We start from the raw sequence: 72,089 nt of genomic DNA, 5'->3' as shown, positions 1-72,089 counted from the left end.
TAGTGACGAGGATATATATGTTTGTGTATGTATGTAAGACTAAAGTTTATTACCTTTAGATATAAACATTTTTATCAGATTAACTTTCTACTTTCTTATCAGAAATTTCTCTTATAATGAAATGTAAGAGTCATTAAGTTATCCTTTAGATGGTAGTCCTAACAAAACAAATCATTGGCAAGTATATATGTTTTCAAGTTTCAGCTTCAAATTGTGTAAACTAAATGGTTAAATTTGTATTAGGTTAGGTTGTGGGATTTGTCTCATTATTTTAGATTAAATTAAAGTGTAACAAACAATTTTACCAAATATTTTTTCTTAATATTTTATGATAAAATAAGATAGTGAACTTGAGTTATATAAGAAGAACTTGAACTTTGACGATGCTTTCCTCAGTGATTGGTAAGTCAAAAATATTACACTAGAAATAAAAGCCATTTGGAGTCTAAAAAAGAAATTAAAATCAAAATAATAGAGCTAATCCAATGTCATTTTCCTCATCTTCTTTTTCGCTTTTGCCATTCAATTTTCACTGTTTTGCTAGGTCCATTACTTCTATTCTTAATTTTTTTTATTCAACGTTGATTAATAGGTAACATGTGATATTTATTTATTCAAATTCTTTCTTTTTTGCAATTTCTTTTTTAATATAGTCCGCACATCGCGCGAATACGTACATTAATATATAATATAAAATTTTCAAGCGGTCCTTCTTCGTCATCTAATATCTATGACGTATTCTAATCCATAGATTCTCAAAGAGAAACATGACACTGATTTTCCATTCAAATGCGTGTTGATTATTCGCTTTAATAATCAACTAGAAAATCATTATCTTTGAGACTGATTTGTAGTTGATAGTACGTTGATTTATTCTTGCTTTCCATTTGAGACACTGAATTTAAAACCATGATATATATCATGTTTAAATCCCATCGAAATATGAATTATGAACAACTGTTTTTAAAGTAAATCAATTTATTTCTAGTTATAAGTGTTATGTGGATATTATTAATATCATTTTGTCATTATGACTATTTTAGATTAAATTAAAAAGTAATAAAGTCATTTTCTTGACTTGGTCTGCATGCCTGCCTACTTGACAAAATAAGTCACTTGCCTAATTTTTTCTCATCCAAGAAATAAAACGTGTTTTTCCTTTTTCTTTTACAAAATAACACGTTATTAATAATAATTCTTTGAAGAAGTCGTCTTATGGAAATTGTATTTGGATCACCATCAAACATGATCTACTTTTTAAAATTTAGGTACCAAATCACATGAGGGAGGAAGTGATTTTCTTTGTGCCATTCCGCCACTATCTCTCTTTTTAAGTCGAGCGATAATTAAAAAGTTTGGAAAACATAAATTTAAACAATAAGAATAATAATGGAAACTACTTAGAGGATTTGAAAATACTTAAAGAAGTGGGACCTTTCACGAACGAAAGAAGAAGATATCAAAATTGAATGGAGGAAGGCATGGGACTTGATGGGCACCAAAAAGATAAAGCTACAATAAAGGAAAAAGAAACTTATGGTATAATTATTTCTATTTATTTACATAATATATTTTTTCGAAGAAAAAAAATCAATTGACTCTTAGCTCCGTGACGGGACACCATAAGTTTCTTGACTTGTTTATATTTTAAATCCCCTTACTAAAAATTATAGCTCCGCCATTAATAATGATGGTATTTTCTCTTTAAATGGTGTGTATTGAAACTCTGATTCAGCATTTTCAGTACTACTCCCTCGAGTCCGGAACCAAAATGCCCCCCAAAAAATCATTTTGAATCAAAATATCCCAACAAAAAAAAAAATATTACAAAAATACCTTTAGCGCAGTATTTTACTGTGCTAAAGTTTTTTTTTTTTTTGCATAGCGCAGCATTTTACTGTGCTATAGCTAGCACTAAAAAAAAATTTGGTAAACTTTTTTTTTTGCAACACTTAGTGTGTTTTTTCATACTTTGACCAATGATTAGTCGTGTGTCAAGACTCCGAAACGTCAATATTTTATATAGAACCTGATATTTTTTTCTGCGTACAATAATGTAGGCCCAATACATCAAGGATACGTAGACGTTCGGATAGTCATTTTCAGTTTTATTTACTTATAATATGATAATACGCAATAGATTTCAACGTAAAAATCCCGGAGTAATGTAGCTGTGAATGTCAATTTCACTTCTGTGGTTTCAATTTTTAAAAATAAAGCTGACTAATTTTCTCGACATATAAAGTTGACTAAAATAATCTTACAGTCAAACACTAAGTTTTTTCAAATAAAACTTACTTCAGACACTGTTTTAACCCCTAAAATGACGATCTGAACGTCTACGTATCCTTGATGTATTGAGCCTACATTATTGTACGCAAAAAAAAATATCAGGTTCTATATAAAATATTGACGTTTTGGAGTCTTGACACACGACTAATAGTTGGTCAAAGTATGAAAAAACACACTAAGTGTTGCAAAAAAAAAAAAGTTGCAAAAAAAAAAAAGTTTACCAAATTTTTTTTTAGTGCTCGCTATAGCGCAGTAAAATACTGCGCTATGCAAAAAAAAAAAAAAACTTTAGCGATGTATTTTACTGCACTAAAGGTAGTTTTGTAACTTTTTTTTTTGTTGGGGTATTTTGGTTCACTTGGTTTTTTATTGATTCATTTTGGTTCCGAACTCCTACTCCCTCCGTCTCAAATTATCCGTCGTGTTTCTCTCTTATACACCCTTAAGAAAGTGTTAATTAGGAAGGATTTTGACTATTTTACTATATTATGTCTTAAAGAATCGTTTTTCATTTAATATTTACTATTTTATGTGTCATCTTTCATAATTGAGGTGTTTGTAGTCTTCAATAATAATTATTACTCAGTGTAAAATAAAAAAGAATAAAATGATAAATAATTTGAGATAATTATTTTAAAAAAGCACGATAGATAATTTGAAAAAGAGAGAGTAGCTCTTTTTTTTCTTTCTTTAAGCGCGTGTCCTGTCCATTAAAGACGAGAAAAATTTTCTCTGTTTCACCTCGTGACTAGTTCATCTTCAATCCTCATCCATCACTATTGGCTCTTCTTTAATTTCTAGCCCTACACTCTCTTTTGATTGGATGTAAGGTCCCCTTTAATTAAAAAAAATTATATGGGTATACACGTTTTATCACACACAAAATATTCTCTTCCTTAAAATTTTGGCAACAAAATAGATTTCTTCCTTAAAATTTTAAATTTGCAAATATTGAATTGAGGTCACTTATATTCTGTTTGACCAGGCTTTTAAAATCAGCTTATTTTAAAAAATATTTTTTTCTAAAAGTATTTTTCAAAAAAGCACTTTTGAGCAGTTATTAGTGTTTGGCCAAGCTTTTAAAATGTGCATCTATTTGTATTTTTCTCAAAAGTACTTTTCAAAAAAGTGTTTTTGGGCAAAAGCTATTTTTTTTAGCTTCTGAAAAACTGCTTCTGCTACTCTCCAGAAATATTTATTTTCTCCCAAAAACTTAATCAAGCGCCTTACTTTTGTTCAAATAAACACTTCTTGAAAAAATAATTACTTTTGAAGGAAAAATAAGCTTAGCAAAACAGGCTATTAGAGCGTAGTGACATCTTTCTCAATAGAACTGTCACTTAACGAAGCGTTAAACTAGTCAACACGCATTTGACGCGTAATTGTTTTTCTTCACACGCATTTGACGCCAAATTGCAGCTGGTAATTGTTTTTCTTCACAGTACAATAGCTTCATCTATAAGAATGTTCCCATCATTCACACCTTTCTTTTCTTATCCAAGTTGTTTCTTTTTGGGCCCTGCAGCTTCTGATTTCCTTCTTATCCTAAAATTCACAAACCCTGTTGTAAGCACTCCTGTTTGGGCATCGGTACTACTTTTTAAAAAAATAAATTGGAAGCATTATTTGTTCATGAAATTTGATACGTTTTTAAAAAAAAAAATTAAGAAAAGTTTTCAACTAACCAGTTTTTGGGTGAATTTTCTTTTCCACTCACAACAGTTCAACTCTTTTTAAAGTAAAATGCATGTTCAAAACACAATTTCAATTTCCAAAAACTGTTTTTCAACACAACTTCAAAACTCATTTTTTCAAGTTTCAACCAAATCTATGTCCAAATGCTAGCTAAGACACTTTCAGTATTCACGTTGTTTTTTCCTCTCTTGTTATAAGGAAATGTATTCCTATACACACGAAACTATTTCATTCGATCGCATTTAGGAAAGGTATGTAAAAATGAAGAAAGAGATCTTGATAGATAGCACAAATTAATTGATATATAATGATAGCCGATGATGATGATTGTCAATAGTAATTGGTGATTATTTTAGTAATGACGTGAAGATGGTAAATGGTGGCTAATGGTAATGATAATGGCCGACTCTGATAATTAGCAGCCTGATTTTGGCTGAGGACAATTGTGGTGATTAAGATTCAGGCTAAAGAAGATACAGGTAATTAATAACTCCAAGTTGAATAATTACTATTCATAAATTCATTAAGTGCAAACTAATACGTATATCATTACACATTATTTCTTTGCGAGATATTCATATTTAGTAAATAGTGGCGGAGCCAGAATTTTCATCTAAGGGGTTTAAAAATATGAAGAAGTAAAGACATGAAGAAGGCAAGCGGGTTCACCATCTAATATATATATATAAAAGAATAATTTTAACCTTATACATATATACTGTAATTTTTTACCGAGCAGGTTCGGATGAACTCCTGAAGCCTACCTAGCTCCGCCCCTGTTAGTAAAAGTATACTTAGTTTAAGTAAATGCATAGCAATACGGTCTGTCGGCCACGTAGGAGAGGGACACAAAAATCTAATTAAAGAGGGTTAAAAAATCGTGTCGCAGCAGCAATTTGTACCTTAATAATCTCAAACATGTTCGTGTGTTTAAGTGTGTTATTCCCCTTTTTGCTATTACGAGTTCTTTGTTTACTACTCCAATGCTTATCCTTTTGGAACTTTACATGTTGCTTTCCATAAATGTTTACGGATACCTCAACAATCTTCATGGGCAAAAGCACTAAAGACGAAAACCCACAACTCCATCTTTATCTTTTTTTCCTCTTGCATGTAACAAACACAACGAGACTCTCCCCTTTGATTGGATTAATGTGGCAAATACACGATATGGGTTAACGGGTTGAATTTTGGTCACCCAACCCCCTCAACTTTTACAAAGTTTTAATTTTTTTAACGGAAAAGGGCCTAAAATACCCTCGAACTATTGAAAATGGAGCAAAAATACCCTCCATCCACCTTTCAGCCCCCAAATATCCTTACCATCCACCTATTGGGTCTAAAATACCCCTATTGCTAACAGAATATTCTGGTCAAACACGTGTCATTTTTTTATTGGTTGGCTTATAAAATTAATTAAACTAATTGACCAGATAACCCAAGTGCCCCCACCCCCTACCCCCTACCCCTTACCCCCCCCCCCCGGTGAATTTTTTTTTTTTTTTGAAAAAAAAGTTGACCTTTTTTTTTGCACCCCTACCCCCCCCCCCCCCGACGCAAAAAAAATTAATATTTTTGAAAAAAAAAAGTTTTGACGTTTTTTTGGGTTTTTTTAGCTGGGAGGGGAGGGGGGTAGGGGGAGGGTGCGGGGTGGAAAAAAAGTCAACTTGTGCCTTTTAGATTTTTTGGGGGTGGGGGGTGCGGGGGAGGTGTAGGGTGCGGGGTGGGGTGCAAAAAAAATATTGTAGTCTACACTTGTGCCTTTTAGATTTTTGGTTGAAAATATACCATGTTTTTTAGGGTGAGATATTTATTTTTTTTGGTAACTCAATTACATTAGACATTTTAATTTATCAAGACATTTCACAGTACTTGTGCTTTTTACTAGGAAGTTGAGAAGCGTAACAATATTTTTTTTGCACCCCACCCCGCACCCTACACCTCCCCCCCCCCCCCCCCTCCCAGCTGAATAAAAAAAGTTGACTTTTTTTTCCACCCCGCACCCTCCCCCTCCCCCTCCCCCCACCCCAAACCCCGCACCCTACGCCCCCCTCCCCTCCCAGCTAAAAAAACCCAAAAAAAAGGTCAAAACTTTTTTTTTCAAAAATATTAATTTTTTTTGCGTCGGGGGGGGGGTAAGGGTGCGGGGTGGGGTGCAAAAAAAACTGTCAACTTTTTTTTCAAAAAAAAAAAAAAAAATTCCCGGGGGGGGGGGGGGGGGGGTCGTGTCGGGGGGTGGGGGCACTATCTGGTCAATATTGCAAAAGTTAATTAGTTTAATTAATTTTATAATCCAACCAATAGAAAAATGACACGTGTTTAATGAAAAGATTATGTTAGTGATAAGGGTATTTTAGACCCAATAGGTGATGATAAGGGTATTTTAGACCCAATAGATGGATGATAAGGGTATTTGGGGGCTGAAAGGTGGATGGAGGGTATTTTTGCTCAATTTTCAATAGTTTGAGGGTATTTTAGGCCCTTTTCCGTTTTTTTAATTTGTTTTCATTTATTAATTACCAAACAAAACTAATAAAACTTAATATATATCTTTGTTATAGCTAGTATAACCTAATAACATATTAAAAAACTTATTTAAACATTTGACAAGTTTCATGATCAATTTGGGCCACATATACAGTGAAATCAGCACAATTTATAAATGAATTGAATTTTGATAAATTAAAATGGGCTGAGTTGATAAATAAAGAAGGATCGATAAACCTGAGCTGATCAGGCGGTTCATATTTTAGTATTGACTAATTTTACCAATCCTAACCCCAAATAGCCGCTAAAGTAATAAAAAATTCCAACTTTTCTTGTTTTCTTCCGGTGTTAATTATGTCATTAAGACCTATTTTTCTCCGAACCAAGTTACCCGACCTTCAAACATACCACACGCCAAACAAATCCCAACAAATATTCTTACACAGAATAAATAATATTCATGAAACCCCACTTATATTGCAAGGGCATATTTCATTTGCCTTGCCCATAAAAGAACGCACACTTGGTTGGTTGAGTAGAATTTGTTTCTGTTTAAAAAAAAAAAAAAAAGAGAGAGAATTTGATATTCACCCCAAACTAATAGATGCATGACATGTATGTTTACATATAGACTTTGCAATTTAATCATGATTAAGTAACATGTATTTTCACGTTAGTTAATCACTTAACTATGATTTAGTATAAATACCCGATGCGAATAAGTATTTACCGCTAGAGATTCCCTGAGCAACCTGATATAAAGATTTTACTCTAATACTGTATAGATATTAAATTGCAGTATCCAAATGCGAAAGTTTTGGAAAAATCAAGTAGAGAGAAAAAAGAAAAAGACTAGTATTATTAATGGTGAACGTGTAGATGTAGTAAATTTAGGGGTGTGCAAAGGAAACCGACAAACCGCAACAAATAGATAATCCGAACCAAACCGAGAAAAAAATCCTACTAGTGTTTTGGTTTGACTTGATTTGGTTGTAAAAAGAAAAACCCGACCACTATTGGTTTGGTTTTAACTAAAAAAAAAAGTCAAACCGATCAAACCAACCAAACATTCTTTTTTTAAAATTTCAAAATATAACGTAATTTATAAATATTTCTTAAACTTTTTCATAATATATTGTCTTTTAACATATTATTTCACTTGGAATTAGAATTTTAAATGATCTAATAAGTTTTATAGCTCATAGATAGCCTCAACAAAAATCAAATCAATCCTAACGCTAACAAAAGAAATTCAATTCTAACACTAGGAATGACAATATTGTTGTATATCTATTCTTTAGTTTTATATTGATTTAGAAAGTGAAAACACATAACTTAATTTTATTTTTTTCATTAATATTTAATCATGTAATTAATACTTATTAGCCGTACTTATTTTAGCATGACTTAATACTTTTAGATTACGATCATTTTCTATATGCCTTATAATTTAAACATACTTATTATAGCATGACTTAGTACTTTTAAATTATGATCATTTTATTTTATGCAATTTCATTACTTTTTTTTGTTGAATATTTTGATACAATGTCATCTCTCATCTCACATTTTGTGTTATTTTCTTAAAAAAATATTTTATTAGATAGTCGTATCTTACTAGAACTAAAAAAATATTTGAAATACAAGTTATACGTTTAGTATAAAGACTTTATCGGAAAAAATTCAAAAAACTGAGAAGACCCGAGATTGAAAAATTCAAATTTTATTGGTTTGATTTATAGATTTAAAAATCCAATGTAATTGATTTAATTTAATTTTTAAAAAATCTGAACCAACCCGGTCCATGTACACCTTAGAAGAAGTAATTGTTGTTGTCATATCTAAAGGCCCACTGCACAGTCAAAAGGACACAGCCAACCCCATATTCAAAACGTTATTGTCACTTTCTCCTCGTTGAAAATTCTCTTTTCCCACTTTGCCACGACTACCACTCTTTCCTTCACGTGTTTTTGTCATGTTCAATTAATAACAATTACTCTGTACAAGTACAACAAACACACACAAGCCCAGTTTACCCCATCTTTTACACTAACTCGAAGGAGAAAATTCTTTCCAAGTGCTGCTGCTACTCCAAGGAAGAATAAAATTCCAATACAATTCTTCAAGCAACAAACTCTTTAACTGAAAATGCAAAAGCATTTCCATGCATGTATCATGGACTGGCCACAATACAACTTTTACAACATAGTGCTAAGTTAAGAAGAGTAAATAAAAATCAATTTGTTGATAAACTGGCTCGTTAAGGCCGACTATATCAATCCCCCAGTTAACAAAAATCAAGATCAAGCAACCCCAAAACCCTAACCTGGGATTCTCAAGAAGGAAGGTAATACATAGATGACATCAAGAATTCTAATAAATTAAAGTAGGACAACCTGTTAGTTTCTATTGTACCTTCTTATGCGCATTCTTGAACAGCTTGCACATCTTGGATCTTAGATGATATAAATTTGTCTACAGAACCACTTTAAGAATTAAACAAAACCAATGAATTATGAACAGTACAAAATAATGGTATGCAAAAGATAGTTAAGGTTGCAATTGATTCATCTTGCCTTTCTTATGATAGAACATGTATACTATATAGACAGACACAGAAAATTCGCTGCTACTTTGTCAATAGCTAGTTATTTTCCACCTATCTTGACCTGCTATATGCGAAAATCTCAGCAGAAACTATGATATCGATTCTTCACTACATTTTATCCCTACCAACTATATAAAACATGATACTGTTATAATTGCCCTACCGGTGAAAGTTGCCTTAGCAAGTTTGATTCGCTGGAAAATGCAGCCAGCAACTTTTCCTTCGTCAGCTGTTCAAATCCATTAGACTTGAGGACAAACGTGTGGTATACAGTACCATTCCCCGCAGAAAGTTTTGATTCAACGACGTTGATTTGTGCCTCTTTGAATGTTTGGATGACCCGAGATATTGGATGGGTTTCAAGTGGGCAGCTCACCCTTACGATGACTTCATCATTGCCAGCTTCTATGTTGATGTCGGGTCCTCGGATTTGAATCTCTGAAGTACTCGGGCTGTCTTCTGAAGCCATTACGTCCCTCGAAGTGTTTCCTAATCTCAGCTCCCTCTCAGATTCCATGTCTCTTAGTTTTTTCTGCATCTCAGTTATGTAAGCAATGGCATCTCCTAATAGGGAAGCTTTGTCCATCTTGGAGATATTCGGAACAACAGCTCGTAACGCATAGAATCGCTGGTTCAGCTTTTCCCGCCGCTGCCTCTCAGCCTCTACATGATTGAGGGGCTCTTCCCTTCCATTGGCTGGCTTTCTTCCACGTTTTCGAGGCCTTTTTTCATCAACTGGGCCTGCACGGTCTTCCTTACAAGGAGCTTCAACATCTGAATGCTCAGACTCAACTGTGTGTGCTGGCGAAACAATGGGTCTCGAGGTAGCTCCAGTAAAATCAATTTGCATTCGAGCAGCTGGCTTTTGATGTTGAAAGTTGTTTAAACGGAGTTCTCCCCTTCCACCATTGATTAGGTTGTGTGCTGGGGTCTGAGGACTATAGAGCTCCACTGGCTTTCCCGGCATCACATTACTGATTTGACCCCAAGAAGCAGTAGGGAAACCATTCCGTGCGTTTATGAATGGCATCCTGTTACCGTTTTCGTAGACATCCCACGGCCTATCCTCCGCTTTCCTAACAGCAAGTTTTTCCCTAAAGTGAGTACCGGAATTCAAGTGATGCCCGAAAATCTTAGGAGTTCCATCCGGTCGTTCACTAACAGCGCCTGAATTGGAAAACGGGGGATTGTTTCCCTCTTTTTTCTCAGGTACAACTGATACACCTGCTGCTTGCTTAGCCCTAACAAGTGATAAAAAAGACGAGAAGCAAGATTTTATAGACTGTAATAGCTCCAAACTTTCCGGAATGGATCTCACCGAACCCAATTCCACAACTCCTACATCAGTTGGGATCAAAACAATAGTTTGCATACCAGCAGATTTAGCTAAGAAAGATCTAGCACAATAATCTAGAGAAGATTTCAATGCATCAGATAACCACAAATGCTTACCGGATCCAAAACACTTCCCCGGACCTCCCTCACCTCGAGGGAACGAAAAGTACATCGAAGCAAGGAAGAACATTTCAGTATCAGTAACTCTATCTAATCCAACAGCATAGTTATCTTCATCTGTTCCACCGAATAACATATGCAACTTCTGAAGTACCCTTTTCCTCATCCTTTGTTGACCCTCATCGTCAAGGCGAAAATTGAAAATCCTTTTAACTTCACCACACTCCTCTCCTTCCCTAGGTTCTCTACAACACCCATCTCCCCACCCTAGCACCAATTCCCCGGATTTAGACCGCGAAATTTGCCAAAAGATGGCGTAATTCCAGCTAAAATTAGCAGGGTTTGAGCGTTCCACGAGATCTGAAAGCTTATTCTGCAAATTCTGATCATTCCCTATTGCCATTAAAGAACATTCTGCTGAAACTGAACTAGACATCAAATATTCAAAACCTTCTTTTCCAAGAACAGCAGCCACAGTAGCCTTATCCTCATCACTCCAAGACATATTCCCAGAAACCATATCTACCTAGTAAAACAAATCCCTTGAACTGCAAAAACACCCTAGGCCCCAAAAAAGATTCCAAATTTATATTCCTAGATGTTCTTTTTTCTACAAAGGTTGAAACTTTAATACATTCTACAACACCAATTAACCAATCCAAAACAAACCCATCTTAATTTCAACAAAAACAATTGATCATCTTCTTCTTACTGAACATCCAATTGTCCATATCTCCCTATTTTCAGATCTCAAAAGCTAACTACAAGAAAATACCCATAAAAGATACAAACTTTTACATAATAATGCATATATGGACAAACAAAGAAGATTGGTAATCACTAAAAAGCATGAAAAATACACACCAGTATCTTTGCACTTGTAGCAGAAACAAGCAAAACTATTAAGCTCTAGAACAAACTGGTTTTCTCTATATCAGAGCTATAATTCAATTGGGAAAATATTATAGTTTTGCCCCAATAAAGAAAGATTGGTTATTTTTTCTGAAACAAAAATGAGAGATGCTATTTTCTCTATTTTCTTGCAAACTAGAGAGAGAGAGAAGAGGGACAATTTTTGGGGTTTCTCAACTGCATGTGTGTGTATACTATAGGTAGGGGTTTAAAGGGTTAAAAAAAAAAACTTAACCATGGTTGGGTTAAACATAAACATGCTTTTTCGTGATATAGATTTGATTGAGGAACAGTCTCGGCATTGAGTATTTTTTGTTTTCGTTTTTCTTGTTTCATCTTTTTATCTTTTAGTATGTAAAAGGAAAATTTTACTTTGACACGTGTTTAAGAAAGGATGAAAAAACATGTGCACACTTTAATAGGACTATCTAGATTTTTGAGATATCTAATCTAAATATTTTCCTATCAATTTAAATTTACATTTAATTGAATCTATATTTTCTATTTCTAACTATTTAGAAGAGCCGGTTGGGCACCTTTTTTGTCGTCCAACCGGCTCCTTTTTGGTCGTCATTCCAAGTTAAAAAAAAAAAATTATGGGCCCTATATATATTAAAAAACAACAACTAATATTTAAAAAAAAAAAAAATTGGCCTCCATATTAAACACCAACCAGTATTAAAAAAAAAAAAAAAAAAAAAAAGTGGAACCCACCACATCCAAACTCACGGGAAAAAGAAGTGAATCCCATATTAAAAAACAAACAATGTTAAAAAAAGTGCTTAGAAAATCAAACAATTAAATCAATAATGATGGATTCATTGCCACATGCGTATCAACCCATTAGTGGGAGCAAATGAAATTATTGTACAGCAACATACTTGAAATACTTATATACTAAAAAAAAATAAGATAGAATTTAATTACTTTTTCATTTTTTCCTTACTCTAATAAATGTGAAAAGAGATTAATGTCATAAAAGAAAAAATACTATTAAATGGAGATCAAATAATTAATAAGGTAAATTAGTGAAATTATAATTCTAATTAACGTTTCCTTAAAAAATCGTGTAAAAAACAACATGACAAGTAAAATGAGTTAAACAAAAAATATTTACTAAAAATTAAAAAATAGATGTTCTTCATGGACCCATATTAAACACCAACCAGTATTAAAAAATAAAATAAAATTTTGGGCTCCATATTAAACACCAACCAGTATTAAAAAAAAAAAAAATGGGACCTACCACATCCAAACTCACGGGAAAAAAAAGTGGACCCATATTAACAAAATCAAGCAATATTAAAAAAAAAAGTGAATCCCATATTAAAAAAACAAACAATGTTAAAAAAAAGTGCTTGGAAAATCAAACAATTAAATCAATAATGATGGATTCATTGCCACATGCGTATCAACCCATTAGTGGAAGCAAATGAAATTATTGTACAGCAACATACTTAAAATACTTATATATTAAAATAAGATAGAATTTAATTACTTTTTTCATTTTTTCCTTACTCTAATAAATATGAAAAGAGATTAATGTCATAAAATAAAAAATACTATTAAATGGAGATCAAATAATTAATAAGGTAAATTAGTGAAATTATAATTCTAATTAACGTTTCCTTAAAAAATCGTGTAAAAAACAACATGACAAGTAAAATGAGTTAAACAAAAAATATTTACTAAAAATTAAAAAAATTATAATTCTAATTGACGTTTCCTTAAAAAATCGTGTAAAAAACAACATGACAAGTAAAATGAGTTTAGCAAAAAATATTTATTAAAAATCAAAAAATAGAAGTTCTTCATGGACTCATATTAAACACCAACCAGTATTAAAAAAAAACAAAAAAAAACGAAGAAAAAAAAGTAGAACCCACCACATCCAAACTCACGGGGAAAAAAAAGTGGACCCCATATTAACAAAATCAGGCAACATTAAAAAAAAAAGTGAATCCCATATTAAAAAAAACAAACAATGTTAAAAAAAAAGTCCTTAGAAAATCAAACAATTAAATCAATAATGATGGATTCATTGCCACATGCGTATCAACCCATTAGTGGGAGCAAATGAAATTATTGTACAGCAACATACTTAAAATACTTATATATTAAAATAACATAGAATTTAGTTACTTTTTCATTTTTCCCTTGCTCTAATAAATGTGAAAAGAGATTAAATGTCATAAAAGAAAAAATAATATTAAATGGAGATCAAATAATTAATAACGTAAATTAATGAAATTATAATTCTAATTAACGTTTCCTTAAAAACCCGTGTAAAAAATAACATGACAAGTAAAATGAGTTAAACAAAAAATATTTACTAAAAAATAAAAAATGGAAGTTCTTCATTTAAATAGAAAATCAAATTTCTACTTTGTTTCATTTTAAACATGTAAAATTAATATAATAATTTTAATTAGAATTATCCAAATCAAAATTTGATAAAAAAAATTATATGTATTACTTTACTATTACTACTATATAGAAGATCCGGTTTATAGAGGCAAGATCGTCGTCCGTGTTCGGACCTACATTTTCATTTAAGGGCAAAAAAATCCTTTGTGGTCCCACCCACTTTTTTATTTAAGGGTAAAAAAATGACGTTTTATATTTTATATTACCAACTCTTCTAAAAGGTAGATAGAAATACTTTATTATATTTCTATTTTTCGACTATATAGAAGTATCGGTTTACCCATGCCTCGTCGTCAGTCACTCTTAAAAAAAAAAAAAAAAGGTGAACCCCACCCTCTCCAAACTCATGGAAAAAAAAAATGGATCTCATATTAAAAAAAAAAAAAAAAAAAGGCAACGTCAAAAACAAAAAAAAACGTGCACCCCATATATTAAAAATCAAACAATATTCATGTAATTCCCAAAGTATCCCCATCAAGTCAATAATAGTGGATTCATTGTCACATGCATATTAACCCATTAGTGAGAGCAAATGAAATTATCACAAGCAAAAAATATGGACCCCATATTATTACTTTTCTTCAAAATATTTAATTGCTGTATTTGCTATTCCGCCATGTCATTTATTTGTTATGTTTACTAAAATAAATATACTTAAAATTTATATATTTAAAAAATAAGATACAATTTAATTACTTTTTATTTTTATTCTTACTCTAATAAATGTGAAAAGAGATTAATATCAAATGAAGATCAAATAATGAATAAGGTAAATTAATCAAATTATAATTCTAATTCACGTTTCCTTAAAAAATCATGCAAAAGACAACATGACAAGTAAAATGAGCTAAACCGAGAATATTTAGCAAAAATTAAAAAATAGCATTTCTTCGTTTAAATAGAAAATCAATTTCTACTTTGTTTCGTTTTAAACATGTAAAATTAATTTAATAATTTGAATTATAATTATCCAAATCAAAATTTGATAAAAAATAATAAGTATTTTACACCTTTAAATTAATCGAATTAAAATTGAAAGTATCAACTGATGCTTAAATATTGCTATTATTTTATCTCAAAGAGAGGAAAATAGTTTTCTTTTAAACAATTCTTCTCTTTTAAAAAGTATTAATAAATTTTTGTAGCAAACATGAATATAATAAAGTTTTAGATACGGAGCACAAATTACAATGTTATATTAATCGTATTTTGAACGCAGTGTGTGTGTGTATATATATATATATATATATTATCACTATCTAAACACAACTACATATATATAGATACACTATAATCCGAAGTATTGGGCCCGTGCGCAGCACGGGCATAGTCCATCTAGTATTGATGATAAACACGAGTTTTCGATCACAACAAATTTTCTCCATCTCAAAATGTTTATTCACTTATCGAAAGAAATATCTGTCATTAACTTTGTAAAACGGAATGAAAAACACGTGCCCCTCATTTTAGTATGGTATCAGATTTAATCTAATATTTTCCCATAAATTTAAACTTTACATTCATCTGAATTTAAATCTCAAATTACTATTATTGTCTCAGAATATTTAATCAATTCGCTAATCCATATCCTATATTTAGCTAATATTTTAAAATGAATTAATTGAACATTTATATGGAAATTATTGCAGTTTAAATTAATTTTTATTCAATTTTATTGAATTTAATTCTCTCTCGTATCATTTTATATGATGGTGTTTACCATGAATAGAGTTTTAGATAGAAAAGGATGCTCAAGACACATATAAAAGTTATTCTTAGAACTTCTGAATTAAATATATCATAATATTTATGTCTACACTTAAAAGTATATCGTTAATGTTAAAACAACAAGTTTAAAATTAATTGTTTTTAAATATAAAAATACAATTAAATTGACAAAAAAGATAATATATAAAATGTTATAGGAAAAAAATTAATTAAATTAGTCTAACTGAAGCTAGGACAGTTGGTCAAATAAGCCATTCATAAGTAATAGCCAAGCAAATTAAAAGGGGTGGATGAATATTTTTTGTCGATAATTCAAATAATAAATGCCATGCATGGGTAATTTTGTAGGGAAAAAAAAATACGCGCAGTGTGATATCTTGGTGCTATTTCTTTAATACCTCATATGGGGCTATCACTTTTTTATTAGTAACTTTTTCATATTTATTTAGTATTTTTATTCTTGTCTTTTATATTTTCCTCCCTAAATAAGCAATGGGAATGGGAACTTGGAAAGTGACAATATGATAGGTAAAAATTTATCCGCACAGGATATATACATCAAATAAATTAACTTATCATGATTAAGTAATTTATTAAAGTAAAAATACATGTTAATTAATCATAATTAAGCAAAAAAAATCTATTTTCAAAGACATGGTATGCATATATTAACAGGATATAAACACTTATGAGAATAAGTTAATTAATGACATTGCCAACCATGTGCTGATATGTCATGAAGTAAAAGAGCTAAAGCGAAAAGGAAATCCTAGGTAACGAAAAGAAGGGATTATTATTAGTCTTTTGATTTTTTCCAATTTGGAGCTTTTGATGAAGATCAAGGGACAAATAAAGCTTTAACATCACACCAATAGGCCTAATGGAGTAGAATCTAAGGCTCCTAGAGATGGTAATTGATTCCTAGACCAATGTGCTTCGTTAAGATGTGGGGCTATCCTAATCACTATTCTTTTTATACGATAAAAAAATAATAAAATAACCTAAAGTTTTCAGTCAGGTAATATGTGGACCCCCACACGTGTCCCAGTTGTTAAAGTCAATTAAATCATATTCAGGTAAGGCTTATGTATTTAATTTTTCTTTTTCCCATAAAAAAAAAACGCTTAATTTAGTCTCTAGTTACATTTATCTATTCAGTAAATTGTACTTCCTCTAGAGTTCACTTAGTCATTTATACATCCCTTAACAAAATATTAACTCCTAGATAAAAATAAATAATTTAACTAAACTATCCCTAATTAAATAGGCATTGGAATTTGATCATATAACACTTAATAGGAACAAATATAAAAAAACAAGGTTAATTTTTTCTTAATTTGCTAAGTGAACTCTTTTTTTATCCGGAAAGAGTATTGTACTTTGAGTTTTGCTCGTAATCGAACTACGGCTTAAAATAAATGGAATTCACATATCTAAATTTTTGAATAGAAAAAAGCTCAATTTTATTCCTCAACTTTTTACTATAATATAAAGCTACTCGAGTTAGAGTTTCCTTTAGGGTCAGGAACAAAATTGTTCAACTTACGTACATGAACAAATTTAATTATTTTCTTTTATAAAAAAAAAACGCTAAAAGAAAAAAAATACATGGCTGATTATCAGTAGAAGAGATTGTATTTCTTGGAATTAGAATTCTTAACTAATCGTGGAAGCAGTACATTGCAATTTTGAAGCACCGCCATAAATATCATCACGATTACATCTATGATTAGGGGCGGATCTACATGTTGTCGAGGGTGTTCACCCGAACATCCTCGACAAAAAATTACAATGTATATATAGGGTAAATTTTCTGTGTTTATGTGCATATATTAACTTTTGAACACCCTGAATAAATTATATTTAACTTCTTCTTTTTTCCGAACACCCTGAATGAAAATCCTGGATCCGCCACTGTCTATGATGCCGAAAGGTACAAGCACCTCCCCATTTTACTAAACTAGTGCTCCCTCCAGTCTACTTTACTTATCGTCCTAACTAAAATTAAATTGTCCAAAATAGTTGTCATTTTAAAATATCAAGATATAATTAATTATTAGTTTTCACCTTTACAGTTAATAAATGTGGTGAAAAAGAGAATAGTATTAAATAGAGATTAAGAAATAAATAAGGATAATTTGGTTATTCTTTTAGTTAATGTTTTATTAAGGGGCATAAAAAAAACATGACAAATAAAATTGACGGAGGGGAGTATAAAATTAGGAGAAGCTACACATTTGATTGGTCGGCGAAAAATAATTACATTCCCTAACCAAATATAAAAAAATACACATTCAACTATAACTTTAATTAATTTCTTTTCTTTTTTTAGGTTCAACTAAATTTGTCCAAACGTCAGTAGCAACTTCAATAATGGCAAATGTAGCTCCGCTTATTACAGTGGTTGTCAAGATGGAGAGCAGCTAAAAAAGTGGGATTAAGTCAGCCAGGAATAATAGAAGATGGGATTAGTAGTGGGAGTGATTTGAAGATTAAATCCGGAAAAACGTGAACAATCTGAACAGGAAGAAACTCGTGAAAATGTAGATATACTATTTCATGACATGTGAGCCAAAACAACTTGTCTGGCAAGTGGTGCAATATAAGTTGCTTTCTATTATCTCAACAAACAACAAATGGTTCGCAATTTTTTTGCTTTATCCAATTTCGTGAAAATTGTAGTAAGTATGTATAACTTTTTGGTGTCTAAAAGCCAAAAACAAAAAATTGCGGCAATCCAATTAAATGTACCTATTTTGTCTAAGAACGACTCACACTGAGTCACACACTCGTTTGACTTTCAAGTCAGGTTCAAAATTTGTAATATGACTAGCCATATATTGCACGGGCCGAACATGTTTATTCACTTTAATTAGTCTGTCTTTAAGGTTTGTATTTTGTAAATAATTTTTAAAAAAATTTCATTGTCATGACAATGAAAGTTGTTCGTCAATGTGAAAAAAAAAAAATTAGTATGAAGGTGAGGGAAAATTAATATTTAGATTCTAGATTTTTCTTTTAAATTGTTTAATATCTTATATGTATACCGACAAGTTAATATCTATCTCAATCAATTAACTGTTCAAATCCAAATATAAGAACCATTGTTGTATATATTGGATTTTTTAAAAGCAAAACTAATAAAATATTTTTATTAAATTAATCAAAAAAATTAGTTACATTATAATTTTTTATATTAACAATTATAGATAAAATGAATTGTTACAGAGAAATCAAAATTACAAAGATATATATATCGTAAATCACCAAATTTTAATTCCGAAATGAAAATATGAAATAATACATTTTTATAAATGTAAAGAAACAATAATCAGAGAATACAAAGAAGAGTAAGATAAGTAAAGTATTGACAAAGAAGGAAAATGGGGATAAAAGTAATTGTCCGTGTTAACATATCAAGATAAATAATTTTTTCTTCTTCTTATTTTACCCTTCACATTAATTATTGATTTTACTTCATTTATTAATTCTTAAAGAACGTAATAAGAGGGAGAAGAGAGGCAGTACATTGATGTAGTTTAAACACTCAGCGTGTGATATGTGTTTACCTATTGCTCTTATCATCTTAACTAATCCTAATTAGGGGACGCTCGTATTTTCTGGAAAAGTACATCCTCTAAGGGGTCACATGAGTAAATATTTATCTGCATATTTACACTAAATTAACTCAATATATTAATTAAATAATTTAATACTCTGAAAATATGTACTATATTAATTAATACTTTCTTTATTCGATTTATGTGATACAGTTTGAATTTTGAGAGCCAAGCAAGAATTTTTTTGACCGCTATCTATTTGTTTTTTTTTTTTTAAATCTCAATTATTATAATTTATATTATATTAATTTTTATGTTTTTATATATATATATAAATTATTTTTCATAAAATTTAGAAATTGCGTATCCGAATTCATAGTCCATTCAAGAATTATGCGTATTTGTTTAATTGATGTTAAGTGTACAATTTATTGTCCACATGGAATTAAAAGTAGTTGATTGAAGTGTACAATTTATATAGCTCTTGATACAAGCATTCATTGCATGTACAATTTGTAAAGCTTGTGGAACAAGCATTTTATGTTATTTTCGTCCACTCACCACACTTATATATAATAGATAGGAAAATAAAGAAAAATATAGAATAGAAAAATAGACATATATTTTTAGTAATGTAGCTAAGTAATATGGGACGAATGGAGTACTTCATTTATTAATTCTTAAAGAATGTGAAAAATCGAGTATAGTAATGTGACCAAGTAATATGAGATGAAGGGAGTACTTCATTTATTAATTTTTAAAGAACGTAAAAAGTCAAGTAAATTGATCAAGTAATATGAGACGGAAGGAGTACTTCATTTATTAATTCTTAAAGTCCATAAAAAGTCTAAATTAAACAAGTAAAAGTGCATGGAGAAAGTAAATATGTGTCGGAAAATTAAAATTGAAGTGCATACATGTATACATGAGAAGAAAATAAATATTCAGCAAGAACGTGAAAAGTCAAAAGTGCACGGAGGAAATAAATGTGTGTCGAAAAATTAAAATTGAAGTGCATACGTCTATACATGAGAAGAGAATAACCATCTAGTACTATAACATATGTGTATGTGAGATTTATTAATTCCTAAAGAATGTGAAAAGTCAAAAGTGAACAAGTAAATGTGCACAAGGAAATAAATAAGTGCATACGTGTATACATAAAAAGAAAATAAATATTAAATATTATGACATATGTCTATGTGAGGTAAAAAAGTAGTTGGTTAAAGAGTACAAGTTATATAACTTTTAGTATAAGAATTCATTAAGTGTACAATTTTACAAGTAAAAGTGCACGGAGGAAATAATGTGTCGGAAAATTAATTTAAAGTGCATACGTCTATACAGGAGAAGGAAATAAATATTAAGTACTATGACACATGTCTACATGAAATATAAAAATAGTTGGATAAAGTGTACAAATTATATAGCTCATGCTACAAAAATTTAATGCAGATATAATTCGTGAAGCAGTGCGTACAAGAAGGGACAGCCGTGTTCGTCCTTCCACCGCACTTTTCTATATAGAAATATTTTAAACTTCAAAGTATAGTGTTAGCAAAAAGGCTTTAACATAAGTATCAATATCTTTGACGATTATAAGAATAGTTTCTGCTTCATGTTAATAAGTTTTGTTTGGGTAAAAAAGTAAATATGATGTCCTCGCTCCTCACAACTACCAACTTGTTCAACTTTTCCATTCTTTTAAATTAATCTGAATATTTTTCTACCAGACCTGATATAAATAAGTTTTTCAAGTTAATCCCACTATTTTAGTATAAATGATGAGATAAAATAATCTTATGAATAATTAATATCAATAACAAACGCAAAATAAAATAATCACACAAATTATTATCTTTATCCCACTAACCAAACCTATTCTTACGACTTAATTATTTACCAAAATCAAGTAGGGGTTATTTTTTATTGCTTTAAAGTAGGGGTAATTAGCATTGGGGAGTGAATGAAACACGCGGATAAAATCACGTGAAAAGTGAGTGGAGAGGTCACGCACCGCCAGCTTGCCCATCACGTTCCTCCTTTTACATTTTACCAAATCCCTATTTCAATACTCCAATGCCAAAAGGAAACACGTTCAGCACAGCACTACTAATAATTCCCCTTTACGTGGCATTCATTCGACAAACTCACTAACACGTGTCCCCATCCCATCACCTTGATTTTGACGAACGAATAAAGCACAAAGTAGCCAAACACATCGTAGGTAGTACTAGTACTTCACTAATGCTATAAACATTTTTTACTATTAAAGACAATTCAATTGGTTGTATTGAAATTATCTGTGTCATCATTAAGTTATAGTATAAAAGTTACTTACCACATCCGATGGTGCTTTTAGTTTTGGAACATCTTTTAAAAAATTATTCACCTAGAAAATAAGAAACTTTTTACTATATTATTTCTAATTAAATAGTACTACATATTTAATATAATTTCTTGATTATGTAAAATTTACTTATCGGGTACATTTGAAAAAATAATAATAATGCTTTCCTTTGTAAAAACGCATTTATTTTGAACTAATGTAAACACTTAAAACACCGAATAAGATGGACCGGAAGGAGTATATATATCGAACTTAACCTTAAAAAAAAAAAAAAAACTTAAACTTTAAGTTTTATACTTAAGCTTCAAAACTGTGGTTACTTGGCACGCGGGCGCAGTGGCTTAAAATCCTCGTGAACTGCACGTGACTATAACGTGAATCAATTCATGTCGACGTGTATCACACACGTGATCTTCATTTAATTTCTTTCCCCTAGATTTCCTGTCTCTTTTTTATTTTTAATAATTTAATTAGTTTTGCGTAAAAAAGGAGAAAATGCATTATTAAATAAAGTGTATAAATGAGATAGGTGTTGGGCATGTGGGCCTTTCCTATATTTAGTCCAAACCTAATTGTTTCTTTTGCTTTGTGGGTGATGCTGATGTAACAACAGAATCGTGTCGTCGTGATTTTTTTTCTTGATTATGAATACGAAAACCCATGTGAGGGTTGAGAAGCTAAAAGACAATTATGGCCAGCTATTTTTCATAACTGTCCGAATAAGTTGATGTGGTATTTCAATTGCACTCAATTTTTATTTGACAATAACTATTCAACCTATTTTTTATTTTTTTTAACATGGTAGTATCTTTAAGAAATATATATTTGTGTGTACTTAATAAATCTTTCAAATTCTAATATTTAGAATTATTATTATGGAAATAGAAATGAGATGGTGGAGAAAACTAAATTCGAAAAGGAATTTCTACTTTGTTTGAAAAGAAGAGAACGCAAGTCACACTGTTCACGTGCTCCTTGAACTTGATGGCGTGAGAGCATCACGTGATTCCTCCTCCAACCGCACTTGGTCAAAAGTTTTGGTTATCTTTTTGAAGCGCTCCTGCATGTCAAACAATTTACTACTCCTATTAACCTTGGTCAAAAGTTTTACGCGGAGGTTTAAATGTAAAATTATTTGTGTAGGCGAGTGAGATTAAATTTAAGTTGATAAAAACAAATTGAATTAATAAATGAATCCGTTCAAAAATTATTTCGTTGAGATGAATTGGGCTTCGCTACACAATTGATCATATTTTATTAACTTTTGTTTGTTCTTCTTATAATATTGCCAAATAATTTATTTTATTATGCCTATATATAATAAATCAACTAAAAAAAATCTTTCTAAAAATTTTAACAAAATTTCTTATATTTTAGTTGGAATATATATTTAGCTTAAATTAGCTTAGCTTTTGTATAGTCTGAATTGAGCGAATTAAAATTAACTGAATCAATAAATGTGTGGATTATTAATCTGCTCAAACCTTAGAAAGATTAAGCGGATCATGTTGTTTATGGGGGGGGGGGGGGGGGGGGGGGATAAACAAGAAGTGAGAATCTTCAGTTGATTATGAACACGTCATTTAATAGGCGTTTGCACATGCGATTTCATCTCATGAGATGAAATTCCAAATCATCCAAAAAGACATGATTTAGGATTTGAAATTATGATTTCAAAAAATATAAATGTAAAATTTGACTCATACGTTTATATTTTGTAAAAAAGACCCATAAGTTGGAATATATATTTACCAATCATGTTTACCAACAGGGACATGCATGCTCGGCGTGAAGAGATTGTTCGTACCATGTGGGAGGATTATATTAAAGAGTAGTTACATTACTATTCATGTTAAATTTTCCTTTTTATTGAACTAAAGTTTGATCAATTGATGCTGTATTTTTTTAAAAAGGCCTTCTAGTAGCGTATTAATTTTATTATGAACTATGATTTACTCATTTGGTAAGATTGTATAAGAATTGAGAAAATTTTGATGATTTTCACAACTTGTGGAGTTTTTATTTTTATAAAAAAAAATGCAACTTAAGAAATCCAAAAATTGCATGTCCAAACATGATTTCATCTCATGTCCAAACGGCTTCTTAAGCAATGTAAAGTGAAGTGGTAGTGAGTAAATTATGGGGCAAGTGCAAGGATAGCCGATTTTAGGACTTCATATTCAAGATGTAACATAAATTTACATTTTTTTGTTAGTTTAGTTATTTTAAAATTAATTTCATTATTATGAGATTGAAGTTGACAAAATTAAAGTGTGAAGTTAAGAATTTTATATGTACCCAAAGCCAAACTTCAGACAAATGAGAAGCAAGTAAACTTTAGAATTTATGTCTAAAGTATGGCTTGATAATCCCCACTGTGCCCTGACAATAGGTTTAGCTAGTAACACTTCTACAACAATATATACTGTGTATATATGAAGAAGTAAAATCATCACTTGATAAATAATACTAACAAATTAACTTCAATGCTGAACAAGTAGAATATGGTTTACAGCATGCCAGCAGTTTCAAATGTGAACCAACTGCATCCATCTACAACGGAGAAGGAGACTCTGTAACTCAATGTTGAAATTCTTTACTATATGCTTCTTATACACTATAAAATAATATGCTTCTAGCTTAACATAATAGTAAACAACATTTGGATTAAACTAATCGTACCATTGTATACCTTCCAGGAATACAACTATATGAATTGTATTTCCCTGAAGTATACAACAAACAAATTTGTACTATAGAATTTTTTAATGCACAAATTTGTAAATGGGTATTTGCGGATAATGTTTTTACTCCGCCTAGGTAATCATGTAAAAATCCCTTGTTTCTGCTTTAGGCTCTTTGTTAATAAGACTATATTTATTTGAAGTTTGAACCCAATGGGCGTGTCCAAAAACTTACTTTTCAGCCCTTGTTTCTTCTTGGGTTTTGGTTGGACCTATACAGAAAGAGTTGTTTTAAATAGAACATCTAATGACGTTTATCGTAAAAACAGTCTTAATACAAGTAACTGAGACGAACATTATTTACGATTGTCATGTACCAATTAAGCTTAAGGATGAGTACAATGAAGAAAGCTTAGCACATTGTTTAACAAGACGAATCAGTGATCGAAATGTGAAAATTCAAATAACAAGCAAGGCTCAAATCCACTATTGGGTCCTTTCTCTTTTCCTGCAGTTAACCTCACAAGAGATTGAGAAAGAAAAGATCACACAGCAAGTGAAAAATAATGAACCAAATTTCTAACTTCCTTTTAAATGTAGGTATTTGACGTATCAGTTATCAAAAAAATAAGGGAAATCAACACAAATGTCCATTCAAGAGAAAGAATTTACCAGCCCCTCCTAAATAAATAATATAAGCTACCGTACAACTATAACTAATTGCCCGTGTACCCCCTTTGCATTGTGCACAGACGGAGGGAAGCACTGCACATGTGCTTAAGTCACTGCAGGTAAACCATGTCTGTTTCTCTTGCTCACATCACTGCACATGTACCTATTCTTATTTTTCTTGTTTGTTTGTTTTTGCCCTTTCTTTCTTTTGTTTAACATACAAATAAATATACTATAGCTAACTATTTTTAGCTTATAAAAATATATACAAAATTAGATAATTAGACTACAAAAAATAGTATAAGAAAATTACCAAAGTCACTTATTTTTTTGTTAAAATCTAAATTAAAACAAAATATATTTTCATAATTTTTTTCTCTTTTTGCAAATGAAACAAAATTTATATCTAAAATATGACTCTATTTTTTGCGTTTTTTTTTTTTAATTTTTAACTTGCTAAAAATGGTATAAAATTAATATATTAAATTTAAGCTTAAACTCTATTTGTTTTATTTTTTATTTAAAATATGAATCTATTTTTGGAAGTGTTTTTTAAGAAATAAACAGTCTCTATGATACCATGTGAGTATCATAGATGATTGAGATTTTTTATTGAAGAAGTATATAATATATAACACGACACCTATTTGACAACAATAGAGAGTAGACATAGGTAAATGACTGAAGCAGTCACATATGATACCATCTAAGTATATATTCATGCCATAATGGTATTATGTAGGACTGAAGAGTGTTTCATTGAAGGACTGCATCAGTCCTTCAGGATACCATCATGATATAAATATATACCATTTCAGTATATGATATATATCATGATAGCATCGTGTAGGACTATTGAAGAGTGTCTCATTTGAAGGACTGCAACAGTTCTTCATGATACCATCTTAGTATATGATATATACCATGATGGTATCATGCAAGAGTTCCGACATATGTGAAGGACCCAAGAAGAGTCCTCCATGATACCATCTCAGTATATATTTTTATACCATGATGATATCATGGAATACTGAGACTATTTCATTTAAGGACTTCAGTAGTCCTTCATGATACCATGTAAGTAATGGTATATATCTTGATGGTGTCATGTAGGACTGCTGAAGAGTGTCTCATTAAAGGACTACAACAGTCCTTTATGATACCATCTCAGTATAATTTTATACCATGATGGTATCATGGATAACTGGGGGTTGTTTCATTTAAGGACTCCAACAGTCCTTCATGATACCATTATGGTATATACCATCTCAGTATGTTTTTATACCATGATGGTATCATGGAGGACCGTGAAAGAGTGTCTCATTGAAGGACTGCAACAGTCCTCCATGATACTATCTCAGTATATTCTTATACCATGATGATACCATGGAGGACTATTGAAGAGTGTCTCATTGAAGGACTACAACAGTTCTTCATGATACCATATGGGTATCATAGATGATATAATTATGTTTTTCTTGAAGGGATGAATCAGTTATGTATGATACTCTGTAAATATATGATATATAATAGGTTGGCATCATAGAGGACTGAGTATTTTTCTTGAATGAATGAATGAACGGCTAGTCCTCTATGATACCCTGTCAGTATATGATTTACCATGTGTGTATCATAGATGACAGAGTAGTATTTTGAAAGAACGAACCAATCTTCTATGATACGCTGTTAGTATATGATATATACTATGTGAGTATTATAATATATTGAAAAAGTACACTTCAATTGCTACCGATTGGTATACTTTATGCTAGAATAAATTTGTTTTATGATAATTGATATAGAAAAAAAAAAATGGTCTATATCAGTTATCTTTTTATTGATATAGAAAGAAAAAAAATACAATATATCTTTTAGATATAAATTTATTTTTATTTGCAAAAAATAAAAAAATTATAATTTTTTTATCTATATATTATTAAAAACAGAATAGTTTTAGGACAAAAAGTGGTTACATTAGTTATTAATTAGTTAATTTAGTTAGTGTTTTTGAATTAAAAAATAATTAAAGAAATATTTATATTTTTTAAAGAAAGTGGTCTTGATAAAATGGGGGGAAAAACTGAACAGTTGGTTTTTAAGTAGTGGTCTTGAAGACCACGTTTGTGCATTTCCTTCAAACTTTGATTTTTTTTTGGTTTTGTAAAAATTAAACTAACTGATTGGAATATCTTAAAAAATCTATTTGAATTAATATTTATTTTTAAAACATTTATATAGCCACGTTCTAGACAAAACCAACTGTAAAAGGGGGAAATGAGAAATAAACGGGGACATGAAGGTGGGGAAGTGGAAATTAACACGGAGGTGGGGAAGTGGGAAGGCAATGAAGAAATCAACAGATAAGGGGATATCTTTATCTTCATTGAAAATAGCAGTAGATAGATTTTCTTATAGATTTTAAAGGTCAATGTGAATTTATTTAATTTTTCTAGTCTATTTAATTTAGTTTATAGATTATTCATATGATTTTTGTGTGCAGGTATATACTGGACATGGAGATACAGTTCCTTATCGGCCTGAGACTTGGCAGTTTTTGTTAGTCAGTTGTACATAAGGGAGGCTCCTTCATCAATTATTAGACGGTATGTTTATGTTTCATCTTTTCCCAAGAAACTTTATTGTTTGTGTTTATTCTTTTTTTAGTATCAGGAAGGAACAATTGTTGGCAGGATTGTAGGTGGTCTATTTATCGCTTATCACGGTTCTCCCATTTTGATTTATATCAACAATCTCACGCCACAATTAAATAAGTTTAATTGTGCGCGTTTTTCATATTTAACTTCTTGATCCAATAATTATAGTTTTTCTTTGTTCATAGCAAGAGACCTATTTTTTTGCCTATTAGTACTGGGAAATATTTTTATACGAATCACACCAAATTTTAAAGCTCTTATGTTTTGATAGCCTATTTTTCATTTATAGAAGCAAACCCAACACTATTTTACGTTTATGTTTCTTCTCTATCCTTTTTTTTTTCTTTTTTCTTTTGTGTTTGTGTACTTTAATTATTTATCACAACTAAAACGTTATATAAATAAAAATTTAATTGATTGGAATTTTTTAGGTCAAAAAAATAAGTGTTAGTGGCAACTCTTAGCAAATATCAGCATACAAGGAGTTATATGCAGCAGCAAATCAGTTCACTAGAAAAAAAAAAAGGCACGGAGAAGGAGATTTAGGAAGTTTCTATCGGGTTAAAGTATCAAATAGTCATCAGGTTAAATAAAATGTTGGAATCTAAATTGAAGATAAGCATTAGTTTCAGGTTGTAGATATTAAATAAAGACGAGTGTTCTAATTGCACTTTAGCATTTACGCAAACTATAGAAACATCAGTAGGAAGTACATAAAATAATGCTATAACAAAGGGTTTTCCAAAATTTAAAGCATTTCAAAATGTAACAATCTTTATTCGTTCGAGCAAAAATGTTACAGCCTTTAACTTAAGATATGGTAAGCATGTCTAACATCAAGTATAAGAAATCATAAAAGAATTAAGTACATATATGGTACAATGTTCATACTTAATTTATTTATAGATAATATCATGTTGTTCTCTAAGTATCTAATTATGCCATTATTGTGATTTAGCTTTTTATAAATATAAAAACTGAGCGATAATAAATTTTGTCATTGTTCTGCAAATGACCATTACATAGTGGGGATTGCTTTCATGTGAAGTGGTAAATATTTATAGAGAATGTTTGTGTATAATATTGTATCTAATATTGAGAGTTGATGACTTTATTCTAATTCTGATCATTAGGTTACAAGATTTTTCAGGTGTTTCTGAATAGCAAATGAGTCCTTTTCAGCTGTAGTTGGTGTTTGGGTTAAGCCTCAGTTGTAATTTTTGATGCTTATATGTTCTGGAGAGTGTAATGTAAGTTGAATAGAAAAGTTTATTTTCCTTTAGGTTCAAAATTCAATACTAAATAGTGTTTGAGTTTTAAATAGATGAGGATAGATAAAAGAACTATTTTGTTTGCAGTCATAGGTTATTAAAATACTTTCATTTGATATTGCTTAATATTTCAATTGGTAATGTCAGATTGTGAATAAATATTTTGTAGAATCCTATTATACAAATATTGTTGTTGGACTTGTGAAGCCTTTAATCTTATCTGGCTGGCCAAGTGTGTACTGCCAGTCAAGATAATCTTCATATAGGTTCAAATAGTCTTTTGTTTTCAGGGTTCATCTTTGAGATATCTAATCTTCAATATGAAAAAGAGAAAGTTTAGATGATATTATTGAGATCAAAACTCTAATAATCTTCATGTACATAATTTCAATTACTGAAATTAAAACTTGAAATTTTATGTTGAAATGTGAAGAGAAAGATTTAATTTCTAACTGCACGAATATTAAATAGTGAGTACTAATTACTAAAATCACTAAGTCTAGCTTACTCTAATGAAGAAGTGAATTGTTATTTTACTCTCTAGAAAAACAAATTTTAAGGGAAGAAAAGGATAAATTATGATGAAAAATATAAATCTTGCACAAATAAAAAAGTGAACTGAGTTAATGTCTTACTCCTATATGTTGATTTCTTCCTACCTTTGCCATTGGAATACAAGGTTTATTTTTTATTCTACTTCAGTATATATTCCGTAACCGAGTTTGTTTATGTTAAAGGTGGTGTAGTTATGATTTAACATTGATCTTTTTCAGCTGTTAGGCTGTCACAATAACCATGTTGTTTTGTTATGTTCTATTTTTTTTTTCTTTCCCCCCTTGTGGGTGATGGAATGGTTATGCTTATCTGTTATTTTGATGGTGGCTGTATTATGTTACAGGTGAAATGTTAACCGTTATTTGATTGTATTATTGGTGCCAAAAATATTCATACTTTTTATGAAATAGGGCATGATAGAACTAAGTTTTGATGTTGTGCACAAGGATCTAGAAGATACAAATGTTATTTGCTTTCATAAATTCCTTCGGAAGCAAGACAATGAACAATATCGTTTTCCAGAGGTGTTTTCATTTTATTGGCTGCTGGAGTATAGAAGACTGTATAATATTTGAAGAAATGGTCAGTAATGAAGTAGTAGCAGCTACATATACCATAAGAAAATGTTAGTCTGTAATGAGACTAATCCAAAAAATGAGAATATAAAATATGCAATATATCACACATGGTTCATATACATTTCCTTTAATTTGTATTTCTTCTCTCCCTCTTTTTTCTTTGAAATGATCTGCGCATCGCGCTGGTACGTATACTAGTTTTTATTAATTTAGGTTCTTAATAAATACGGTAGTGATTTTAGTATTTTTCTTAATTACTTCTAGTTGTATTTTTTTGTGTTTTGTTAATTTAATAATAATTAGCTACTATATTTATTTTGACACTTTTTTTTCATTTTTAAAAGAAAAGTGAAGAGACAAAAAGAAAAAGAAAAAGACCAAAAAAACAAAAGGGAGGTGAAAGAAAGGAGCATTTTCAAAATAAAACAGAAAAGACAAAACACTAAGGGTGTTTTCGGTATGGAGGAAATTGTTTTCAAAGGAAAATGTTTTCCTGGAAAATGTGTCCATAGAAAATAAGTGAATTTCTATTTATTTTCTCGTGTTCGTTTGGGTAGTGAAAAATAAGTGAATTTCTTACTTATATTCTCATGTTCGTTTGGGTAGTGGAAAATAAGTGAATTTCTTACTTATTTTCTCATGTTCGTTTGGTTGGTAGAAAACATTTTCGGGAAAATACCCACTCAAGCCCCACCATCTCCACTCCAACCCCACCTCCAGCCAATTTTTTTTTCTAGATTTTCTACACCACCAACACCCTCCCCCCCCCCCCCCCCAACAAAAAAAATCTTTTTTTTTTAAAGTTACTTTTTTTGGATTTTTACACCCCCACCCCACCCCCGACACCTCACCACCTCATCCAAATTATTTAATTTTTAACCACACAAATTTTTATTTTTTTTAATGAATATAAAATTAAACGGGAAGTAGAAAATACGAGAGGGCTAGGGATGCGGGCGGGGGGGTGGGTGAGAGAATAAAAAAAGAAAATTTTAAAACTTCTTTTTAAGAAAAAAAAAAGGAAAGTGGGGAGGGTTGGGGGGTGAGGCTAGGGTGTGGGGTTGCGGGTAGTGCATAGGTTGCGGAGTGGTTGGGGGGGGGGGGTGGTGCATGGGTTAGAGGAGGGTTGGAGTTTAGTAGTTGGGGGTGGGTGGGGCAAAAAAAAATCAAAACTTCTTTTTTCAAAATAAAATTAATTTTTTTTTGGGGGAGGGGGGGTAGAGTGGGGTGTGTGTGTGGGGTGGGGAGAGGGTGGTGGGAGTGGTTGGGGTTTGGTGGTTGTTGGTGGGTTGGGCGTAGTAGGGTGATTGATGGAATGCACTTGTGGACTTGTTTTCCCTACTTTTATTAGGTAAGTCATTTTTCCCATTTTTGAGGAACTTGTTTTCCTAAAGAAAATATTTTCCAAATTTTTTTACTAAATGAACATGAGAAAATTGAAAAACATTTTCCGGAAAATGTTTTCCGCCATACCGAACACACCCTAAAGGACAACATAGCTGACGTGCGCGTCATGATGACGTCAGCATACGTGAGTCCGAAAAAGCAAATGGGCATTTTGGATAATTTATTTGGGTGGCTTGAAAGTAAAGTGGTTACGAATGTGTAAATTGTTTGTTGTGGGATCCTAAAATCGGCTCCGTGCAGTTGCCCCTTAGACAAAGTGGCTATAACAAAGTCTAGATAAAGGATCATTTCCACTTTTGTCCCTATTTTGTGCTGGTATTTAATTTTTTCCCTTCAAAATCCAACTTAGCCTAAAAGGTCATTTTCCTGGCCTTTAAGCAGAGGTTGAAGAATCTTGAGAGGGCTTTGTCTAAGTGGAGTAGGGAGAATTATGGAGACATTTTCAAGCAGCTATCTATCAGAGAAGAGGTGGTCAAGGTGAAGGAACAACTGTTTGAAGAAGATCCTAGTATAAGAAACAGAATTGTTTTACAGAAGGGCTAGGCAGAGTTGAAAAAGTATTTGAGCATAGAGGAACAATACTGGAGACAGAAAGCTGGTTTCTCTTGGTTTATAGAGGGGACAGGATCACAAATTTTTTCCACAACCATATCAATGGGAAAAGGAAAAAATGACAGATAAACAGAATTCAAGATTCTAGTGGTGCTTGGCTGGAAACACATGAGCAAATATCAGAAGAGGCAGTGTAGTTTTTCAGCAACCAGTTTACCCGGGAGGGAGATAATATGGATTTTGGGATTCTTCAGCATGTCCCTTCCATGGTAAATCATGAACAAAATGTGTTGTTATGTTCTTATCCATCAAAGGATGAAGTCAAAAGAACGGTTATGGCTTTGGGGGGAGACAGTGCTAGTGGACCTGATGGTTTTACTGGTTTATTCTATCAAGAAAGTTGGGAAATAGTTGGTAATGATGTACATGTTGTAATGCTAGCATTCTTTGATGGAAAGGAGTTACCTAAATCAATCACCCATACTAACTTGGTACTTATTCCAAAGAAGTAGCAAGTACAATCTTTCTCAGACATGAGACCCATAAGTTTATCTAATTTCATTAATAAGGTGATTTCAAGGGTTTTACATGATAGGTTGGAAAGCATTCTTCCTACTTTGATTTCCTCAAACTAATCAGGATTTGTGAAAGGGAGAAGTATTTTTGAGAATATCTTACTTACTTAGGAGATTGTATCAGATATTAGAATAAGAGGCAAGCCAACAAATGTCATTATCAAGTTGGATATGGCTAAGGCCTATGACAGAGTTTCTTAGAAGTATCTATTGCATGTGTTAAGGAAGATGAGTTTTGCAGAACATCTTACTAACCTGATTAGGAATTTAATCGGGAATAACTGGTATTTTGTGTTACTTAATTGGCAAACTACTGGATTTTTTCATTCTACCAGAGGAGTGAAACAAGGGGACCCTCTATCTCTTGCTCTGTTTTTATTATCTGCAAAAGTATTATCAAGGGCTTTAAATGCTTTATTTGAAGATGATAAATTCATTGGTTATGGGATGCCAAAGTGGACTAATCCCCTAAACCACTTGGCTTATGTTGATGATACAATTATTTTTGCCTCTACTGACTCATGTTCTTTAAATAAAATTATGCATTTTTGAGGGAGTACGAACAGACTTCTGGGCAACTGATTAATAAGTTCAAGAGCTCTTACTACATTATCTATAAGGTAGGAAATGATTTGATGCAGTCAGTACAGGGTAACACTGGTTTTAATAAAGGGAATTTCCCTTTCACATATTTGGGATGTCCTATCTGTCACTCTAGGAAAAAGAAAGTGTATTACTTAGAATTGTTCAACAAAGTGAAAGGTAAATTACATTCTTGGAAAGGTAAGATGTTGTCATTTGGTGAAAAAGTTGTGCTGATTCAAAGTGTTCTTCAACGTATGTCAATTTACCTGCTTTCAGTGATTGCACCCCCTAAATGTGTAATAAAGGAACTTCATAGAATATTTGCTAGATTCTTTTAGAGTAGTAAAGAGAAGGAGAAGAGTAGACATTGGGTTTCTTTGAAGGATATATGTCTTCCAACTCAAGAGGGTGGTTTGGGTTTCAAATCTCTTTTTGATATTTCAAATGCTTTATTTGTGAAGTTATGGTGGAGATTCAGAATTACATCATCTTTATGGGCAAATTACATGTGGAATAAGTACTGTAAAAGGAAATTGCTACTTTGGCGCAATGGAAAAGTGGAAGACAAGTGTGGAAGAAGATGTTACAAGTAAGGGATGCTATAGAGCATGAGATTTGGTGGGAAGTTAAAGGGGGCGCCTCTAATGTGTGGTTTGAAAATTAGACTAAATTGGGTGTTTTGCACTATGTGGTTCCTATAGATTATCCCATAAATGAAGAGATTCAAGATGTGGCAGACCTTATTGAGGAAGGAAGTTGGAAAGATCAAATTCTTGAACAGTCTTTTCCAACAGAGATAGTGGAGTACATAAAAGCAGGAATGCACATAAGGGAGCTTGAAGGAAATTGGGATAGGCTTTGGTGGATGCCTCCTTGTTCAGGTAGGTTTTCAGTAAAGAGTGCTTATGACATTTTGAGACAAAGGGATCATGTAAAGGCTGATTTTAAGCATTTGTGGATTAAGGGGATGCCTTTCAAGATATCTTTCTTTATATGGATTGGTATAAGTGTAATACTGATGGTGCCTCTAAAGGCAATCCTGGTCCTAGTTCCTATGATTTTTGTGTAAGAGATTGTATTGGAGATTTGATATATACTGAATGTAAGGAATTGGGACAAAATTCTAATGTAGTGGCTGAGGCAAGAGCTATGTTGGAGGGGTCGAATTATTGTGTAAATCATGATTTACATCCATTGATTTTGGAGATTGACTCTTTAATGCTAAAGAATGTGGTTGATGGAGTTTGGGATACCTTATGGTGTATAGTCACAGAGGTGGATACAATCAGGAGCATCAAAGATGGTTTCAATATGATTATAAAGCATGTATACAGGGAGGTAAACACATTGGCAGATTTTTTAACTAACCTAGTGTCACGTCCCAAAATACCCGCTAGACGTTATTGGCACCCAACAAACACCACCCGCCACGCGAACCATATATCATACTCTTAATAATTTACAAAAGCACTAAAAGAAAATAAGTGCAGGTTCAACAACGTTATTAATGACAAAAATGTGAAATAGTCGCCAACCAAATCCATAATCGATTTATGAAAACCAACCAACGCTAAAATAAAAAGAATCTCTAGCCCACATTGCACGCTAAGATCATGGAGCATCTAACAGAGTTACATGAGTTTGACTGTCGGGTATGTAAACCCAAAATAAAAGAAATAACTAGAAATAAACTAGATAAAGCTGAAATAGCTGCCTCCACGAACAATGCGGTGGCTCACCTCAGCAACAGAATCCACTCACGAAGTCTTCAATTACCAGCCTCGTTCTCAACGACAGTATCTGCATGGACATGTAGGTAAGGAGTGAGTTATACATAAATATAATCCAGTAAGATCCTCGACCCGCCACTTCAAATACCCCTGGAACAATTGTTAGACAATATAACACACAACAAGCACAAAAATATTATGCACATGAATATATCATTATATAATAGCAACCAAGGTCCAAACCACTGTTTATCAAATATATTATATATTTCAACACAATTTACACTACGAACCGTCATAAGTGGCAGTTAAAGAATTAGTCAACACTATGAATCCACAGCAACATACACAATGTGCCAAATATGTCAGGAAGCATACACAATGCCCCAATATCATCAAGAAGCATACACAATGCTAAGAGAAGCATACACAAGGCCCCAATATAATCAAGAAGCATACACAATGCCCCAATATCATGACTCACAGCTATATCACATCACAAAACAATTTATAAAGAGAGTTTTGGATTATTTGAAAATAAAGTATATGCGGCTGGCCTTAAGGACCACTGATTCTGCCAAGCACACGCACGCCCTAACACATGGACCAGGCAGACAAAACATATTTTTAAAACGGGTTTTGAAAAGCAAGTACCCAAAGCTCACTTACCTCAAATTCACAATTCAAGCACACTTCCCAATAAATCAAAACTGCGTTCTCGAGTCTCCGGATTGCCTCAAACTACACAAAAATGGATTTAGAATGGTCAAAACCCTTAGGGTAAACCACTTCTATATTTTTAGAGGCTTAAACGGTTAAAGTCAAATTTTAAAGGACGAAAACGCCCTCTGGTCAATGTGTTCAAAACCCGACAAGACATATGTTTTCGGGAAGGACTTAACGAGAGGATTCCAACGATATATAGAAGTCTAAAATTCGACACTATTTGCCCTTTCAAATCAATGATTTTGATTGAGAACCCTAGAGCTAAACTTTCTTCATTCCTCAAAATATTCCTATGTTTTCACCATAAAAATTCACCCATAATTATGTAACAAACTTAAATAAAAGATTAGAGTCATTACCTTGATGAGTTGGGTGGAAAATCTTTATTTTTCTCCTCTCCCTTCCTCTTTTTTTCTCCCTTTCTTCTACTGCATTTTTTTTCCTCTTTTGCTTCTACGTTTTCTGCCTCTGTTACAGTGGCTTCTTTTTTCTTTTTAAAATCATTCTTCTTCTTTCTTTCAAATTGGGGCTTCAACCCTTCCTTTTATTTTTTTTCCTTTTCCTTTTTCGGGCTTGGCCCGTTGAATTCCTTATTTTCTATTTTTTTTAAATTCTTTTAGCTAAAATTACCAAATAAACCCTTATTTAAAAATTGGGTTATTACACCTAGCTTTTGATTTTGTAGGTACAACAAGTTTTAACTCATTTGCATAATTCCCTAGTGTCGGGAGGAGGATTTTAAATCTGGACAAACATCAAGTTCCAAATCTCAGAATCAAGAATGCAAAAAGCATTGGAAATAGTCATGTACAGATATGATTTTGTGAGTCAATTATTGGCACAATTTCTAATGGTGGTATTAGCTTTGGCTCATCCCCTTGAAGTTTGATCAATAAATGGGAAGCAAAGGCAACTGTACAATCAATAATGAAGAGTATGAATGGTGTAGATCTGCATTGAGGTACAAAACTTTCAATTGACTAGATTATCTTGGAACCTTTATCAACTTTTAATCTGCAAGTTAGCCATCTTTTGGTAATTTAAGGATTTTAAGTTGATTACTGGTCTAAGTAATCTAATAAATTAAAAAGTTTTTGTCTCCCGAAATCACAAATCTCATCTCATCAGTCTACATATGAGCTTGAGGAGACATGAAAAAGTTAATACAAAGGACTCAGCTCAATAACCAACAAACATAGCAGATCGAAGAATGTCAACTCAAATCACTTTAGATCGAAGCCCATACAATGAGAAGAAGCGGACATAGCACTCAATCCTCAACTTACATAAAGGAAATCACAGATTGGGAGCATTTTTACCTGAAGAGAAGAAGACTGGTTATTCTGAGTTGAACTCCTTGGATATGGTTTTTGCTGCACTGGTGAGAGCTTGTTGTGCGAAAATGCAGCAAAATCATGTCGGAAAACCATGTTTCGTTACTTTGTGGTGGATTTGGGATGGGCTGATTTTAGATTTCCTAAGTGGTGTGAGGGTTTGAGTTATGTCGGCTGAATGCCCTGTTTTGCTTTTGTTTGGACCGGAGTTGTTTTGTTCTTTTCCTTTTTTATCTTTTTTATTTTTGTTTGTTAAACTCTTCCTATTTTAGTATTTAATAAATATCCCTCCACTAAGCTTTCTTAGTGGTTACTTTAAAAGAAAAAAGGTTAGAGGGTCATAAGTTATACATCATAATATTCACAAGTTATGCCTGAACCCTCAAAAAACTTATGTCCATATAAGTTCGAAGGACAAAACTTAAAGACCAGTCCATTTGAACGCCAAACCGTGCAATTACTTCCCACGTGATAGGGCCCAGTAGAAATAGGGAAAAGGACACTGTGTGTCCACTCAGCCAAACTAATCCCATATTTAACCACTGTTTGGGCTTAATTCCACTAGGTGTCCCTTCGGCCCAAAATAATGCCAAAAAATGATCGATCGGCCCAAAATAATGCCAAGGCTGACCAGCTAAAACAGCCCAGGCGCTTAAAAGAAAAAAGAAAAAAAAAAGATTTTTTGTGGCGACTAAGTCGCCACAAAGCCACTAAAGGGCTGCTACAGCATATATACATATGTTTGAATTATATATACACTTTATATACAAGAATTATACAGTTTATATACATATGCTGGAATTAATCATACATTTATTTTACATAAATTATACGTTAATTATACATTTATTATACACATATTATACAATAATGATATGATATTTTTTTTTACGTATACAATAGTGACACATATTATATACCATATTGATACGATTTCTATTATACATTTTTTATACGTGTGGTACACTTTCTATACAAGACCGATACAGTTTATATACACATGCTGGAATTATATATACACTTTATATACAAAAAATGATACATATTATATATAAAAATGATACAATTTTCTACTCTATACAGGGCAGTTGCACTGTGCTGATACACATTATATGCACAAATGATACATATTATATACAAAAATGATACATAACTTAGTGATTCATATTTTATACAGTTTCTATACATTACAGATAGGTACTGATACATATTTTATACACAAATGACACATATTATATATAAAAATCGCCTCAAATATTTTTGTGTTTGGGTTTTTATTTGAAAATTGTCTTATTTAAGTTTTGGCTAATGGATGGGATTAGTTTAGTGAATATAATTTGGGTTTGGGAAAAATTGGGTTAGAGGGTAGTATTAGTTTCATTTTTTTGCACGGATTGCCCTTCTTTTGGGGTGGTCTTTAAATTTTGCCCCTCATATGTGTGTTCTTTAAGTTTTGCCCTTCGCTTGGATACCTGAGGTTCTGGGTTCGAACCCCCGCTCAGGCATAAAATAAAAAAATGATTTCGCAAGGCCGGGCTGGGGGGAGTGTATGCCGGATTCGACATACAATCCTTAAAGAAAAACTAAAGTTATGCCGGAAGGGGCAGACTTTGCCTTGAGACATATATATATATATATAACTAAAAGTATGTCCCATAAGGCGGAACTTTTCCTTAAGGCATAACTAAAAGTTTGCCTTAAGGAAAAGTTCTGCTTTATGAGGCATACTTTTAGTTATGCCTTAATTAAAAGTCTGCCCAATAAGACATAGTTCCTTAAGGAAAAGTTTTGCCCTATAAGGCATAACTAAACTATGTCTTGAGGAAAAGTTATGCCCCCTCCGGCATAACTTTAGTTTTTCCTTAAGGACTTTATGCCGGATCCGGCATTCACTCCCTCCAGCCCTGCCTTGCGAAATTATTTTTTTATTTTATGCCTGAGCGGGGGTTCGAACTCAGAGCCTCAGGTATCCAAGCTAAGGGAAAAACTTAAAGACCACAAATATAAGGGGCAAAATTTAAAGACCGCAAATATGAGGGGCAAAATTTAAAGACCACCCCAAAAGAAGGGAATTGCCCGATTAGTTTCATCCCACCGGCCATTTGCGTCCTTTCCCCGTAGAAATATATAAGCCCAGGCCCATTAACAGACAGCTAGCTTAAGTTCCTTTCCAAATCCCCTTCCAATCCTTCCTTTCACTCAGTCGTTCAAACTTTTTGCATTTCTCTCTCACGCCACAATCTCAAATCCATCGCTCCAAAAAGGTACTACTCTTCTCAATATCCATTTCCTCCTTTTCAATCCCCCAAAACCCTATTACTATACGTATTATACGTTTTTCAATACAATACTCTTTGCGTAAAACCCTAGAAAATGGAATGGAACGCTGAAACCGCACAATTCCTCAACACACTCTCTCCGTTACCCGAACGACGCCGTCAAGCTGAAAATGCAATGTTCCGTCAATATGCTGCCGTTGTTAACTTTAAAAACCATTTAAAAGCCCGTTGGGCCCCGTCCCCACCTAGAGAGCCCAATGTTCCGACCCGGAAAAAGCAATCATTAAGGGCTTAATTGTTTCACTTATGCTTAAGTCTTCACCTAAGATACAGTCACAGTTAAGTGAGGCGTTGGCGGTTGTTGCGACTCTCGATAGTTTAACGCTGAGGGAACGATTAATTCGTTGTTTAAGAAGTTTAAGACGAATGAGTTGCTTCTTGATTTGAAATACTGTCTTGATAACTTTGCTAAGCCGCTTTTGGAAGTGTTTAAACGGACTGTTAGTTTGATCGATCAGGCTGTCGCGTCTGGTGCAAATGCTGCGACGCTTAAGTTGTATGTAGAGTCTCAAGAGGTTTTGCTGTGGGATATTTATTCGTTGAATTTTCACGAGTTGCCCGAGGATCATATGGATGATTGAGTTTAAGAAGTATCTTACGGTGAAGTATCCTGTGCTTGAGGATAGTGGGAATGATGGTCTTGCGTGCGTGCTGCGGTGTGTGAAAATATTGGTCTTTATATGGAGAAGGAGGAGGAATTGTTTCAAAAGTATTTAAGCGGGTTTGTTGAGGCTGTATGGAGTCTTCTTGTGGTTTCATCAGCGTCGTCTTGTTACTGCTACTGCAATCAAGTTCTTAACCACTGTTAGTACTAGTGTTCATCATGTTTTGTTTGAAAGAGATGACATTTTGGAACAGATTTGTCAGAGTATTGTTATTCCCAATGTGATGCTGAGGGACGAGAAATGAACTATATTGAGTTTATTAGACGGGATATGGAAGGGAGTGATCTTGCACGAGGAGGAGGATTGCATGTGAACTGCTTAAGGGCATTGGCATGCATTACAAAGACAAGGTCAAAAATTGTTTGGGTTTGTTTTCTCAGAATGCAGACGCAAATTGGAAATATAAGGATTGCGCTATCTATTGTGTTGTCTCCCTTGCCACTAAAAAGGCAGGTGGTAGTTCAGTATCAACTGATCTTGTAGATGTCGAGAACTTTTTCGGGTCAGTTATTGTACCAGAGTTGCAAAGTAGAGATGTGAATGCTTTTCCAATGTTGAAAAGGCAGGTGCATTGAAGTTCTTTACTATGTTCAGAAATCAGCTGCCAAAGGCTGTTGCTATGGCATTACTTCCAGATGTTGTGCGCTTCCTTACTTCAGAGTCAAATGTGGTTCATTCTTATGCTGCGAATTGCATTGAGAAACTGTTGCTTGTCAAAGATGATGGGACACGAGCAAGATATACAGCGGCAGATATTAGTCCTTTTTTGCTAGTGTTGATGACTAACCTTTTTAGTGCCATGGAGAAGCCAGAATCGGAGGAGAATCAATATATAATGAAGTGTATTATGCGAGTGCTAGGAGCTGCTGAAATTTCTCGTGATGTTGCTTCTGCTTGCATAACTGGTTTGACAAATGTTCTCACCAGAGTCTGCCAGAACCCAAAGAACCCGTTTTCAACCATTATCTCTTTGAATCAGTAGCTGTTCTTATTAGGAGAGCCTGTGAGAGGGATCCTACTATTATATCTGCTTTTGAAGGTAGCCTTTTCCCTAGCCTCCAGATGGTCTTAGCTAATGATGTGACCGAATTCTTTCCTTATGCATTTCAGCTGTTGGCTCAGCTTGTTGAGTTGAATAGACCTCTTTTACCTCAGCACTACGTGCAGATTTTTGAGATTCTCCTTTTACCTGAGTCATGGAAAAAGTCCGCAAATGTTCCAGCTCTTGTCCGATTGCTCCAAGCATTCCTTCGGAAGGCACCCCATGAGCTTAACCAGCAGGGCAGGCTGTCTAATGTTCTGGGTATTTTCAATACACTGATTTCATCTCTCAGCACAGATGACCAAGGTTTTTATGTGCTCAACACGGTTATTGAAAATCTTGGGTACGATGTAATATCACCTTTTGTGGGCTACATTTGGGTTTCACTTTTTAATCGGCTGCAGCATGGCAGAACAGTGAAGTTTCTGAAGAATCTTGTGATATTTATGTCTTTTTTCTTGGTCAAGCATGGGTTACAGAATCTCGTGGTTTCAATGAATGTTGTCCAGAAGGATGTATTTCAGACCATTGTGGAGCAATTTTGGGTAGCTAACCTCAAGCTAATCACAGGATCTGTTGCTTCAACTAAACTAATATGTGAATCTTCAACATTATTGGATTCCAAGGTTCGGGGCAAAATGCTTGACAGTATTGTTACTCTTCTCTCTAGACCGGAGGAAGAGAGAGTGTCGGAGGAGCCAGAAGTTCCAGACTTTGGGGAGACCGTGGGTTATAATGCTACTTTTGTTCATCTTTATAATGCTGGGAAGAAAGAAGAGGACCCTTTGAAGGAAGTGAATCACCCAAAGCAATATTTGGTGGCTTCCTTGGCGAATCTTGCTGCTCTTTCCCCTGGAACATATCCACAGCTTATTAGAGAAAATCTTGAGGCAGCAAATCAAGCAGCACTCCTTCAGCTCTGCAGCTCCTATAATCTCTCAATAGTTTGAGAAAAACCCATGCGGTGGTACGCATTCTTCTTTGTGCTTCTTGATTCTGTTTAATTGTCATTTTACGTTGCGGAAGGAATATACCTCATGTTTGAAGGATCAAAATTTAATTGTACGGTTGGAGTTTGTCTAGACTGTGCTACCCCTTTGATTATTAGACCCATTGAATATGGCTTAGAATCCAGCGTTCAGGTTGTCAGCAATTATTTATTATATTGCTGCTCTAATTCAAGGAAGGTGAATTGGTATTGATATTGTGCATGTTACTGATTAAAAAAAAAGATATAGTAATAGATATGCATGCAGATATTACCTAATTATCAAAGTGATAGGAAAGCTGTTTGAGTTAACAATCTTTTTATTTTTTTTTCCTTATCTGCAGTTTTAGTTATAACTATTATATCGAACGGCGCTTATTGAGTTGTAGAGTCTGGTCATGTTATTACATTAAGTGCTAAAAAAGTAAGAGAGTTTAACTTACAAAAAAAAAGGGTAGGACATTTACTTTGTTTGGTCTAGCTGCATATCTTGTTGTGGGGATTTTGATAGTTCAGTGCGCCAAGTTGCTGATATCAGACCCTTACAGTTGATATTTTCTTCGTAAGTAGCTTCATTGAAGTTACTTTGCAGTTCGAGGTTCTTTGTTGGGATCATTTTGGAAGTTGCCAAGCCCAAGCCTTTTTTCGCTTTTTTGCTTATGATAAGTTGTAAGTTTATTCATGATGCTGGCCCACGGTAATAGGAGAAGAGTTGCACTTTATTACATATGCTGATGAACTTAGGGTCTTTGTCCAGTCCCCAGTGCTTTTGTTCTATGGTAAAGACAGTACAGCTGGGGATGGTGAGTTCAAAACTTGGTTGGTGGAGCAGGTCTAGTATTTAAGTGGAGAGCGCAGAGGGGCTTGCCCATTATCCAAGTTTGAAAGCTAAAAAAGCCGTGTTTCTCAGTTATCGGTAGAAAACATAGTCCTTTCTTCAGAAGATAGAGAGTTGTCTGATGGGGATTTGTAGCCTGATTGAAAGACGCAATTTATTTTCTCACTGAAAAGAATTTAGTGCTTTGTGAAAAGGTTTTTGGATAAAAAGCTTAAGTTGTTTTAGATAATGCACTAGCTAGTGTGTCTATGAGTAGTTACATTTTGTGAAATTCCTCATGTCTAACAAGGAATCTGAATCCTGTTAAAAAACCTAAGTTGTTCGGACTCGGGTGTGGGTGGCCGATGCGGGTGCGGATCTAGAGGTCGGATCCTTCATGATCTAAATTTTAAGATTCGGGGATACGGATCCAGGTATGGATACGGGTGCGGGGATTCAGCTAAAATAATTCAAATATCTAAAAATAGAGTTATAAAACCTAAATTATGAGATATTATGTGGAAAACTTGAGGAGAAAATATTGATCAAGAGGGTTCATATAGAAATTTCTATATTCAAGGTATTCCAATTTCTTCAGTTTCCCCATAGCTTTTGTTGTAAACAATAATATGTTACTCGGACTCTTCAAAAATATCGATGGGTGCGAGTCGGATCCTCCAGAAGTAGTGTATTTTTGGAGGATCCGACACGGGTGCGGCAGCATTTCTGGAGAGTCCAAGCAACTCATCATTGAATCTGCCCGGATTTCTCCCTCGGTTTTGGTAAAGTACCCAAAATTAGTTGATCAGATCGGGTATGGATCCCACAAGTGGCACCAAAAGTGAAGAGTCCGAGCAACGTAGTCAAAAACCAGTTTGCACCAAAAAACTTGCAAATAAAAAGCTCTAAACGTAAGGCTAAGTATGCTTTCTGAAAAGATTAATCTTTAGTTTTTGGTTCCTAGCCATCATTTGATACCTGTAGACACCTCTTGAAGTATCGCTCAAGCTGGTGATAAGGACACATGCTGGTGTCAAATATGAATCTTATCGAGTATCTATTAGGTGCCTGGCAACATGTAACACTTGATGGTCAAGCTTAGTTTGGGTGTTTGTATCTTGGTTTATCATCACTTCATTATGCTGGCATGAAATCATACATACTTCCAGGCTTTGTATTCTTTATAATTTTGAAGTCACATAGTATGACAATTGATGATTTTCTTTTGTGAATCTTCTGGCGCACTAGGTTAAATTGAAGGAAAAAAAAGTTTGTACTTCTATTCGTGCTCAATACATGAAAGTGGGTCAGGCACCTAGTTTTTACCTTTGTTGTCGAATTGTGTCTTGTAGTTGCATTTACCATCTTCCTCTCATGTTTTGGTTCCTTTATTTTGTTTTGGGCTATGACAGCTTCGCTTCTTAAGGTCTTAGAGCCTGTTTGGATGGGCTTATAAAGTTAGGAATAACTTGTTTTTGTTATTTTGGCTTAAAAACAAGTGCCGTAAAGCCCTTTTTTTAATCTTACCCAAACACTACAAAAGTACTTGAAAGCTATTTTTGCTTAAAAGCACCTAAAATTAGCCAATCCAAACAGGCTCTTCATCTGTTGTCTGGCCTTTGTTTTCTCATTTCAATACATCTTTGTGATCTACTTTATCCACAGGGTCGTTTGAACTTATATGCCTAATTAATCGCTGGTTGAATTCTCAGGACCTGTGGTCAAGAAGACCGGTGCGTGGGGTACTCCGGAATCTGATTTTTCCGTCCTTGCACTTCTCTGATTATGCTGCTTATGGATCTGATTAAACATGTAGCTCCTGTCTATGTGATAGGGTGAAGCGAACAATTGATCTAGTTTGCAGGTCGTCTGTTGCTGTTATGGAGTAGGCATTGTGCTTCCAGTTTTCCTTCTTTCGTCTTCCTGTTGCCAGTGGCAGTAGCCTCGATTGCCACTGACATTTTGGTCGGAGAAAGTTTTTTGTTTTTTGGGGTGGAGTGTCAGAGCATATGTGATTCTTAGTCATGATGAGAGTTAGTCATGGATTTGCTTCATGAGGAATTTGATGTCGCTGTGGTCAAGTAAAATAGAAATGGTCAAAACACCTATAAAATTTGGAATTGAGCTGTTGTCATGGTCTTTTTGATGTCTTGTGCTTGTTAAATTTTTTGCTCGCTGCATCTACGATGGAATATAATGATTGCTGGATCTGGATATTGCATCAGGAGTGCAGTTTTATACGCTTTCCCCCCTCCTTTTTATAGATTTTCTTTTCAAGATCATTATGCATACAATAGTAAGCATAGTAACCTGGATTCGTGAGTGCTCATCGTTTTAGTGTGTAATTAGCAGGACTAAAAGATCGAATAGCTATTAGTGAGTTGATGTTTTCGAAGGCATACTTTTCTTCCTCTGATGCCAATAAGCCTATAACAATAGTAGCAATCAACTTCTTGGCCTAAAATTATCAGAAGAAGAGTGTGACCAATGGTGGGGCCTGAGTATTTCATTCTGATATACCCTTTCTTCTTATCCAAACTAAACACTTTTGGGATCACATCTTGATAATATCAAATTACTGAATGACAACCAAAATCGTTAGTCTTTTCTTTCGGATTAAACCGAAAGATAATCAAACCTAACATCAATATTAATCACAAGCTTGTGGAGCAACTTTGATCTCTTTAGCCCTTCGTTTTAATGAGTTTTGACATGTTTTATCATCCATAATATTGGCGGTAAATTTTTTTTCTGTTATTCGTAGGTTTTCTTGTTTCAAAATGTAATATTTCTGCTGTGGTATAATTTTTTTTGTTAGTATTAATACACGTTGCTTTAGAGGTTGTTTCAAGAAAAAGACACAATCTGAACACGATGATTTTATAAAAATGTTTTTAAAAGACTGCCTTCCAAACATAAGTTGTTTTCTGAAAACATTTCAATAGATGTTCTCCAAAAAGGTACTATATCATAGAAAATTATCAGAACACTACCTGAGCCTTAAGTAGTAATGAAATGAGAACCTGCAGACGTGCAGAGTTTTCATTATTTCGTTTTTGACCTTATTGGACTCCTCTGAATTACAAGAATATTGTGAAATGATCTTTCCAAGTAAATACTTTCAAACAAGGTCCCTGATAAGTTATAATTTATCATAAGACTCATATTCTTTAAACTTAAAGCATTTCTCTACTTCTCCACAGATCTTAAGTCAGGTTTAAATATAATAAAAACAGTAGAATTTTTCCACACGGAAGGAATTTCTCTTTCTAACATCTTGCTATTGACATGCATGCGCCATAGTCCGACATAAAATATTTAGGGGTCGTTTGTTTCATAAACCAATTAAGTAGATAATTATAAAGTCGAGATCAATAATGCTCACAGCAAAGAAAAAAATGGTTCTTTATGTTTGGCTAGATACAAAATGGTTCTTTATACTAATGAACGTATTTTTGGTCCTTAAAGTTTGTCAAAGTGAAAATTTCGATTTTCTTCAAATATTTGATCAAACTATGTCTTTAAGATTTGAGTTAAATTGTGAAAATAGGATTTAACAAGAAACACCAGAAAAATCCCATCAAATCCTAGAAGCTGCAACAGACCAAAAATAGCAGAAGTTACACCTCCAAAAATTATATCAGACTATAGAAATAGACCCAAAATAGCAATTGAAAAAACTGCACCTCCAAATGTGAGTTCTCGCTAAATCTTTTTTTTTTTTTCTCTCAAATATAATTGACAAATTTTGTTAAATTTTGACGAAGATCGAAACTGCGACTCTTGACAAACTTAAAAGATCAAAACTGCTTAAAAGTATATTTAAAAGACTACTTTAAACCAACCACAAATATAAGGGGCCATTTTTGTTATTTTCTCATAATACTGGTATAGCTCATAATTGATAACAAAAGGACGAAAGATACCAAATTTGTACTGGGATTATTTTTCGTTATTGCACAACCGAACGACCCCTATTTATACAACTAAACGTGTCAACCGGGTCAAACCGGACCGGTAACCGGTTACAAAACCGGCCGGTGTCTGGTTTAAAAATCGGAACCGGTCACCGGTTCCGGTTTACCGGTTACAAATCCAAAACCGGAACCGGTCCGGTTCAAACAGTCCAAAACCCCTTTTTTTTGTTTGTTTTTTGTATAGAATATATATATTATAGTATTTATTAGTATATTGTAGGTATATTTACATATGTTATATAAGTTTATAAGTAAAGTTTAAATATTTACTAACTAACAGGCTAACAGCAAGTCAGCATTACAACATATATATATATATATAGATATATGTTTAAGTTATATGTATACTATATATTATAAGTATATTCCAAATATATTTTATGTATACTATATATTCTTAATATATATTATATGTATACTATACTTATATGTATACTATAAGTATAACTTAAACATAAATATATATACTAGATGACCTATGCCCGTGCTGTGCTCGGGCCCAACACTTTAGATTATAGTATATCTATGTATATGTAGTTGTATTTGGATAGTGATAATATATATATACACACGAAGCATGAATTTTGTGCTCCGTATCTAAAACTTTATTATATTCGTGTTTGCTACGAAAATTTATTAATACTTTTTAAAAGAGAAGACTTGTTTAAAAGAAAATTATTTTCCTCTCTTTGAGATAAAACAATAGCAATATTTAAGCATCAATTGATACTTTCAATTTTAATTCGATTAATTTAAAGGTGTAAAATACTTATTATTTTTTATCAATTTTGATTTGGATAATTCTAATTAGAATTATTAAATTAATTTTACATGTTTGAAACGAAACAAAGTAGAAATTGATTTTCTATTTACACAAAGAAATGCTATTTTTTAATTTTTGGTAAATATTCTCGGTTTAGTTTATTTTACTTGTCATGTTGCTTTTGCATGGTTTTTTAAGGAAACGTGAATTAGAATTATAGTTTGACTAATTTACCTTATTCATTATTTGATCTTCATTTGATATTAATCTCTTTTTACATTTATTAGAGTAAGAATAAAAATGAAAAAGTAATTAAATTCTATCTTATTTTAAAATATAAATATTTGAAGTATATTTATTTTAGTAATCATAACAAATAAATGACATGGCGGAATAGCAAATACAACAATTATATATCTAGATTAGATCTCAGGCTAATATAAGAAAATTGTATGTATTTGCCTACTAAACCTTTTGAAGAAAAACAATAATATGTGGTCCATGTTTTTTGATGTGCAATAATTTCATTTGCTCCCACTAATAGGATAATACGCATGTAGCAATGAATCCACTATTATTGACTTGATGGGGATGCTTTGCGAATTACATGAATATTGTTTAATTTTTTAATATATGGAGTGCACGTATTTTTTTGACATTGCTTTTTTTAAAATATGGGATTCACTTTTTTTATGAGTTTGGAGAGGGCGGGATCAATCTTTTTTTTAATGAGTTTGGAGAGGGTGAGGTCCACTTTTTTTTTTTTTAACTATATAGAAGCATTTTTTTTTTAAGAGTGACTGACGACAAAGTATGGGTAAACCGATGCTTCTATATAGTAGAAAAATAGAAATATAATAAAGTATTTCTATCTACTTTTTAAAAGAGTTGGTAATATAAAGTATAAAATGTCATTTTTTTTGCTTTAAATAAAAAAGTGGGTGGGACCACAAAGGATTTTTTTGCCCTTAAATAAAAAAGTGGGACCAAAGGACCGACGACGGTCCTGCTTATAAACTGACTCTTCTATATAGTAGTAAAGTAATATATATATATATATATATTGTTTAAAACACGATTAATATAACATTGTAGTTTGTGATTCGTATCCAAAACTTTATTATATTAGTGTTTGCTACGAATACAAAGTTAGCAAAAATTTACTAATAGACTTATTCAAAAGGAAACCGTTGATACTTTGAATTTTAATTCAATTAATTTAAAAGTGTAAAATATTCTATTGTTAATGTATGTAGATTGGGCCTAAACAATACCTAATATTTTTTATCAAATTTTGATTTGGATAATTCTAATTCAAATTATTATATTAATTTTACATGTTTAAAATGAAATAAAGTAGAAATTTGATTTTCTATTTAAATGAAGAATTACTATTTTTAATTTTTGGTAAATATTTTTGGTTTAATTCATTTTACTTGTCATGTTTTCTTTTGCACGATTTTTTAAGAAAACGTCAATTAGAATTATAATTTCACTAATTTACCTTATTAATTATTTGATCTCCATTTAATATTATTTTTTCTTTTATGACATTAATCTCTTTTCACATTTAGTATTTTAAGTATGTTGTTGTATAATAATTTCATTTGCTCCCACTAATGGATTGATACGCATGTGACAATAAATCCATCATTATTGATTTAATGAGATACTTTGAAAATTACATAAATATTGTTTGATTTTTTAATATGAGATGCACTTTTGTTTTTTTGACATTGTTTGTTTTTTTAATATTGCTTGATTTTGTTAATATGGGGTCCACTTTTTTAATCCATCATTATTGATTTAATGAGATATTTTAGAAATTACATAAATATTGTTTGATTTTTTAATATGCGATGCACTTTTTTTTTACATTTTTTTTTTTAATATGGGATTCATTTTTTTTAATATTGCTTGATTTTGTTAATATGGGGTCCACTTTTTTTTCCGTGAGTTTGGAGATGGTGGTTCCACTTTTTTTTATTCTTTTTTTTTAATATTGGTTGATGTTTAATTGGGGCCCACAAAGTTGGCAAAAATTTATTAATAGACTTATTCAAAAGGAAACTTTTCTTCTCTTTGAAATAAAACAATAACAATGTTTAAGCATCAGTTGATACTTTAAATTTTAATTCGATTAATTTAAAGATGTAAAATATTCTATTGTTAATGTATGTAGATTGGGCCTAAACAATACCTATTATGTTTTATCAAATTTTGATTTGGATAATTCTGATTCAAATTATTATATTAATTTTATATGTTTAAAATGAAACAAAGTAGAAATTTGATTTTCTATTTAAATGAAGAATTATTTTTTAATATGGGATGCACTTTTTTTTTTACATTGTTTTTTTTTAATATGGGATTCATTTTTTTTTTAATATTGCTTGATTTTGTTAATATGGGGTTCACTTTTTTTTCCGTGAGTTTTGGAGATGGCGGTTCCACTTTTTTATCTTTTTTTTTAATTTTTAATATTGGTTGGTATTTAGTTGGGGCCCACACTTTTTTTAATATTGGTTGATGTTTAGGTGGGGCCCACACTTTTTTTTTCCAGTGGAAACGGACGACGAAGCATGGGTGGTCTATGCCCGTGCTGTGCATGGGTTTTGTGCTCCGTATCTAAAATTTTATTACATTCGTGTTTGCTACGAAAATTTATTAATACTTTTTAAAAGAGAAGACTTGTTTAAAAGAAAACTATTTCCCTCTCTTTGAGATAAAACAATAGCAATATATTGAAGCATCAATTGATACTTTCAATTTTAATTCGATTAATTTAAAGGTGTAAAATACTTATTATTTTTTGTCAAATTTTGATTTGAATAATTCTAATTCAAATTATTAAATTAATTTTACATGTTTGAAACGAAACAAAGTAGAAATTGATTTTCTATGTAAACGAAGAAATGCTATTTTTAAATTTTTGGTAAATATTCTCGGTTTAGTTCATTTTACTTGTCATGTTGTGTTTTGCATGGATTTTTAAGGAAACGTGAATTAGAATTAGAATTTGACTAATTTACCTTATTCATTATTTGATCTCCATTTGATATTAATCTCTTTTCACATTTATTAGAGTAAGGATAAAAATGAAAAACTAATTAAATTCTATCTTATTTTAATATATAAGTATTTTAAGTATGTTGCTGTACAATAATTTCATTTGCTCCCACTAATGCATTGATATTCATGTGGCAATGAATCCATCATTATTGATTTAATGAGATACTTTGGAAATTACATAAATATTGTTTGATTTTTTAATATGAGATGCACTTTTTTTTTTACATTTTTTTTAATATGGGATTCATTTTTTTAATATTGCTTGATTTAGTTGGGGCCCACACTTTTTTTTAATATTGGTTGATGTTTAGGTGGGGCCCACACTTTTTTTGTTTTTTTGTTTGTTGATGACGACGAAGCAGACGACCAAAATGGCCCCAACTCGTGCTTCTAATAAGTATATATATATATATATGTTTAAGTTATACTTATATGTATACTATATGTATACTATATATTATAAGTATATTTTAGTTATTTTTCATGTATATAACTTTCTAGTTTTTAATTTAAGTAGATGTATATCATAAGTATATTCTTAGTATATTTTAGGTATATTCCTAACTTAATATAAGTAAAAATATGAACACAAATAAATAGAAGAAAGTTCAATGAGCAATATATTTTATTCATTCTTGGATAATATTTATTTGCAAGTTGTAGTTTTTTTTTTTTTTTAACTTGCAAATAATACATGAGTTGTAAAGAAATAGTAGAATAATAAATTCACCAATTCTGAATCATTTCGTTAATTTCCCCCATATCATATTCGGCCATGGAAATATCTTCAAAGTCTTCCATTTGGTCCGGTCCACTTGCTATCAAATCTTCAATTTCTAAAAATGTATAAATTTGACCAACCAATGCTTTAGTATAAGACACTTTTAAACAAGGATTTAAAAGAGAACCCAAAATAAATAAAGTTGAGATGGGAAAAAAATACTTCTTAAATTTGATTATCATTTCAAAAATAGCCGCTTGATAACCGGATTTATACTTATACTCTTGTAAAACTCTAGCTATTTCCGCTAAGTAGGCTAAAATTTCGGTTACCGTGGGATAGAATTGTCTAGAAAAAGCAAGAGTTGCATTATAAAAAATTTCTAAGAGTTTAACACATTCTTTAACATCTTCCCAATGCGTAAAATTTAACCAATCATCACTATTAATATTATATTTGTTGTGAACTTGTTGTATGGGAATCCTATACTCATATGCTTGTTGTAGCATAATGTAAGTGTAGTTCCACCTAGCCTCAATTTCTACTTGAATTTTCCTAGGTCTAAGGTTATTTTCCACACAAGCATTCTTAAAATCTCTAAGTCTTCCCCTGTTAGTATTACAAAAAAGAAACGCAACCGCATCTCTAACTTTTTGAATAGAATCGTCAAAACACACAAGACCATCTTTAACAATTAAATTTAAAATGTGACAACTACATCTTACATGAAAAATATTTCTTAGCGGAGGGTTTATTTCTCTTTTTAAAAGATCAATCGCCTTTGTATTATTAGAACTATTATCTAAAGTAATACAAAGTGTTTTTCTATAAATATTAAAAAATCTCATAATAGTAGACATTGAATCCGCTAAAAATTTTCCATCGTGACGACCTTTTCCTTCATCATATAAAAAAGTTATAATTCTTTTTTGCATAACCCAATTGTCATCAACCCAATGACATGTAATAGCAAAAAAATATAACTTGTTAAGACTAAGACCCAAATCAGCGGTAAGAGAAACATTACAATTTAAAGAATTAAATACATGGCGCAAATAAAATCTATATTTTTTTATACAAATCTATAACATCCGCTCTACAAGTACTTCTAGGAATACCCTCAAATAACGAATTATAACAACGTTGAATGTAAGTAACAAACCCCAAACCCGAGGGAAAGGAAAATGGTAAACAATCATTAGCTATTTCTACACGCTCTTTTTTCTTGTCATACTTAAAATTTCTACCGGTTCGTGGGTCTATCGCTATTTAAATACCCCCCACATTTGAACTCGTTTTCTCTCCCTAAACATCCATATGTTTTTTTCTCATATGACCATTTAGTGTACCCGTTCCACCATCCTTACTAGTTCCTTGCCTAAAAGCAAATACTTGCCCACATAGGGTACATGTAACTGATTGGTTTTCCCTATCCTTAGTCATAAATTTTCAAATTTTAGCGGTTGGCTTACGAGTTCTAGGCGGTTTGTCTTGTGTATGTGATTGTGCAGGACATGTATCTCCTATGCGATTTTCGGGGGGTTGTGTTTCATCATCATCATCATCATCATCAATTTCATTAAAAGTGTCGGTAAAATATTGTTGCATTGCCTCATGACCTAAAAGTAGATTATTTCCACCAACATCAATACCTAAATTAGGTGTTTCTTCCACAAATGTTTCCTCATTAAGCCCACCCCTAACAATACCACTACTACTACCGGCACCACGTCTAAATCTCTTTGACATTATTAAATAGAATTAATTTAAATCACAATCAAATAAATCACAAGAAAATAAATTGCAACAAATTAAATTGCTAGAATTAAATTGCGGAAATTAAATTCCGAAAAATAAAGATAGAGTTGGAACGAAGGTACCAAATTGCCGGATTAATTTCCAACAAAGTGAAGGCGGCTAGAATTGCAAATCCACCAAAGCTACTTCGGATTGTTGCAAAATCACCAATAATATTATAATTGCAAAATTAATAATTGAAATTATAATAAGACTTTATAATATTTATTTGAGAGAAATTTAAAGTGGCTAATTATTGCAAAGTAACTATAATTGAGAGATTGAGATTTAAGAGAAAGAGAAGAGTGAATTGGTGTGGATTAAAATGAAAATGAAGAAGGGTTTATATAGGGGTGGGGGATGGGCTAAAGTGTTAAAAAAAAGTTTGGGGGGTTGGGGGGGCAAAAATTGAGTTTATGACCGTTTGGCAACGACCATTTTTGCAAATGGACCGTTGCCAACGGTCCAATAACGGACACAGCCCAACCCCCAACGGTTATATTAAAAAAAAAAAAAAATCACCGGTTTAACCGGTCCGGTTCCGATTTCAAAAAAATCGAAACCGAACTGATAAAAAATAGACGGTTAACCGGAACCGGTTAACCAGTTCTACCGGTTCCGGTTTTACCGGTTAAATTATTGTACTGCAAATCATTAAAGATATCATTTTTTTGATTCAAAGAAGAACACATTAAAAACAAATAATATGTAAAGAATGCAATGTTACCAGTTAGTTACCTGTAAACCCATCAACCGTCCGGTTTTACCGGTCCGGTTACCGATTTGAACCGGTTAAACCGGACGGTTGATGGGTTTACAGGTAACTAACTGGTAACATTGCATTCTTTACATATTATTTGTTTTTAATGTGTTCTTCTTTGAATCAAAAAAATGATATCTTTAATGATTTGCAGTACAATAATTTAACTGACTTTAATTGGTGTCACCACATCAACCCCTCTTTGCTTAACTTTATAGCTCATGAGGTATTGGGAGTTCAATAATATATTAATCATGATGAAGTACTTTTGTTCCACATAGTATTAATTAAAAATAGACCCTGCAAATGCTGTGCGTCTTCACGCTTGCCTACCCATTTTTAATTGTTTCAAGTTATATTTTTTTGCCCTACGCTTGATTGGTATAAAATATATATGACTAATTTGAGAATTGGAAGAACAAAAAAAGAAAATGATTGGTTCGGTAATTTCTTTTGCTTCGTAGAGCCAATTTAGATTAGCTGAAAAAAAGTGGCTTTTAAGCATAAGTGCTGAAAGTTATTTTATAAGTAAACAATTATATGTTTGAATAAAAGTGCTTAAAGGATTTTTAAAAGTAAGGGTAATGTTGGAATTAAGATAAAATATGAGGGATAAAAGGATAAAGTTGTTGGTCAAACCAAAATGGCTTTTAAGCCAAAAAAAATAGAGATAAGGGTCAAAAACACACCCTAACTATTACTTTCTTTTGAGTTTCATACCTAAACTATCATAAGGTTGAAAAAACTACCTAAACTATCACTATCTAGTTTGCAAAACACACTTGAACTAAATGTGTGAACTCACTCTCCAAAAGGCAAGTGAAACTGAAATTTTCTCAAAAAAATTGTCTACATGGCATAAGTAATGCTATGGTGGCACCAACATGGAATTTATATAAAAAAAACTGTATATTTTTTTTCTAAGAAAAATCAGCATTAAAAAAAAAAAAACTGGATTTAAGAAAAAAAATCAAAAAATTTAGAAAATAAAAAAAATGATTTAAAAAATGGAAAAGCTGATTTTTTTCTTAAAATGTGAAAACTAAATAATCAGTTTTCTCATTTTAAAAAAAAAATAACTTTTCCATTTTTTAAACTATTTTTTTTTATTTTCTATAATTTTGATATTTTTCTACAAAAATTATTATTTTTTCAGTTTGTTTTTTAAAACAAATAGTTTTTTTTTTTTTTTAATTTTCATGTAGGTGCCATTGTGACATTATTTATCCACGTGGACAACACTTGGCAACATTTTTATATAAAATGGAGAGTGTAGATCACATGTCATTCAAGAATAATTTGTGGTGCGTTTTGCAAACTAGATAGTGATAGTTTAGGTATGAAACTAAAAAAAAAGTGATAGTTGGGGTGTGTTTTTGACCCTTATCTTAAAAAAATAAGTTGGGGTTGAACAACTTCTTGGTTTTGGCTTATTTTAAGCACTTTTTAACTTAATTTAAGTTGTTTTCTATTTTTGTCAAACACCCAAATAAATTAAAAATGGCTTATAAGCTGATTTAACCAACTTATAAGTCAATCCAAACGAGCTCATAATGGAAATATGAAGTAAAAATAGAAAGATTGAATAATTTCTAAGATAGCTTTTTAATTAATCCATCCAAAACTATACTTCACTTTCAACTGGGAAATTTGTATCGAGTAAAATATCAATAATTCTCAAATCAACTAATTGTTCCTTTGAGAACCAAATATCAAGGGGTGTAGAGAGATAGCTAAAATCTTTCTACTCTTACTCAGAAATTTCAAGTTCAAGTTGTGAAAAAGATAAATCCTTTGCAAGTAATACTTTTCCTTGTTGAATTACGCCGCCCAAATCTGAATTAATATGTCAGATACCAAAAATATTGAAGAAAAGCATTGGAATGATAACAATTTTCAGGAGCAAGGAATGTTGGTTCGTAGAAAATTGAGTAGTAAGTGGTAGAATTTGTGGAAGGAAAGTTGCCAAAACATTATGAAGAAGTTTTGTAATACTATAAATAATGTTGTAGCCAACTTCTGAAGCACCAAACTTAGGCGACCCAATCAGAAGATACTGGGATTTGACTAATGAACCATTTTTCAAGTGGTGAATATACCTAATTTTGACCAACAGTTGACTTATTAATTAGTGCTTAGAATTCACCAAAGTGGGCGTAAAGTTACCTGGCCCTAGAAATTATGTTTGGCCGAGAGAGACATGCAAATCCAATCCTCTTTTCTTTTTCCTCGTTATTTTCATATTTTTATTACGAAGGCAATACACTTTAGAAGAAAGATGGTTTTAAAGAAAAATAAGGATAATAATGTCACACTTGAACACATTTTTCGATTTACTATTGATGAATGGAAGGTATTTAAGCTGAGATATATAAACTTTTGGTCCTTTTAAATTTTAATAGAGACAGCTAGTATTATTGAATTTTATGAACGGTCTTAACATATATATAAACTTTTAGCCTTTATTGTTGTATAGATTTTTCTAATAATAATTAAAAAAAAAAGTGCTTTTCCAAGCAACTTGTATGAAAATTGAGCTATCTTGGATTTTTTTGTTTCTATTAATAGACTAATAAATAGCTCATTATTAAGATACGAATGAAAAAAAAAAGTGGACAAATATTCTGCAAATCCACCTTCCAAGGAATTTCCCCAGATAAAAATCTAGTGAAACTGAATAATTTGTTGGGTGGGTCGTTGGAAGCCGTTATACCTTTATTTGCAAAAACCATTGGATTTCTATTCTTCCTTTTTGGGTCAATATTCTTCTCTTATGAACTTATGATAGTTTTTTACTATATTTTTCCTGTTTGTTGACTAATTCACTAGTTTAAGTTTGTTTATTATTGTAAAATGAATCATATACTCTTCACGCTCATATCGTGTTTGTTTGGTATTTAGATATGTCAATTGCCAAGTGCATGTGAAAATAAATAAGTTTATCACTATACGGTGGAGGCAGAATTTTCACTAAACAGATCCATCATCTACTATAAATAAAGAAAAGATTTGATGCAACACATACAAAACTATTCTTCAAAATTAGTTTTTGAAAAAAACAAAACAAAAATCAAAGGGCCACCTAATTCCTTTTTCAGTATGCAGTTTAATTAACACACTTCAAGCCATTAGTTATTCTAAAATATTTAAATCATTCATGGAGTCTCGGAGTAATTTCTGATAACATAAATAATTAATAATCTATTGTCTCTAATCTTCCTTCTCAGTTTCGTGGCCACTGCAAAAATGATTTTTAAAAAATAGTTGAGTTAACTTTAACGCGGTCCCATGATTGATCAACGACCCAATGTATTAGGAATCTAAAGAAGATTCTACGGAGATTCTATTCCCTTAATTAATAAGAATAATATATTAGAAATTAAAAATTAAAACATCAGGAGAAGGAACCAAAGAAGAATAAATTTAAGTTAAACAAGAATCTTAGCAACAAAGACTATGGTAAGTTTAACACTGTTTTCTCCATTTCCACTTGGAACTTTCCTCAGATGCACCGTCGAATATAATTATCTTAATTAATTTTGACGATAATATCTCTCAAGTAAAAAATCTTGCTAATCCTACTGGAATCTACTGATGATAAAGATACGATATGGTTAATTCCACTTTAGTTATTATTCTAATCATCATTAATTATTCTTTGTTTTGGAGTTATTCGAGAAATCCAAGCCCTTAACCTTTGCAAGGGGTCAGGAGTCAATATTAGACAAAACTTAATTATTTTACCATTTTTAACGATTCGTTATATATTCTATTCTCGGTTAAGTTTAAACAAATCGAATTTCAAACTGACTTTTTGTCTATGTGCTTGTAGTGGAAAATTTACCCAATAGCATTTTACATATAAAAAATTACCTATCTCTCTCGCCAAGAATATATATTTGATAAATTAAGCATCTAATCATGCCATTACTGTCCAAAAAATTCTCATGATCCCAATGAATTAAATTAAAGAAACTATCATGAAACTTTATTTTTGTTAAATTCAAAATGTGTGAAAATCATACACACCCTCAACTTTACATTAAAATTATATTCTCTTAATTTTGAACAATAGACATTCTCCCCTTCTTATCTGCGCAATTCTATTTTGCCATTAGCTTTTTCAATGCTCCAGCTATGTAATGGTACAACTAGACGGAATTCATGGTACACTCACTATTTATTTTTTCGTAATGAATTTACTTGACCAATGAAAAACTCGGTATCAAATCAATTACTACAATGTTTTCTAAAACACTAGCAGTCTTTTCTTCATTATGGCCTTAGCTTACCTACTAATGAAATTTCTGTGCGATTTTGTAAAAGTAAAACAAATAATGTTTGATAAAAATAATGAAGGTCTTTGACAGAACGAGGGGTTAGGATTGCAAAGTTGCTTAATGTTTGCAGGATGCAAATTATAAAGTTGAGGAATCAAATCTCGTCTTCAAGATTGAAAAAATTGGGGTCTCCAAAACACATTCTATACTTTATCTCTTAATTATATTCTTTAAAAAGGGCTTAAAAAGAAGTATTAATTGACAACAATGATGCATCCTATCATTGATTCAGTTCACACAAGGTTCCCCCTCCCCACATGCAATATGTATTAAATAAATCGCTATATTTCCTCAGAGAAAATGAATTTAAAATAATATGCGCTGATATAGTGTAATATTATCATACCAGTAAATTAAGTTACCTACGATAATATGTAATTGTTTATTATAAACAATATAATATAGTAGTTCTTAATCTGGAAAAATAAAATAAATAACCTAATAAAACTTGTACTTTCTATTAAATTTTTCTTCTACACTAACGGTATATATAACTTAAACCCTTCATTTATTGTAAAAGATTCTAATATAAAGTTATGAATGCACCCTCCCAAAAAAAAAAAAATTGGTCACTGAAAGTGCCATGTAAAAGTGAGTTTCCAGGAAACAAGGGTTCATGACGCAATCCTTATGAATTAAAACTTAATATAAGGACGGCTTAAAGGGTTAATTAATCAATAAAATAATTAACAGTACATAGACCCATGATTTCGACTCCATCCTTTCCCACTCAAAATTATTCTCCTCCGTGCGGCCTATATATATATATATATATATATTTTAATGTTTTGTGCATATCAAAGTGTCTCCTTTCTAGTTTCACTTTTTTCAATTGATATTTATGAATAATACTATGGTTTCTTAATTAGTACTTAATTAAATGTTTGTGTGACATTATTTTCGTTTAAAAATATTCTTCTTACTCGTGTATTACCCAAAGTTAATCATGCGCTTTCTTTTTACCAAAAGAAAAAAAAATAAAAAAATCAAGGGCTTTCTTCTTTCTTTCTTTTTCTTTTATCACGGCAAAATTCTAATGATGCAGTTTCCATTTTCTTTTCTTTTATATCGTTCAATTTTAGGTCATAATGAACTTCTGTAGCATACAAGATCTCTCTATTGTTAATCATATCTCTATGTAGTTGGGAAGGACAAAAATAAAAATAAAATAATAAAAAAGGACATATTGTGATCCAGCCAATAAGTCGAATGTTACCACAAAAGTAACAAATTTACATGATGGTTGTGCCAATATGAGCCCGTTTGGATTGGCTTACAGCTTAAAGCTGTTTGCAGCTTATAAGCTGAAAAAAATAAGTTGGGGTAGTTCAACTTATTTTTTTTGGCTTATAAGCTGTTTTCAGCTTATAAGCTGCTTTAGATAAACTAAGTCAAATGGGTCCAATTATTTTTTTGAGCTTATTTTAAGCATAAAATGACTTTAAGCTGGCCAGCCAAACACTCAAAAAAGCTGAAAACAGCTTATAAGCCAACTTATAAGCCAATCCAAACGGGCTCTATATATGAGTATAAATTCATTTCTTGTCAAAACGCAAAACTAAAAGTAAAATATAAGTAGTAGACGTCTTTTGACATTTAAAGAACCTTAATATATACAATTCTGTACGGAAAGGCTAATGTCAATCTCACTCATCGTACGATGTTTCTTTACTCCCTTCATTCACTTTTATTTGTTCACTTTAAATTTTTCACGTTTTTAAAAAAATAATAAATGAAGTGCATAATTTACTAATGTACCTATATTAATTGGTGCATATTTTTATTGGATTTGAAAAATAATTTAAAGTTAGTAATTAATAATATGGGTAAAACAGAAAAAAAAATTATCTTTTCTTAATATGCTAAAAGTGATAAGTAAAAATGAAAATCTATTTTTAAAATAGTGGACAAGTAAAAATGAACGGGGGGAGTATTTGTAATTTTAGCAAATAGTAATACCCACCATTATTATTGCTAATATATGCTTAGTGAAGTTCGTCTTTGCTACATTCAAGAAGTTCCGGAGAGGCGTCAATATGGTGATATAGTAGTTATGTTGCGTTTGCTGGAAAAAAATCTCGATGAGACAATTAATTAGTAGTAGGATTTTTTACTTGGATTTGCTCGAAAATCTATAGAAACGATATTAATTACTCGCCCCGCTCACTTTTACTTGTTCAGTATTTCAAAAATAAATTTTCACTTTTACTTGTCACTTTTAGCATATCAAGATAAGACAATTTATTTTTTCTTATTTTACCCATAGTATTAATTACTCACTTCAAATCATTTTTCAGATCCAATAAAAACATGCACTAATTAATATGGGTGCATTGGTAAATTATGCACTTTATTTATTATTTCTTAAATAGCGTGAAAAGTCCAAAGTGGACAATTAAAAGTGAACGAACGGAATAGCACTTTTACTAGGATTTTTCACTTGGATTTACTCAAGAATCTACAGAGACGATATTAATTAGTGGTAAGACTTTTCACTTTGGATTTATTGGAGAATCTATAGATGATAGAAAGAGAACAATTGATGCTTTGGATTCTTTTTAAGTCATTTGCTTTGTTGATGATGGCTTGTATGACTAAACTCCTCAATCTTTAAGGTTTTTAATATTAAACCTATTACACGTAAAAGTCATGAATTTTGACCTACTAATTATTCCAATCTTAGTAAATTTTAATACATAAATGTGCTCCACATTAAAAATACTGAATTTAAATGAACCCGGTGCCGTAAGGCCGCATCTGCCTCTAATAATGAAAGTACAATAGAACTGGTCTCTTTGCCATCAAATATTACAATGAGTGAAAAAACTGAAAATAATATTATTTTAAGTGTAATATTTTGGAGTCCTATACATCGATTGGAGCTGTAAGCTAATTTCAGACAGAAATAAGTAAGTTTTCCTTTTCCTACTTCCAAATTGAATAAGTTTTCCTTTTCCTTCTTCCAAATTGAATGTTAACCTTTTTAATATACGTTAACATAATATCTTGATTTTGTTTGAAAAAAAGTCAATCTTAATTATATATATACTTATATGATAAAGAAAAGTCACATGAGAACCACTTTTATTCCTTTTAATTTAATAAAAGTGTCTTCAACTTGATTCTTGCGATGTTTAGAAAGCTAACATATGCCTGCATTTTCCTTTTGATCAAAAGTACTACGCATGCAATTTCGGACTTCAACTCTTTCCTTAAACGCCATGCAAGCTCCAAATTAAATGGTTCTTGAATTAAATAGATTTTTCTGATTATGATTATTTAACATGTTACAAATTAGTTACTCATCGTTTTTTTGACTTCGGGCGAGTAATATCTTTTTCGCTGCTTTGCTATTTCCAACAATAGATGTATGGTTATCAATTGAGATTTGAGGGTGTGTTTGCTACGAAGAAAAAAAGTTTTCTGGAAAACAAGTGATTTCTTACTTATTTTCTAGCGTTGGGTAAGTAAACAAAAAAGTAGAATTGCAAGAGTATTTATATGTAATCTAACAAAATATTATGAGGGTAGGATGAGTTACGTTGAGGAGTGAGGGTTCGAGCATTGCAAGGGGTGGGATGGTCAAGGAGCGGATGTACTTGAAGGAGTTGCATGGTTGGGAGAAAACAATGAGCTTGAAACGTCACTTATGAAACTTGTTTTTCCTCTTCCATTAGGAAAGGCATTTTGAACTTGTTTTTCCTAGAACATCCAAATTATTTTGATCAACTAAACATGGAAAAATTGAAAGAAAAAAATCAATAAATGCTTTCCTCTTACCAAACACACCCTAACTCTATGGGTGTGTTTCCCTCTTGAGTGGATAATTCTTTGGACCTACTAAATTATCCAATCTGCTTTATGGTTTCCAATTATTCATAAATGCAAAAAGTAAGTATTAGTACTTATCATTTAATGACATTCATATCCAAACTAACAACCTATTGTCTAGTTAATAATAAAACTATCATTTTTCTTGAATGATTTTGGACAAAAAGTGAATCTAGATTGTCATTATCTCTTTAATTGATGCCCCAAAAAATGCATAAAGAATTAAGAATCTGTAGCATTTTAGGGAGAAAACGTGGATATTACAATCTTGAAATCCAAAAGTAACGCACTATACCTATTTTTGAAGGCTTCGAAAATTTATGAACTTTAGGATGATAGTCACCGACTCATCCTTCTGCACATTAATCAAGTGTACACAAATTTGGTACTACAATATTTTACTTACTTAAACTTTTCCCTTAAAAAAAGGTGACGCCGTTATTATTTTAACAGAAATTTTTCCTATAAGACTGATCTAATAATGTATCTTGTATTTAGCGATATTTCCAAAATAATAATTAAAATCAGTGTCCAAATTGATTTAACATTAGATTTGTTGAATATCATAATTTAGATTACTTTGTACTGAATGAATTTAACTTATGTTACTGAAAATACGAGTACAATTAAAATAATTGACAAAAGTAGTTCTTCAGGTTGAAGAATAGGTTATTAACTAGATGGCCTATGCCCGTGCTGCGCACTAGCCCAACACTTCAGATTATAGTGTATCTATGTATGTGTAGTTGTGTTTAGATAGTGATAATATATATATATATATATATTTTTTTTTTTTTTTTATAATAAACATACATAAGTTTGTACTGCTTTTATGGATACATATATATATATATATATATATATATATATATACTATGTTCAAAATAAGATTCATATAACATTGTAGTTTGTGCTCCGTATCTAAAACTTTATTATATTCATGTTTGCTACGAAAATTTATTAATACTTTTTAAAAGAGAAGACTTGTTTAAAAGAAAACTATTTTCCTCTATTTGAGATAAAATAATAGCAATATTTAAGCATCAGTTGATACTTTCAATTTTAATTCGATTAATTTAAAGGTGTAAAATACTTTTTTTTTATCAAATTTTGATTTGGATAATTCTAATTCAAATTATTAATTTTACATGTTTAAAACGAAACAAAGTAGAAAATGATTTTCTATTTAAACGAAGAAATGCTACTCCCCCTGTTTCAATTTGTTTGAACATATTTCCTTTTTAGTCTGTGCCAAAATGAATGACCACATTTCTAATTTGGAAACAAATTCACTTTATGAATGATTTACAACCACACAAATTTTCAAGGCTTATTTTGAACCACAAGTTTTAAAAGTCTTCCCTCTTTCTTAAATGTCGTGCCCAGTCAAATGGGTTCATATAAATTGAAACGGAGGGAGTATTTTTTATTTTTTGGTAAATATTCTCGGTTTAGCTCATTTTACTTATCATGTTGTCTTTTGCATGGTTTTTTAAGGAAACGTGAATTAGAATTATAATTTGACTAATTTACCTTATTCATTATTTGATCTTCATTTGATATTAATCTCTTTTCACATTTATTAGAGTAAGAATAAAAATAAAAAGTAATTAAATTTTATCTTATTTTTTAAATATATATATTTTAAGTATATTTATTTTAACATACATAACAAATAAATGACATGGCGGAATAGCAAATACAACAATTAAATATTTTGAAGAAAAGTAATAATATGAGGTCCATGTTTTTTGATGTGCAATAATTTCATTTGCTCTCACTAATGGGTTAATAGAGTCCGGAACCAAAATGGCTAAAAAAAAACATTTTGAACCAAAATGCCGCAACAAAAAAAAAAGTTACTAAAGTACCTATAGCGCAGTATTTTACTGCGCTACAGCACTAACGGAGACGGCCCCGTTAAGTCCTATAACGCAGTAAAATAATGCGCTATACGGAATACGATGCAGAGTATAACGCATGATTTTACTGCGTTATAGGACTTTGCTTCTCTCCTATAACGCAGTAAAATCATGCGTTATAGTCTTCCACTATAACCCGATCGGGTTCCACCACTGCCCCCCTCCAGTGGCATTTTTTTTTTCAAAAACGCCATTGGAGGGCAGGTTGTTGTGGTCCCCACGCATTAAAAACATCATTTTCTAGTAAATTTCATCCGGAAAGTTTAGATTCTCGGTATATTCAAGTCAAGGAGCAAGATTCTAAGTTTGAATTTTGAGAAAAAGCGGCGTACAACTCGATTAAAATATCTACAAAAAATCTTCGATTAAGGTTTTCTACTATGAACTTTTGTTATTATTTTGTTATATACATTGTATTGCATGCATGTTTAACATTTAATCGTCATTATTAAAAAAAAAAACATTTTTTTTTTTGGGTTTGATCGGCTGGGGGCAGTGGCTTAGGCCACTGTTCCGTTTTTTTTTTTTTATTTATTTAATTCATTATTTGTTAAATGTTTATGAATTGTTAATTGTTAAATGTTTATGCATAGTTAATTCGTTATATGTTTATGAGTTGTTAATTTGGTTAATTATTTATGAATTGTTAATTTGTTATATGTTTATGAGTTGAATTTGGTTAATTATTTATGAATTGTTAATGAATTATTATTTTGTTAATTGAATATTTATTAAATATTATTTATGAATTGAAAGAAGTTGATTGGTAATGAATTATTATATTGTTAACATTTTTTTTGGATGATTGTTATGTATTGTTTTGACATTTATCGTATTATGTTGTATTATATAGGATCAAATCAGTGGTTACATAAAATAGAACCTCTCGTCGTTACATAACAATAAAACTAAAGTAGCAATCAAAGCAAACATTTTATTTATACTAACAACATAATATAATACAATAGGTAACAACCATCCAAACAAGTTGTAAACGATTATGAAATGTTAATCTATACAATTTTAAAAGCATGAATATATATGTTAAATAAAAAAAAATTATCTTAAAAAGAATAGTTAAAGTTCTTCTTTTCATAAATACATAAGCTAACGAAAAAAATATAAAGTTTATAGGAAAATATGTGGTCGACGAATATGAACTCTTAGTTTAATTTTATCGTAGTTGTGTTGGCTATTTGGTCAACTAAAAATATATCACATATTCAAAATATAGTTCCAAACAAATATTACTGCTAAATTTCGATTAGTTAATATAATTTATCTTTCATTTCAAGAATAATGACTAATTTAGTTTGTACAGACCGGACTCTTTCATGGATCCGAATGTTCCCCCTGGGGCCGATGATCACCCGGGGCCCGCTGTTCACCCGGGGCCCGCTGATAGATCAGTATTGTCTTTGCAAGACAATCATAAGTCAGAGTTATTATGGGCCGGTAGTATAGGGATATCTACTAGGCTCTGTCCCCGTAGGCTGCAGAGAGCGTGGACTCTTTTACGCGAGCACCCCCCACATCCTCGCGTGTTGGAGATATTTTTTCGGGGCGGCATCTACCGTTGCGTGTCTGTTGGTCGGGTACAGCATGATTGGGCGCTCATCACGGCCATGGTTGAGCGGTGGAGGACAGAGACACATACCTTCCATCTTCGCACTGGTGAGGCCACGATTACACTTGAGGATGTAGAGGTCCTCTTTGGATTGCGAGTTGATGGAGAGCCACTGTACACTCGGTACGAGCCTCCTCCTGGTCGGACGTGGGTGACAGAGTTGACTAGGCTCACCCACTTCGTGCCTGATGTCGCGGCTCAGGTATCTGGACAGAGTCGGGTTTAGCTTAGTGCACTCTGCACTTATTTGGAGGGTCTAGATCCGGTTGGCGACGGCAACCCGCAGGACGATGTTGATCGTCATGCCCATTTGTACCTGCTTATTATATTCGGGGGCATCTTGTTCCCGAATTCATCGGGTGCCTTTGTCAGTTTACGTTACTTGGTTTTTTTGGAGCATCTGGACCGCTTGGGAGACTACAGCTGGGGCGCTGCTGTTTTGGCGAATCTTTACAGATGCCTGTGCCGAGCGTCTATTGGTGCTGTCAGAGATGTGTGTGGATTTTTTGCTCTTCTCCAGGTAATATTTAAGTGTGTGTTCCTGTAATGTCAACAAACCTCTTGAAAGGGCGACTAAAAAATCGTATTTTCTAATATCACTTACAGTTATGAGCGTGGGAGAGGATGCTGCCTTTTTAGCCCGTACCTAGACATCACCTCGAGATTGACATGCCTTATGCGAGGAGGTGGACAGCGGGTTTTGACCGGGATGTCGATACGCACCACAGTATTCTTCCATTCCAGGACCAGCTTGATCACATGACGGATGATGCGGTAAAACTATTTAAATTTACATTAATAATTTAATTAAACGTCTTTTCTACATGGTGATCACTGATTTATATTTATATGTTATGTAGCTATTTATATGGACGCCGTACGCTGCTATATTAGATGGTTTGCCCCCCTTCTGTAGGGCATCAGGGGGTTTGGAGGTCGCGGTGTCCATTGATACACCTGGACATCGTAGAGGATCACATGCCCGAGCGTGTCTTACGACAGTTTGGGCATACACAGAGTATACCCCCTGATGTCTGTCATGAGCTCCGACACTACCAGCGGGACGATCAGGCTGCCACTGATGATAATTTTTTGACTTTCATGGATGTCCAGCTCCACCGTTGGGAGAACAGGTTGGGCACTTTAGCGGTGGTCGGCCATTTGACTCCCATAGAGCATTACATGCGCTGGCACTATCAGATCACACGCCGATTGATTGGCAACCCAGCTTTGCGTCCCCCTAGGGATGTAGGATATTCAGCACTCGCGGGGCAGTACGAGGAATTGGTAAGTTTATCATATTTAGATTTATCTAATTTCATTAATTGTTACGTTTTAAAAAAAACTTTTTTTGTTTCTGTTAAACACAAATGCAGCTGGTGGGCGTACAACGTTTACGCATCTTGGGGTTAGAGCATATGCCTTACCCTGGGCTTGCGGGGCTTGCCGCGGAGATGATTAGGATTTCCGAGGATGGTATCCGCCAGGCAGGCGAGATTAGGCGCATGGCGGAGCCTGTTCCGGAGGCTGAGTATCAGGCAGCACCGGGGGCTCCCAGAGGAGGAGGCCGTGCTGGCAGAGGACGTCGTGCTGCCGGAGGACGCCGTGCGCGTAGAGGACGCGGCGCTGCTGCCGGAGGACCTGCTGGTGGAGGACTGGTAGATGAGACGGATGAGGCCGATCCCATTCCAGAGGGCGTTCACGGTCTAGTCCATCCGCAGCCCTTCCAGGCCGGTGGCAGCTCACCTGGAGACTCACCTACGTTTACGCCGGCGCTCTTACTTGCTGAGATACCCGGGTCTTCATCACAGCCGAGCCATAATGCATACATGGAGGAGCGTGATAACGTTGATTGGGCGGCGTTACGCGCTTCATTAGCTGATGAGCGGCCTGTGAGGAATTTAGAGGGAGCCCGGATTCTTGACTTTGATGAGTTTTTGATCCCGGTTAGTATTTAAAATACATATTTGTTCATTTAAATTATTTATTTCAAATATATATATATGTTATTCATTATTTAGTAATATTTTATATTTTAGGATTCGGCGCCAGCGGGTCCATCAGAGCCACCCACTCAGCCTGCCGAGGCAGAGGTGTCTTCTCATGAGACTACCGAGGCGCATGTAAGCTTTTTACTTAAAACTAATTTTATTCAATATAAGGTCAATATTTAATATACATATTTGATCATTTAAAGTACTTATTATTTCATTTTTTGCATATTTTAGGATTCGGCGCCAGCGGGTCCATCAGAGCCACCCACTTAGGCATTTTCTCATGGGTCTGCCGAGCCAGCAGTGTCTTCCCATATGACTACCGAGCCACAGGTAAGCTTTTTATTAAAATTTATTTTATTCAATATAAGGTCAATATTTAATATACATATTTGATCATTTAAAGTACTTATTATTTCATTTTTTTCATATTTTAGGATTCGGCGCCAGTGGGTTCACAGGAGCTGCCCATTCCGGAGCATTCTCATCAGCCTGCCGAGGCAGAGGTGTCTTCTCATGAGACTACCGAGGCGCATGTAAGTTTTTTACTTAAACTAATTTTATTCAATATAAGAGAAATGTTTATTTAATTTTTATAACCTTTACTTGGACTTCGAACAGCATCTCGTCCAGGAGACTACCTCATATTCACCATCACACCCATCTCAGGAGGCTACAGACCCATCTCAGGAGCCTTCTCAGGCGCCCGTTGACACACAAGTTTGATTAAATAAATAACGTTAATATATTCAACATAAATAAGAAATGGTACTAATATTTATATATTTTTCAGGTTCATCCTTCGGCGCCTCCGGTGGCGACTCCCGACGAGGAAGAGGTCCAGTTTCCAGACCCAGCTCAGCCTTAGGTTCTGAGCGTGCCAGCGGGACAAGATCCCAAGAAGAAGCACGTTCTAGTTAAGGGCGCAAGGGTTAGGGGAAGAAGAGATGATCATGACTTGGAGCGCCCGGTTATTAAGAGGAAAAAGGGCGACGGAGACGATGGCGAGGGCGGTGGGGATGGTATGAGCCTTAGGCCTAGGGATAGTCTCCGCCATACTACATGCGGGACCCATCCTCGATAGTGTATATACATTAGTGTTGTACAATTTATTGTAAATATTATACATTTTTTGCATATTTATAAATATTATCATTAGTCTTTATTATTGATAATAAAAAAAAAAGGTGACACATTCGAAATAAAGTTAAGCATTAATTTAAAAATAAGACGAAACCCTAAAAGATAAATAACTTAAAGCTAATGACTACAAGTCTTCAAACAAAAAAGGACTTCGAGCACTTTTCAACTATTAAAACGACAATTCAAAGTATCACGTATTCTTGATGTGTTGAGCCTATTTTATTAATTGTACAAATATAACTAGAGTTCTATATAAAATATTTAAGTTTCGGAGTCTTAAAGCATGATTAATATACGGCTAAACTACGTAAAAAAGATAAAATTACGTAATAAGGGAAGAATGGAAAGGGAAGTTGTAATTTTATGGTGTCCTATAACGCAGTAAAATCATGCGTTATACTCTGCATCGTATTCCGTATAGCGCATTATTTTACTGGGTTATAGGACTTAACGGGGCCGTCTCCGTTAGTGCTATAGCGCAGTAAAATACTGCGCTATAGGTACTTTAGTAACCTTTTTTTTTTTTTGTTGGGGCATTTTGGTTCAAAATATTTTTTTTTTAGCCATTTTGGTTCCTGACCCGGGTTAATATGCATGTGGCAATGAATACACTATTATTGACTTGATGGGGATACTTTGAAAATTACATGAATATTGTTTGATTTTTTAGTATATGGGGTGCACGTTTTTTTTTTTTTTTTGACGTTGCATTTTTTATTTTTTTTTAATATTGGGTCCATCTTTTTTTTAATGGGTTTGGAGAGGGTGGGGTCCACTTTTTTCATGAGTTTGGAGAGGGTGGGTAATATAAAGTATAAAACGTTATTTTTTTGCCCTTAAATAAAAAAGTGGGTGGGACCACAAAGGATTTTTTAATCTTAAATAAAAAAGTAGGACCGAACACGCACGACGATCTTGCCTCTATAAACCGGCTCTTCTATATAGTAGTAATAATGAAGTAATATATATAATTTTTTTATCAAATTTTGATTTGGATAATTTTAATTCAAATTATAATATTAATTGTACATGTTTAAGATGAAACAAAGTAGAAATTTGATTTTTTATCTAAATGAAGAACTTCTATATTTTAATTTTTAGTAAATATTTTTTGTTTAACTCATTTTACTTATCATGTTGTTTTTTACACGGTTTTTTAAGAAAACTTCAATTAGAATTATAATTTCACTAATTTACCTTATTAATTATTTGATCTCTATTTAATATTATTTTTTCTTTTATGACATTAATCTCTTTTCACATTTATTAGAGTAAGGAAAAAAAATGAAAAAGTAATTAAATTCTATCTTATTTTAATATATAAGTATTTTAAGTATGTTGTTGTACAATAATTTCATTTACTCTCACTAATGGGTTGATACGCACGTGGCAATGAATCCATCATTATTGATTTAATTGTTTGATTTTCTAAACACTTTTTTTTTAACATTGTTTGTTTTTTTAATATGAGATTCCTTTTTTTTATTTATTAATATTGCTTGATTTTGTTAATATGGAGTCCACTTTTTTTTCCCGTGAGTTTGGATGTGGTGGGTTTCATTTTTTTTTTAATACTGGTTGGTGTTTAATATGGGGCCATGAAGAAATTTTATTTTTTAACTTTTAGTAAATATTTTTTGTTTAACTCATTTTACTTGTCATGTTATTTTTTACACGGTTTTTTAAGGAAACGTCAATTAGAATTATAATTTCACTAATTTAGCTTATTAATTATTTGATCTCCATTTAATATTTTTTTTATGACATTAATCTCTTTTCACATTTATTAGAGTAAGGAAAAAATGAAAAAGTAATTAAATTCTATCTTATTTTAATATATAAGTATTTTAAGTATGTTGCTATACAATAATTTTATTTGCTCCCACTAATGGGTTGATACGCATGTGGCAATGAGTCCATCAGTATTGATTTAATTGTTTGATTTTTTAAGCATTTGTTTTTAACATTGTTTGTTTTATTAATATGGGATTCATTTTTTTTTTAATATTGCTTGATTCTGTTAAAATGGGGTCCACTTTTTTTTCCCGTGAATTTGGATGTGGTGGGTTCCATTTTTTTTTTTTAATACTGATTGGTGTTTAATATGGGGCCCACAATTTTTTTTAACATTGTTTATTTTTTTAATATGGGATTCACTTTTTTTTTTAATATTGCTTGATTTTGTTAATATGGGGTCCACTTTTTTTTCCCGTGAGTTTGGATGTGATGGGTTCCACTTTTTTTTTTTGTTTTAATACTGGTTGGTGTTTAATATAAGGCCCACAATTTTTTTTAATATTAGTTGTTGTTTAATATATATGGGGCCCACAATTTTTTTGCTTGATTTTGTTAATATGGGGTCCACTTTTTTTTTAAATATTAGTTGTTTAATATATATGGGACCCACAATTTTTTTATGGGCCTGTTTAATATGGGGCCCAAAATTTTTATTTTTTTTAAGAGCCCACAACGGATGACGACGGACGACCAAAGGGGACCCCAACTGGTTTAATATTAGTTGTTGTTTAATATATATGGGGCTCACAATTTTTTTTGCTTGATTTTGTTAATACGTGGTTCATTTTTTTTTTAATATTAGTTGTTTAATATATATGGGGCCCCCAATTTCTTTTTTTTTTACAATTTTTATTTTATTTTTTATGAGCCTGTTTAATATGGGGCCCATTTTATTTTTTAAGAGCCCACAACGAACACGACGGATGACCAAAGGGGACCCCAACGGGTGCTTCTAATATAGTAGTAATACAATATAGATTCTTTTTTCTTATCTTAACAATAAACTGCTGAATAATGTCTCAACCATTTCATAATCAAAATCAGCAAAATGAAAAGTTATATAAAAAAAAAGGAGGTCCAAGAAAAAGAAAAAAAGTGAACCTTTTTCTGTATGATGTATCGAATATCAAAGCTGAAACTTAAAGTTGAAAATATTAAAATAAAAAGTAGAGAAAAGGAGAAATTGGGAGGAGGGCAAAAAAAAAACGTGGTGCCTTTGTGTATAATTAGGAGGACACAGAATGTCCTTGCCTTGAAGAAAGCAGACTAGTAAAACACCGACACGTCTGAATAACTATGGCAAACCCACGTGGCGACCAATTATTACTGAGTCCTGATGACGTGTCAATAGGGACCCATCTCATTACACAAAATTATAAAAATAGTCAGGCACTCTCAGGTGCTTTAATAGGTACTCTACCCTACTGCAGTCTTAGGAGGTTGCACCCACACTCCTGTTGTGAACAACATTTGAGTAATTTCAAACATTGTTCACCGAGCCGGGTGAGGTGAAAGTTAAGGTAACCAATTAATTGAGCTACTTAGATTTCCTTGAAATGATGCTTTGGTTTCAAACTTCTGAGATTGATTGTGTGTAAAGAGAATTGGATAATAATTTTAGATCAATTTTTCGATTTTTGTACGTGTAAAAGATGTG

General features: G+C 32.1%; 2 protein-coding genes and 1 pseudogene across 2 annotated transcripts; 2 read left to right on the top strand and 1 right to left on the bottom strand.

Annotated features, from left to right (window-relative positions):
- Nucleotides 1–9,021: 9,021 nt before the first annotated feature.
- On the bottom strand, nt 9,022–11,646 carry LOC132645426 (transcription factor MTB1). Its single transcript, XM_060362401.1, has one exon. The coding sequence runs from the start codon at nt 11,055–11,057 to the stop codon at nt 9,231–9,233; it is 1,827 nt and encodes a 608-aa protein (XP_060218384.1). The 5' UTR covers nt 11,058–11,646; the 3' UTR covers nt 9,022–9,230.
- Nucleotides 11,647–39,000: 27,354 nt separating this feature from the next.
- LOC132645425 (exportin-2-like) lies at nt 39,001–44,902 on the top strand (annotated as a pseudogene).
- A 22,014-nt stretch (nt 44,903–66,916) lies between these two features.
- LOC132599963 (uncharacterized) lies at nt 66,917–67,826 on the top strand. The gene is made up of 3 exons (XM_060313107.1): nt 66,917–67,444; nt 67,538–67,621; nt 67,727–67,826. The coding sequence occupies exons 1-3, from the start codon at nt 66,917–66,919 to the stop codon at nt 67,763–67,765; spliced, it is 651 nt and encodes a 216-aa protein (XP_060169090.1). The 3' UTR covers nt 67,766–67,826.
- The last annotated feature ends 4,263 nt before the right edge of the window (nt 67,827–72,089 follow it).

Source organism: Lycium barbarum, chromosome 6, assembly GCF_019175385.1.
Source record: "Lycium barbarum isolate Lr01 chromosome 6, ASM1917538v2, whole genome shotgun sequence".
Lineage (NCBI taxonomy): Eukaryota > Viridiplantae > Streptophyta > Magnoliopsida > Solanales > Solanaceae > Lycium > Lycium barbarum.
The sequence above is the reverse complement of the archived record's forward strand: the minus strand, read 5'-3'. Positions and strand labels throughout refer to the sequence as shown.

Bases quoted from the DNA above. Each gene is read 5' to 3' on its own strand.
- LOC132645426 (XM_060362401.1), bottom strand. From the start codon at position 11,057: ATGGTTTCTGGGAATATGTCTTGGAGTGATGAGGATAAGGCTACTGTG.
- LOC132599963 (XM_060313107.1), top strand. From the start codon at position 66,917: ATGCCTTACCCTGGGCTTGCGGGGCTTGCCGCGGAGATGATTAGGATT. The intron at 67,445-67,537 runs GTTAGTATTTAA...TTTATATTTTAG, and splicing joins TTGATGAGTTTTTGATCCCG to GATTCGGCGCCAGCGGGTCC. The intron at 67,622-67,726 runs GTAAGCTTTTTA...TGCATATTTTAG, and splicing joins ATGAGACTACCGAGGCGCAT to GATTCGGCGCCAGCGGGTCC.